The sequence below is a fragment of the Tachyglossus aculeatus genome, chromosome 12 (genome assembly GCF_015852505.1).
Source record: "Tachyglossus aculeatus isolate mTacAcu1 chromosome 12, mTacAcu1.pri, whole genome shotgun sequence".
NCBI lineage: Eukaryota > Metazoa > Chordata > Mammalia > Monotremata > Tachyglossidae > Tachyglossus > Tachyglossus aculeatus.
Genome location: NC_052077.1, coordinates 42,891,294 through 42,941,854, shown reverse-complemented (window position 1 = coordinate 42,941,854; position 50,561 = coordinate 42,891,294). Strand labels below are relative to the sequence as shown.

Genomic DNA, 50,561 nt, shown 5'->3' with positions numbered 1-50,561 from the left:
ATTACTCTGGGCCTCAGTTCCCTCATCTGGAAAATGGGGATGAAGACTGTGAGCCCCCCCGTGGGACAACCTGATCACCTTGTAACCTCCCCAGCGCTTAGAACAGTGCTTTGCACATAGTAAGCGCTTAATAAATGCCAACATTATTACTCTGGGCCTCAGTTCCCTCATCTGTAAAATGGGGATGAAGACTGTGAGCCCCCCCGTGGGACAACCTGATCACCTTGTAACCTCCCCAGCGCTTAGAACAGTGCTTTGCACATAGTAAGCGCTTAATAAATGCCAACATTATTACTCTGAGCCTCAGTTCCCTCACCTGGAAAATGGGGATGAAGACTGCGAGCCCCCCCGTGGGACAGCCTGATCACCTTGTAACCTCCCCACCGTTTAGAACAGTGCTTTGCACATAGTAAGCGCTTAATAAATGCCAACATTATTACTCTGGGCCTCAGTTCCCTCATCTGGAAAATGGGGATGAGGACTGCGAGCCCCCCCGTGGGACAGCCTGATCACCTTGTAACCTCCCCAGCGCTTAGAACAGTGCTTTGCACATAGTAAGCGCTTAATAAATGCCATTATTATTATTATTATAACCTGATCTGCTTGCATTTACCTCAGCGCTTAGGTCAACGGCGGGCACCTAGTAAGCGTCTACCACAGGCCATCGCCATTTATTGTTATTCCCCGGCTCAGTTGGCGGTTTTCCCAAGGGTGGCGGGGGCCCTTCTGCCAACTTGGCCCTCCTGGAGGTGACGCTTCCCCGAATGAATGCCGAGGGGGAGGCGCTTTCCTACTAAAGGAAATTAAACACAAATCCGGTCGGTCTGAATAATTAACAAATCGAGGATTAAGCGGAGATTTCCGGGCTGCGGTGGGAGCGAAGCCAAGCGTCTAACAAAGGGCCACCTGAGGATTGTCCGTCCAGAAAGGGCAGGCCTTCACGCCAGGCTGGAGGCCGGGGCAGGGTGTAGTCACTCCTTCGATCCCATTTATTCTTATTAGTGCTCGTAATAATAATAATAGTTGTGGTACCTATTGATAATGGCATTTATTAAGCGCTTACTATGCGCAGAGCACTGTTCTAAGCGCTGGGGGGGATACAAGGTGATCAGGTTGTCCCACATGGGGCTCCCAGTCTTAATCCCCATTTTTCCAGATGAGGTAACTGAGGCTCAGAGAAGTGAAGTGACTTGCGCAAGGTCACACAGCAGACATCATCATCAATCGTATTTATTGAGCGCTTACTGTGTGCAGAGCACTGTACTAAGCGCTTGGGAAGTCCAAGTTGGCAACATCTAGAGACAGTCCCTACCCAATAGTGGGCTCACAGTCTAAAAGACTGTGACATGTGGTGGAGTTGGGATTCGAACCCATGACCTCGGACTCCAAAGCCCGGGCTCTTTCCACCGAGCCACGCTGCTTCCCTTTTAAGCTCTTACTGTGTTCCAGGCACTGTACTAAGCGCTGAGGGGGGGATACAAACAAATAGCGTTGGACACAGTCCCTGTCCCACCTGGGGCTCCCAGTCTCAATCCCCATTTGACAGATGAGGGAACTGAGGTGCAGAGAATGGAAGTGACTTGCCCAAGGTCACACGGCAGGCAAGCGGCCGAGCTGGGATTATTGAGCCTTGACTGTGTGCGAAGCACTGTACTAAGCGCTTGGGAGAGTGCAATACGACGACACACGGACACATTCCCTGCTTGGAAGAGTGCAATGTAGCAATTTAACAGACACATTCCCTGCTAATTCATTCATTCATTCATTCATTCATTCATTCATTCATTCATTCCGTCGTATTTATTGAGCGCTCACTGTGTGCAGAGCACTGGACTAAGCGCTTGGGAAGTCCAAGTTGGCAACGTATAGAGACGGTCCCTACCCAACGGCGGGCTCACAGTCTAGAAGGGGGAGACAGACAACAAAACATATTAAAAAAATAAAATAAATAGAGGGGGAGACAGAGAACAGAACAAAACATATTAACAAAATAAAATAAATAGAATAAATGCGTACAAATAAAATCGATAGAGTAATAAATACGTACAAACATATATACATTTATACAGCCCACGACGAGCTAACAGTCTAGAAGGGGGAGACAGATATTACTATAAATAAATAAACAAACAAATAAATAAATAAATCAATAAAATAAAGATGTGGGAGGGGGAGATAGATATTACTATAAATAAACAAACAAATAAATAAAATAAAGATATGGGATGTGGGGCTGGGAGGGAGGATGAATGAAGGGAACGAGTGAGGAGGACACAGAAGGGAGTGGGAGAAGACTGCGAGCCCACTGTTGGGTAGGGACCGTCTCTATATGTTGCCAACTTGGACTTCCCAAGCGCTTAGTACAGTGCTCTGCACACAGTAAGCGCTCAATAAATACGATTGATTGATTGATTGAGGAAAGGAGGGCTTAGACAGGGAAGGCTTCTTAGAGGTGATGCGCCTTCAGTAAGGCTTTGATCGGGGGGAGAGCGTAATTATTTGTCTCATATTCATTAATTCAGTCGTATTTATTGAGCGCTTACTGTGTGCAGAGCGCTGTACTAAGCGCTTGGGAAGTACAAGTTGGCAATGTTTAGAGACAGTCCCTACCCAACAGCGGGATATGAGGAGGGAGGGCGTTTCAGGCCAGAGGCAGGATGTGGGCGAGAGGTCGGTGGCGAGCTAAATGAGATGGTGGCTCGGTGAGGTGGTTCGTTCCTTCGTTCATTCAATCGTATTTATTGAGCGCTTACTGTGTGCAGAGCGCTGGACTAAGCGCTTGGGAAGTACAAGTTGGCGGCATATAGAGACGGCCCCGACCCAACAGTGGGCTCACAGTCTAGAAGGGGGAGACAGACAGTCGTTCCTTCACTCAATCGTATTTATTGAGTGCTTACTGTGGGCACAGCGCTGTACTAAGCGCTTGGGAAGTCCAAGTTGGCAACATAGAGAGACGGTCCCTACCCAACAGCGAGCTCACAGTCTAGAAGGGGGAGACAGACACTCATTCATTCACTCAATCGTATTTATTGAGCGCTTACTGTGTGCACAGCACTGTACTAAGCGCTTGGGAAGTCCAAGTTGGCAACATAGAGAGACGGTCCCTACCCAACAGCGAGCTCACAGTCTAGAAGGGGGAGACAGACATTCATTCACTCAATCGTATTTATTGAGTGCTTACTGTGTGCAGAGCACTGGACTAAGCGCTTAGGAAGTCCAAGTTGGCAACATATAGGGATGGTCCCTACCCAACAGCGGGCTCACAGTCTAGAAGGGGGAGACAGAGACTCATTTATTCACTCAATCGTATTTATTGAGCGCTTACTGTGGGCAGAGCACGGGACTAAGCGCTTGGGAAGTCCAAGTTGGCAACATATAGAGACGGTCCCTACCCAACAGTGGGCTCACGGTCTAGGTTGGCATTAGAGAGCGAAGTGTGCGGCCTGGGTTGCAGGAAAGAGGTGAGGTATGTATATATGTTTGTATATATTTATTACTCTATTTATTTATTTTACTTGTACCTATCTATTCTATTTATTTTATTTTGTTAGTATGTTTGGTTTTGTTGTCTGTCTCCCCCTTCTCGACTGTGAGCCCGCTGTTGGGTAGGGACCGTCTCTATATTCAATCGTGTTTATTGAGCGCTTACTGTGTGCAGAGCACTGTACTAAGCGCTTGAGAAGTACAAGTTGGCAACATATAGAGACGGTCCCTACCCAACAACGGGTTCGCAGTCTAGAAGGGGGAGACAAACAACAAAACAAAACATGTGGACAGGTGTCAAGTCGTCAGAACAAATAGAAATAAAGCTAGATGCACACCATTAACAAAATAAATAGAATAGTAAATATGTACAAGTAATTACTCTATTTTACTTGTACATATTTACTATTCTATTTATTTTGTTAATGATGTGCATCTAGCATTATTTCTATTTGTTCTGACAGATTTATTACTCTATTTTCCTTTTACATATTTACTATTCTATTTATTTTGTTAATGATGTTGCCAACTTGTACTTCCCAAGCGCTCAGTCCAGTGCTCTGCACACAGTAAGTGCTCAATAAATACGATTGATGATGATGATGATGATGAGGTGGGAGGGGGTGGAGTGGCGGACGGCTTTAAAGCCGACGGTGAGGGGTTTTTTGTTGGATACGGAGGCGGATGGGCAACCGCTGGATGTTCTTGGGGAGAAGGGAAATCAATCAATCAATCAATCATATTTATTGAGCGCTTACTATGTGCAGAGCACTGTACTAAGCGCTTGGGAAGTACAAGTTGGCAACATATAGAGACAGTCCCTTCCCAACATTGGGCTCACAGTCTAAAAGGGGGAGACAGAGAACAAAACCAAACATACTAACACAATAAAATAAATAGAATAGATATGGACAAGTAAAATAAATAAATAAATAAATAGAGTAATAAATCTGTACAAACATCTATACATATATACAGGTGCTGTGGGGAAGGGAAGGAGGTAAGATGGGGGGATGGATGATGATGATGGATTTGTTAAGCGCTTACTATGTGCAAAGCACTGTTCTGGGGGGATACAAGGCGATCAACTTGTACTTCCCAAGCGCTTAGTCCAGTGCTCTGCACACAGTAAGCGCTCAATAAGTACGACTGAATGAATCAGGTTGTCCCACGTGGGGCTCGCAGTCTTAGTCCCCAGCGTGGGGATTGAGCGTGAGAAGCAGCGTGGCTCAGTGGAAAGAGCCCGGGCTTTAGAGTCGGAGGGCAGGGGTTCAAACCCCAGCTCTGCCAGTTCATCATCAATCATATTTATTGAGCGCTTACTGTGTGCAGAGCACTGTACTAAGAGCTTAGGAAGTACAAGCTGGCAACATATAGAGACTGTCCCTACCCAACAGTGGGCTCACAGTCTAAAAGGGGGAGACAGAGAACAAAACCAAACATACTAACAAAATAAAATAAATAGAATAGATAGGTACAAGTAAAATAAATAAATAGAGTAATAAATATGTATAAACATATATACAGGTGCTGTGGGGAAGGGAAGGAGGTAAGATGGGGGGGATGGAATGATGGCATTTATTAAGCCCTTACTATGTGCAAAGCACTGTTCTAAGCGCTGGGGAGCTTACAAGGTGATCAGGTTGTCCCACGTGGAGCTCACAATCTTAATCCCCATTTTACAGTGGAAGTAACTGAGGCCCAGAGAAGTGAAGTGACTTGCCCAAAATCGCACAGCTGATGCTTGGTGGAGCCGGGATTCGAACCCCTGACCTCTGACTCCAAAGCCCGGGCTCTTTCCACTGAGCCACGCTGCTTCTCTTGGGGGCAGGGAATGTGTGGACCAACTCTGCTACATTGTAGCCTGCCAGGTGCTTAGTACAGTGCTCTGCACACAGTAGGTGCTCAGTAAATACAATTGATTGATTGATGGGTGAGCATGCCTCTCTCTCCCCTCCTCCTACAGGACAGGCACCACCGGACAGGGGAAGCATCATGGCCTAGTGGGAAGCGCCTGGGCCTGGGCGTCAAAGGTCATGGGTTCTAATCCCGACTCGGCCACAAGTCTGCTGTGTAACCTTGGGCAAGTCACTTTACTTTTCTCCTCAGTTCCCTCATTTGTCAAATAGTAATAATAATAATAATGGCATTTATTAAGTGCTTACTATGTGCAAAGCACTGTTCTAAGCGCTGGGGAGGTGACAAGGTGATCAGGTTGTCCCACGGAGGGCTCACAGTCTTAATCCCCATTTTACAGATGAGGTCACTGAGGCCCAGAGAAGTGAAGTGACTTGCCCAAAGTAATAATAATAATGGCATTTATTAAGCGCTTACTATGTGCAAAGCACTGTTCTAAGCGCTGGGGAGGTTACAAGGTGATCAGGTTGTCCCCCAGGGGGCTCACAGTCTTAATCCCTATTTTCCAGATGAGGGAACTGAGGCACAGAGAAGTTGTGACTTGCCCAAAGTCACACAGCTGACAAGTGGGGGAGCCGGGTTTCGAACCCATGACCTCAGACTCCAAAGCCCGTGCTCTTTCCACTGAGCCACGCTGCTTCTCTAGCTTCTCTCGAGCCCGGACTTTGGAGTATATATGTATATATGTTTGTATATATGTTTGTACATATTTATTACTCTATTTATTTATTTATTTTACTTGTACATATCTATCCTATTTATTTTATTTTGTTAGTATGTTTGGTTTTGTTCTCTGTCTCCCTCTTTTAGACTGTGAGCCCACTGTTGGGTAGGGACTGTCTCTATACGTTGCCAATTTGTACTTCCCAAGCGCTTAGTACAGTGCTCTGCACACAGTAAGCGCTCAGTAAATACGATCGATGATGATGATGATGAAGTCACTTCCCTTCTCTGTGCCTCAGTTCCCTCATCTGTAAAATGGGGATGAAGACTCAGAGCCCCACGAGGGACAACCTGATCACCTTGTAGGCTCCCCAGCACTTAGAACAGTGCTTTGCACATAGTAAGTGCTTAATAAATGCCATTATTATTATTATTATTCAGCTGGAGAGGGCACCCAGGGGCAGGGTGGGCAGCACAGAGAGAAGCAACGTGGCTCAGTGGGAAACAGCCCGGACTCTGGAGTCAGAGGTCATGGGTTCAAATTCCGGCTCCGCCAATTGTCAGCTGTGTGACTTTGGGCAAGTCACTTCATCATCATCAATCGTATTTATTGAGTGCTTACGGTGTGCAGAGCACTGTACTAAGCGCTTGAGAAGTACAAGTTGGCAACATATAGAGACGGTCCCTACCCAACAGTGGGCTCACAGTCTAGAAACCTTCACTTCTCTGGGCCTCAGTTCCCTCATCTGGAAAATGGGGATGAAGACTGTGAGCCCCCCGGGGGACAACCTGATCACCCTGTAACCTCCCCAGTGCTTAGAATCAATCAATCAATCAATCGTATTTATTGAGCGCTTACTGTGTGCAGAGCACTGGACTAAGCGCTTGGGAAGTCCAAGTTGGCAACATCTAGAGACGGTCCCTACCCAACAGTGGGCTCGCAGTCTAACAGTGGGCTCACACAGTGCTTTGCACATAGTAAGCGCTGAATAAATGCCTTTATTGTTATTATACGAGGGGTGACGTTAGTTAGACGTGCCAGGACAGCCGGTGATCCGTCCAGAAATGGCTCTGGTGTTGGGTGGGGACAACCACCACGTCACAATGTGTCTTTCACTGTGACATTTCCTGGAGAAACAGAGCCAATTTTCAGCCGCCCCAGAGGTGGTGGGGGGGCTGAGAGGTCCGCCCAGGCGTTGCGGGCACAACCCTGGGATGATGATGATGATGTCGGTATTTGTTAAGCGCTTACTATGTGCCAAGCACTGTTCTAAGCGCTGGGGTAGATACAAGGTAATCAGGTTGTCCCACGCGGGACTCCCAGTCTTCATCCCCATTTTCCACAGGAGGGAACTGAGGCCCAGAGAAGTGAAGTGACTTGGCCAAAATCGCCCGGCTGACAAGTGGCAGAGCCGGGATTTGAACCCACGACCTCTGACTCCAAAGCCCGGCCTCTTTCCACTGAGCCCCACTGGGATGGGGTGGGGGGCAAAGAGGTCTGCCCAGGAGCTGTGGGCACAGCCCTGGAGCGGGCCGGGGTACGGCGGAGACGTCTGCCCAGGATTTGCGCACACAGACCTGTGGTGTTCATTCGTTCATTCAATCGTACGGGACTAAGCGCTTGGGAAGTCCAAGTTGGCAACATCTAGAGACGGTCCCTATTCATTCATTCATTCAATCGTATTTATTGAGCGCTTACCGTGGGCAGAGCACTGGACTAAGCGCTTGGGAAGTCCAAGTTGGCAACATCTAGAGACGGTCCCTACCCCACAGCGGGCTCACAGTCTACAAGGGGGAGACAGGCAGCAAAACAAGACATAGTAACAAAATAAAAACAGTAGAATAGTAAATATGTACAAGTAAAATAGAGTAATAAATATTCATTCATTCAATCGTATTTATTGAGGGCTTACTGTGGGCAGAGCACTGGACTAAGCGCTTGGGAAGTCCAAGTTGGCAACATCTAGAGACGGTCCCTACCCAACAGCGGGCTCACAGTCTAGAAGGGGGAGGCAGACGGCAAAACAAAATATATTAACAAAATAAGGTAAATGGAATAGTAAATATGTACAAGTAAAATAAATAGAGTAATAAATACGTACAAACATATTTATTCATTCAATCGTATTTATTGAGCGCTTACTGGGTGCAGAGCACTGGACTAAGCGCTTGGGAAGTCCAAGTTGGCAACATATGGAGACGGCCCCTACCCAACAGCGGGCTCACAGTCTAGAAGGGGGAGACAGACAGCTAAACAAAACATATTAACAAAATAAAATAAATAGAATAGTAAATATGTACAAGTTAAATAGAGTAATAAATATTCATTCATTCAATCGTATTTATTGAGGGCTTACTGTGGGCAGAGCACTGGACTAAGCGCTTGGGAAGTCCAAGTTGGCAACATCTAGAGACGGTCCCTACCCAACAGCGGGCTCACAGTCTAGAAGGGGGAGGCAGACGGCAAAACAAAATATATTAACAAAATAAGGTAAATGGAATAGTAAATATGTACAAGTAAAATAAATAGAGTAATAAATACGTACAAACATATATTTATTCATTCAATCGTATTTATTGAGCGCTTACTGGGTGCAGAGCACTGGACTAAGCGCTTGGGAAGTCCAAGTTGGCAACATCTAGAGATGGTCCCTATTCATTCATTCATTCAATCATATTTATTGAGCGCTTACTGTGTGCAGAGCACGGGACTAAGCGCTTGGGAAGTCCAAGTTGGCAACATCTAGAGACGGTCCCTACCCCACAGCGGGCTCACAGTCTAGAAGGGGGAGACAGACAGCAAAACAAAACATATTAACAAAATAAAATAAATAGAATAGTAAATATGTACAAGTAAAATAGAGTAATAAATATGTACAAACAGATATTCATTCATTCAATCGTATTTATTGAGCGCTTACTGGGTGCAGAGCACTGGACTAAGCGCTTGGGAAGTCCAAGTTGGCAACATCTAGAGACGGTCCCTATTCATTCATTCATTCAATCGTATTTATTGAGCGCTTACTGTGTGCACAGCACTGGACTAAGCGCTTGGGAAGTACAAGTTGGCAACAGATAGAGACGGACGGTCCCTACCCAACAGCGGGCTCACAGTCTAGAAGGGGGAGACAGACAGCTCAACAAAACATATTAACAAAATAAAATAAATAGAATAGTAAATATGTACAAGTAAAATAGAGTAATAAATATGTACAAACATATATTCATTCATTCAATGTATTTATTGAGCGCTTACTGTGTGCAGAGCACTGGACAAAGCGCTTGGGAAGTCCAAGTTGGCAACATATAGAGACGGTCCCTACCCCACAGCGGGCTCACAGTCTAGAAGGGGGAGACAGACAGCAAAACAAAACATAGTAACAAAATAAAATAAATAGAATAGTAAATATGTACAAGTAAAATAGAATAATAAATATGTACAAACATATTCATTCATTCAATCGTATTTACTGAGCGCTTACTGGGTGCAAAGTACGGGACTAAACGCTTGGGAAGTCCAAGTTGGCAACATCTAGAGACGGTCCCTACCCAACAAGGGGGAGGCAGACCACAAAACAAGACATATTAACAAAATAAAATAAATAGAATAAATATGTACAAATAAAATCAATCAATAAATAGAGTAATAAATGCGTACAAACATATATGCATATATACAGGTGCTGTGGGGAGGGGGAGGAGGTAAGGCGGGGGAGAGGAAGGAAGGAGCTCAGTCTGGGAAAGTGAAGGGTGACTGCTTGAAATCAATGACGTCCAAGAAGGGTGTATGCCAGGACCAGATAAAACTACTCGTCCCTGACCGGGAATCGAACCCGGGCCCCGGCGGTGAGAGCGCCAAATCCTAACCACTAGACCACCAGGGAGGCCATGGGGGAGCATAGAGATAATAATAATAATGATGACATTTATTAAGCACTTACTATGTGCCAAGCACTGTTCTGAGCGCTGGGGAGGTTACAGGGTGATCAGGCTGTCCCACATGGGGCTCACAGACTTCATCCCCATTTTCCAGATGAGGGAACTGAGGCCCAGAGAAGTGAAGTGACTAGCCCAAAGTCACACAGCTGACAATTGGCGGAGCCGGGGTTAGAACCCGTGACCTCTGACTCCAAATAATAATAATAATAATAATAATAATAATAATGGCATTTATTAAGCGCTTACTATGTGCCAAGCACTGTTCTAAGCGCTGGGGAGGTTACAGGGTGATCAGGCTGCCCCACGGGGGGCTCACAGTCTTCATCCCCATTTTCCAGATGAGGGAACTGAGGCCCAGAGAAGTGAAGTGACTTGCCCAGAGTCACGCAGCTGACAATTGGCCGAGCCAGGGTTAGAACCCATGACCTCTGACTCCAACTAATAATAAATAATAATAATAATGGCATTTATTAAGCAATTATTATGTGCCAAGCACTGTTCTAAGCGCTGGGGGGATACAAGGTGATCAGGTTGTCCCACAGGGGGCTCACAGTCTTCATCCCCATTTTACAGATGAGGGAACTGAGGCACAGAGAAGTTAAATGACTTGCCCAAGGTCGGTATGGGAAGACAGGGTGAGGGAGTGCAGATGGCTCAGTGTGAACCATCTCCACTCCAGTGCTTGACACATAGTAAGCGCTTCACAAATGCCATCATTATTATTATTATTATAGAGAAGCAGCGTGGCTCAGTGGAAAGAGCCCGGGCTTTGGAGTCAGAGGTCGTGGGTTCTAATCCCGGCTCTGCCACTTATCAGCTGTGTGACTTTGGGCAAGTCACTTCCCTTCTCTGAGCCTCAGTTACCTCATCTGGAAAATGGGGATGAAGACTGTGAGCCCCATGTGGGACAATCCAATTACCTTGTATCTCCCCCAGTGCTTAGAACAGTGTTTGGCACATAGTAAGCACTTACAAATACCAAAATTACTATTATTATTATTACTATATCTGCTGTGTGACCTTGGGCAAGTCACTTAACTTTTCTGAGCCTCAGTTACCTCATCTGGAAAATGGGGATGAAGACTGTGAGCCCCATGTGGGACAATCCAATTACCTTGTATCTCCCCCAGCGCTTAGAACAGTGCTTGGCACATAGTAAGCGCTTACAAATACCAAAATTATTATTATTATTATTATTATGTCTGCTGTGTGACCTTGGGCAAGTCACTTAACTTCTCTGAGCCTCAGTGACCTCATCTGGAAAATGGGGATGAAATCTGTGAGCCCCATGTGGGACAATCCAATTACCTTGTATCTCCCCCAGCGCTTAGAACAGTGCTTGGCACATAGTAAGTGCTTACAAATACCAAAATTATTATTATTATTATTATTATTATTATGTCTGCTGTGTGAACTTGGGCAAGTCACTTAACTTCTCTGAGCCTCAGTTCCCTCATCTGGAAAATGGGGATGAAGACCGTGAGCCCCCCGTGGGACAACCTTATCACCTTGTATCCCCCTGCAGCGCTTAGAACAGTGCTTGGCACATAGTAAGAGCTTACAAATACCAAAACTATTATTATTATTATTATTATTATTATTATTATGTCTGCTGTGTGACCTTGGGCAAGTCACTTCACTTCTCTGAGCCTCAGTTCCCTCATCTGTAAAGTGGGGATGAAGACTGTGAGCCCCACGTGGGACGACCCAGTTACCTCGTATCTACCCCAGTGCTTAGAACAGTGCTTGGCACATAGTAAGCGCTTACAAATACCAAAATTATTATTATTATTATGTCTGCTGTGTGACCTTGGGCAAGTCACTTCGCTTCTCTGAGCCTCAGTTCCCTCATCTGGAAAGTGGGGATGAAGACTGTGAGCCCCACGTGGGAAAACTTGATCACCTTGTATCCCCCCCAATGCTTAGAAGAGCGCTCTGCACATAGTAAGCGCTTAACAGATGCCATCATCATCATTATTATTATTAGAAAGCACAACTGAAGCTCCCATCCAGCCGGGGTGAAGACGCACTTTGGTCCTTCTTGCCACTGGGGTCTGTGTGAGGCTTCCGCGCGAGGCCAGAGGGGAAAAAAGGCCCTCGACTGCCTTTCCCCAGGTGCCAGGGTGATCAATTAATTAATCAGTGGAACTTCCTAAGTGCCCTTGGGAGTCTACAGGGCGTCCCTGCCTTCCAGGAGCTTGGAATTGAATGTCGTTGAGGGGGAAGAAGCGGCATGACCTAGTGGTTAGAGCGACGGCCTGGGTGTCGGAAGGACCTGGGACTTAATTCCGGCCCTCCCGGGTGCCTGCTGTGTGACCTTGGGTAAGTCACTTCACTTCTCTGGGCCTCAGTCACCTCATCTGGAAAATGGGGACTAAGATCGTGAGCCTCGCGTGGGATGTGAATTGGGTGATTAGCTTGTATCTATCCCCGCGCTTAGTACAGTGCCTGGCACATAATAAGCACTCAACAACAGACTGAGCCCCCTCCTTCCTCTCCCCCACCTTACCTCCTTCCCCTCCCCACAGCAGCTGTATAGATTTATTTATTTTACTTGTACATATTTACTATTCTATTTATTTTATTTTGTTAATATGTTTTGTTTTGTTGTCTGTCTCCCCCTTCTAGATTGTGAGCCCGCTGTTGGGTAGGGACCGTCTCTAGATGTTGCCAACTTGGACTTCCCAAGCGCTTAGTCCGGTGCTCTGCACACAGTAAGCGCTCAATAAATATGATTGAATGAATGAATATATGTTTGTACATATTTATTACTCTATTTTACTTGTACATATTTAGTATTCTATTTATTTTATTTTGTTAATGTGTTTTGTTTTGTTGTCTGTCTCCCCCTTATAGACTGTGAGCCCGCTGTTGGGTAGGGACCGTCTCTAGATGTTGCCAACTTGGACTTCCCAAGCGCTTAGTACAGTGCTCTGCACACCGTAAGCACTCAATAAATACGATTGAATGAATGAATGTTGCCAACTTGTACTTCCCAAGCACTTAGTCCAGTGCTCTGCACACAGTAAGCGCTCAATAAATACGATTGAATGAATGAATATATGTTTGTACGTATTTATTACTCTATTTTACTTGTACATATTTACTATTCTATTTATTTTATTTTGCTAATGTGTTTTGTTTTGTTGTCTGTCTCCCCCTTCTAGACTGTGAGCCCGCTGTTGCATAGGGACCATCTCTAGATGTTGCCAACTTGGACTTCCCAAGCGCTTAGTGCTTAGAGAAGCAGTGTGGCTCACTGGAAAGAGCCCGGGCTTTGGAGTCAGAGGTCATGGGTTCAAATCCCTGCTCCGCCAACTGTCAGCTGTGTGACTTTGGGCAAGTCACTTCACTTCTCTGGGTCTCGGTTACCTCACCTGTAAAATGGGGATGAAGACTGTGGGACAACCTGATCACCTTGTATCCTCCCCAACGCTTAGAACAGTGCTTTGCACATGGTAAGCACTTAATAAATGCCATTATTATTATTAGTAGTAGTACAGTGCTCTGCACACAGTAAGCACTCAATAAATACGATTGAATGAATGAGCAAATTCCAGGAAAAAAAACCAGTCCAATGGGCACCATGCTTAGCCCTCAGAGATCTCCAGCGAGGGGGTTTTTCTTTCCAAACATCAGCCTCCTCCTCCTCCCTTCTTCCCTGTTGAAGGGTTTTCCTCCCAGGGGGTTTTCCTTACATTAATCTTTCTAAATCTCATCTCATGTAACTCTGCCCCATTCACCGAACAGGTCTGGCTCTTGGGCAATTTTAATCTCTTTTCCTCCCTCCCGCCCCTCCTTCCCTCTCTGTTTCTTGTTCTCCCTCTCTCTCTCTCTCTTCATTCATTCAATCGTATTTATTGAGCGCTGACTGTGCGCAGAGCACTGGACTAAGCGCTTGGGAAGTCCATGTTGGCAACATCTAGAGACGGTCCCTATCCAACAGCGGGCTCGCAGTCTAGAAGGGGGAGACGGACAGCAAAACAAAACATATTAACAAAATAAAATCAATAGAATAGTAAATATGTACAAGTAAAATAGAGTAATAAATATGTACAACAATATATTCACTCATTCAATCGTATTTATTGGGCGCTTACTGTGTGCAGAGCACTGGACTAAGCGCTTGGGAAGTCCAAGTTGGCAACATCTAGAGATGGTCCCTACGCAACAGCGGGCTCACAGTCTAGAAGGGGGAGACAGACAACAAAACAAAACACATTAACAAGATAAAATAAATAGAATAGTAAATATGTACAAGTAAAATAGAGTAATAAATATGTACAAACATATATTAATTCATTCAATAGTATTCATTGAGCGCTGATTGTGTGCAGAGCACTGGCCTAAGCGCTTGGGAAGTCCAAGTTGGCAACATCTAGAGACGGTCCCTACCCAACAGCGGGCTCACAGGCTAGAAGGGGGGGACAGAGGACAAAACCAAACACACTAAGAAAATAAAATCAATAGAATAGTAAATATGTACAAGTAAAATAGAGTAATAAATATGTACAAACATATATTCATTCATTCAATAGTATTCATTGAGCGCTTACTGTGTGCAGAGCACTGGCCTAAGCGCTTGGGAAGTCCAAGTTGGCAACATCTAGAGACGGTCCCTACCCAACAGCGGGCTCACAGGCTAGAAGGGGGAGACAGAGAACAAAATAAAACATATTAACAAAATAAAATCAATAGAATAGTAAATATGTACAAGTAAAATAGAGTAATAAATATGTACAAACATATATTCATTCAATAGTATTTATTGAGCGCTGACTGTGTGCAGAGCACTGGACTAAGTGCTTGGGAAGTACAAGTTGGCAACATATAGAGACGGTCCCTACCCAACAGCGGGCTCACAGTCTAGAAGGGGGAGACAGACAGCAAAATAAAACATATTAACAAAATTAAATCAATAGAATAGTAAATATGTACAAGTAAAATAAATAGAGAGTAATAAATATGTACAAACATATATTCATTCATTCAATAGTATTTATTGAGCGCTGACTGTGTGCAGAGCACTGTACTAAGCGCTTGGGAAGTACAAGTTGGCAACACCTAGAGACGGTCCCTCCCCAACAGCGGGCTCACAGTCTAGAAGGGGGAGACAGGCAACAAAACAAAACATATTAACCAAATAAAATCAGTAGAATAGTAAATATGTACAAGTAAAATAAATAGAGAGTAATAAATATGTACAAACATATATTCATTCATATACTCTCTTGTCCACTCTCTGTGTCTCTCTCTGTCTCTCCAGCTCTCTGAACCCCTCTCTGTCTCTTTCCCTTACTCTGCTGAATAGAATAGAAACTATTCTATTTATTTTATTTTGTTAATATGTTTTGTTTTGTTGCCTGTCTCCCCCTTCTAGACTGTGAGCCCACTGTTGGGTAGGGACCGTCTCTAGATGTTGCCAACTTGGACTTCCCAAGCGCTTAGTACAGTGCTCTGCACACAGTAAGCGCTCAATAAATACGATTGATTGATTGATTAGATTTTCCTCGGGCTCTTCGAGGAGGAGGACGGAGGGTGCAGGCCTGGTTAAGGTGAACCCGTATTTCCCCTGACCCCCAGAAGTTGGGGCATCCACCGCCCCAGTGAAGCAGCGTGGCTCAGTGGAAAGAGCCCGGGCTTTGGAGTCAGAGGTCATGGGTTCGAATCCTGGCTCCGCCAATTGCCAGCTGTGTGACTTTGGGCAAGTCACTTCACTTCTCTGGGCCTCAGTTCCCTCATCTGGAAAATGGGGATGAAGACTGTGAGGCCCCCACCGTGGGACAACCTGATCACCTTGTAACCTTCCCAGCGCTTAAAACAGTGCTTTGCACATAGTAAGCGCTTAATTATTATTATTATTATTATGACTGAATACAAGTGTGTGGGTGTATGTGTCCATTGTGTTGGCATTGTTCTCAGGGCACACACAAGATCCCTCCCACAGTCCCTTTTCTGGGACCTTGGGGATGTGTTCCTAGGCGGGACTTTGGAATTTAGCCGGGACCCTGTTTTCTAATAATAATAATATAATAATAATAATAATAATAATAATAATAATATGATTCTGATATTTGTTAAGCACTTACTACGTGTCAAGCTCTGTTCTAAGCTCTGGGGTAGATACAAAGTAATCAGGTTGGACCCAATCCCTGCCCGACAAGGGGCTCACAATCCAAGTAGGAAGGAGACGAGAGAAGCAGCGTGGCTCAGTGGACAGAGCCCGGGCTCTGGAGTCAGAGGTCATGGGTTCGAATCTCAACTCTGCCAATTAGCTGTGTGACTTTGGGCGAGTCACTTAGCTGCTCTGTGCCTCTGTTCCCTCATCTGTAAAATGGGGATTAAGACTGTGAACGCCCCCGTGAGACAAACTGATCACCTTGTAACCTCCCAAGCGCTTAGAACGGTGCTTTGCACATAGTAAGTGCTTAATAAATGCCATCATTATTATTAATTATTTAATTATTATATTAAATACCAGCACCGTCATTATTATTATTATTATTATTATTATTATTATTATTCTGGTCCTCTCTGTCTGCACCCAACCGGTACAATAAAAGAAGCAGTGTGCCTAGAGGTTAGAGCACAGGCCTGGGAATCAGAAGGTCGTGGGCTCTAACCCCACCTCTGCCACTTGCCCGCTGTGTGACCTCGGGGAAGTCACTTCACTTCTCCGTGCCCTCAGTTCCCTGATCTATAAAATGGGGATTGAGACTGGGAGCCCCAGGTGGGACAGGGACGGTGTCCGACTGGATTTGCTTTTATCCACCCCAGCGTCCGGGATTACCATGTGCAAAGCACTGTTTCTGTGCACCAACGGCTCCGCGGGGATCGGAGCACGTACATCGCGAGCACACTCAATTCCCCGTGTTCATCATCAATCGTATTTATTGAGCGCTCACTATGTGCAGAGCACTGTACTAAGCGCTTGGGAAGTACAAATTGGCAACATATAGAGACGGTCCCTACCCAACAGTGGGCTCACAGTCTAAAAGACCGTGTTTGTACTCAAGGCCCAGAAATACAAATCCCTTGAGCCCCCGTGCTTGGAAACTCTCCCCCATCCCATTCTGCTCTCCCACCGGCTGGGTTGCTGAGATGAGGCGACCGGGAATTTAGCTTCAGTGGCGCCCATCCCACCCACCCGTCCCTTCTTGGTTCTCTCAATCAATCAGTGATATCTATTAATAACAACAATAATAATCATTCTCGTATTTAAGCGCTTACCGTGTGCCGGACACTGGGATGGAGAAAAGCAAATCCAGTCGGACACCGTCCCTGTCCCACCTGGGGCTCCCAGTCTCAATCCCCATTTTTTAGATCAGGGAACTGAGGGCACAGAGAAGTGAAGTGACTTCCCCAAAGTCGCACAGCGGACAAGTGGCAGAGGTGGGATTAGAACCCACGACCTTCTGATTCCCAGGCCTGTGCTCTAACCGCTTCTTTTATTTATTTATTGAGAGCTTTCTGCATGTGGTATGCACCCAATCCCATCTGGAGTGCCACTGTTTTTTCCCGCCGGACTGTAAGCTCTTTACGGGCAGGGAAGGCGTCCGCTAATTCAGCTGTATTGTCCTCTCCCAAGCACTTAGTTCAGTGCTCTGCACATAGTAAGCGCTCAGGAAACACTACTCATCCTATCCAGTCAGCCAGCCTCCTTGCTGACCTCCCAACCTCCTGTCTCTCCCCACTCCAATCAATCAATCAATCGTATTTATTGAGCGCTTACTGTGTGCAGAGCACTGTACTAAGCGCTTGGGAAGTCCAAGTTGGCAACATATAGAGACGGTCCCTACCCAACAGTGGGCACTCCAGTCCCCACTTCACTCCCCTGCCTGGATCATCTTTTTATTTCTTTATTTTACTTGTACATATCTATTCTATTTATTTTATTCTGTTAATATGTTTGGTTTCGTTCTCTGTCTCCCCCTTCTAGCCTGTGAGCCCGCCGTTGGATAGGGACCGTCTCTATGTGTTGCCAACTTGTGCTTCCCAAGCGCTTAGTCCAGTGCTCTGCACACAGTAAGCGCTCAATAAATACGATTGATTGATTGATTGATTTTACAGAAACGGTCAGGACATGTCACCCCTCCCCAGGCTCAAAAAACTCCAGTGGTTGCCCAGCGTGGCTCAGTGGAAAGAGCCCGGGCTTTGGAGTCAGAGTTCATGGGTTCAATCAATCAATTGTATTTATTGAGCACTTACTGTGTGCAGAGCACTGTACTAAGCGCTTGGGAAGTACAAGTTGGCAACATATCATCATCATCATCATCAATCGTATTTATTGAGCGCTTACTATGTGCAGAGCACTGTACTAAGCGCTTGGGAAGTCCAAGTTGGCAACATATAGAGACGGTCCCTACCCAACAGTGGGCTCACAGTCTAAAAGGGGGAGAAAGAGAACAAAACCAAACACACTAACAAAATAAAATAAATAGAATAGATATGTACAGGTAAAATAAATAAATAAATAAATAGAGTAATAAATATGTACAAACATATATACAAATCCCGCCTAAGCCAATTGTCAGCTGTGGGACTTTCAATCAATCAATCAATCAATCAATCGTATTTATTGAGCACTTACTGTGTGCAGAGCTCTGTACTAAGCGCTTGGGAACATATAGAGACGGTCCCTACCCAACAGGGGGCTCACAGTCTAGAAGGCTTCACTTCTCTGGGCCTCAGTGACCTCATCTGGAAAATGGGGATAAAGACTGTGAGCCCCCCGGGGGACAACCTGATTACCTTGCGTCCTCCCCAGCGCTTAGAGCGGTGCTTTGTACAGAGTAAGTGCTTAATAAAGGCCATCATCATCATCATCACGCTCTAGGAGGGCAGGTAGGGAGGCCCTTAGTGTGCTCTCCGTCTCTAGATGTTGCCAACTTGGACTTCCCGAGAGCTTAGTCCAGTGCTCTGCACACAGTAAGCGCTCAGTAAATACGATTGATTGATTGATTGATTGATTAGGCCTCAGCGAGGATCCCCCCCGGCCCGCCCCCGGTCCATCGGCGGGGGTTCGGTTGGGCCTATTGGGTCCCACGTCCGTCCAAGCCCTCCTGGAGCGCACACCTGACTGCGGGAGAAACAATATCTTAATCCACAATATCTTAATCCGCCGCACAAAGGGAGTGTGGAAAGGGCAGCCAGCCTGTTCCCCCGGCCTGGGCCAACATCAGCCCCACGGTACATCAACGAGGACCTTCGAGAGAAGCAGCGTGGCTCAGTGGAAAGAGCCCGGGCTTGGGAGTCAGAGGTCATGGGTTCGAATCCCGCCTCCGCCACATGTCTGCTGTGTGACCTTGGGCAAGTCGCCTAGCTTCTCTGAGCCTCAGTTACCTCATCTGTAAAATGGGGATTAAGACTGTGAGCCCCACGTGGGTCAGCTTGATCACCTTGTATCCCCCCCAGTGCTTAGAACAGTGCTCTGCACATAGTAAGCGCTTAACAAATGCCATCATCATTATTATTATTACTGAGAGCTCACCTCCTCCAGGAGGCCTTCCCAAACTGAACCCCTTCCTTCCTCTCCCCCTCGTCCCCGTCTCCATCCCCTCATCTGACCTCCTTCCCTTCATCATCATCATCACCATCAATCGTATTTATTGAGCGCTTACTATGTGCAGAGCATTGTACTAAGCGCTTGGGAAGTACAAATTGGCAACATATACAGTCCCTACCCAACAGTGGGCTCACAGTCTAAAAGGGGGAGACAGAGAACAAAACCAAACATACTAACAAAACAAAATAAATATATATGTATAGATGTTTGTACTTTTTATTTATTTATTTTACATGTACATATCTATTCTATTTATTTTACTTTGTTAGTATGTTTGGTTTTGTTCTCTGTCTCCCCCTTTTAGACTGTGAGCCCACTGTTGGGTAGGGACTGTCTCTCTATGTTGCCAACCTGTACTTCCCAAGTGCTTAGTACAGTGCTCTGCACACAGTAAGCGCTCAATAAATACGATTGATTAATTGATTGATCAACCAGGTGTCGCCGAGAGGCAGGAAAAATCCCCTCCTTCTGGGGCTGGGGGATCCATCACGCGCTGGCCCTGCCCCAAAGCTTCCCAGAGAAGGCCTGGGTTCGGCCCCGGCCCAGCCGATTCATTCATTCAATCGTATTTATTGAGCGCTTACTGTGTGCAGAGCACTGTGCTAAGCGCTCAGGAAGTCCAAGTTGGCAACATCTAGAGACGGTCCCTACCCAACAGTGGGCTCACAGTCAATCATCAATCAATCGTATTTATGGAGCCCACTGTTGGGTAGGGACCGTCTCTAGATGTTGCCAACTTGGACGTCCCAAGTGCTTAGTCCAGTGCTCTGCACACAGTAAGCGCTCAATAAATACCATTGATTGATTGATTGAGCGCTTACTGTGTGCAGAGCACTGTGCTAAGCGCTCGGGAAGTCCAAGTTGGCAACATCTAGAGACGGTCCCTACCCAACAGTGGGCTCACAGTCTAGAAGGAGCCCCACGACCAGACATCCCACAGCTCTCTTCCCCCCTTTCAAAGCCCTGCTGTGGCTCAGTGGAAAGAGCCCGGGCTTTGGAGTCAGAGGTCATGGGTTCGAATTCCGGCCCCGCCGATTGCCAGCTGTGTGACTTTGGGCGAGTCACTTCACTTCTCTGGGCCTCAGTCACCTCATCTGGAAAATGGGGGTGAAGACTGGGAGCCCCCCGTGGGACTCCCCCCGGCCTTACCTCCTTCCCCTCCCCACAGCACCTGTATATATATATATATATATATATATACACACACACACACACACACATATATATACATATATATATATACATATATTAAACGAATAGAGTAATAAATATGCACAAACATATACATATACATACATACACACATATATATATTTATATATATACTCAGTGGTATTTACTGAGTGCTTACTATGGGCAGAGTGTCAATACCATCAAAATAGATAACTAGAATTATAGATGTATACACATCATTAACAAAATAGAGTAGTGAATCGTATGAATAAATTAATAAATCATAATGAAATAAGTAATAAATCATATGTGTCAGTAAATCATTCAGTGGTACTGACTGAGCGCTCACTATGGGCAGAGCATCAATATCATCAATAAATCATTCAGTGGTATTTACTGAGCGCTCACTACCGGCAGAGCATCAATACCATCAAAATAGAATTATGGCTCTATACACACCATTAATAAAATAGAGTGATAAATCGTATTAATAATTGATAAATCATAATAAAATAAGCAATGAATCATATGAATGTCAATAAATCATTCAGTGGTACTTACTGAGCGCTCACTATGGGCAGATTGTCAATACCATCGAAATAGATAACTAGAATTATAGCTATATACACATCATTAATAAACTAGAGTAATAAGTCATATTAATAAATAATTAATAAATCATAATAAAATAAGTGATAAATCATATGAGTGTCAATAAATCATTTAGTGGTATTTACTGAGTGCTTACTATGAGCAGAGCGTCAATACCATCAAAATAGATAAATAGAATTATAGCTATATACACACCATTAATAAAATAGAGTAATAAATCGTATTAATAATTAATAAATCATAATAAAATAAGTAATGAATCATATGAATGTCAATAAATCATTCAGTGGTACTTACTGAGCACTCACTATGGGCAGAGCATCAATACCATCAAAATAGATAACTAGAATTATAGCTATATACACATCATTAATGAAATAGAGTAATGTCATTTTAATAAATAATTAATAAAATATAATAAAATAAGTGATAAATCATATGAGTGTCAATAAATCATTCAGTGGTACTTACTGAGCACTCACTGTGGGCAGAGCATCAATACCATCAAAATAGATAACTAGAATTATAGCTATATACACATCATTAATGAAATAGAGTAATGTCATTTCAATAAATAATTAATAAAATATAATAAAATAAGTGATAAATCATATGAGTGTCAACAAATCATTCAGTGGTACTTACTGAGCACTCACTGTGGGCAGAGCATCAATACCATCAAAATAGATAACTAGAATTATAGCTATATACACATCATTAATGAAATAGAGTAATGTCATATTAATAAATAATTAATAAAATATAATAAAATAAGTGATAAATCATATGAGTGTCAATAAATCATTCAGTGGTATTTACTGAGTGCTCACTATAGGCAGAGCCCTATAGTAAGTGCTCAGGGCAGAAAAATTTAACAGAGTTGGTAGACATGATTCAAATCCCGGCTCTGCCAGTTGTCAGCTGTGTGACTTAGGGCAAGTCACTTAACTTCTCTGGGCCTCAGTTCCCTCATCTGTAAAATGGGGATTAAGACCGTGAGCCCCCCGGGGGGACAACCTGATCACCTTGTATCCGCCCCAGCGCTTAGAACAGTGCTTAATAAATGCTGTCATTATTATTATTATTATTATTATTTTTATTATTATTATTATTATTCCCCTGAGGATATTTCAATCTAGTGGGTGTCACATCTGGAGTGCGTTCCAGATGATTAGAAATTATCTAGTGCTTGACTGTACATATTCTAATATCTCCAGGTTATTATTCTATTTTTATTGTTAGCGTGGCTCAGTGGAAAGAGCCCAGGCTTCGGAGTCGGAGGTCATGGGTTCAAATCCTGGCTCCGCCGCTTGTCAGCTGTGTGACTTTGGGCAAGTTACTTCACTTCTCTGGGCCTCAGTTTCCTCATCTGTAAAATGGGGATGAAGACTGCGAGCCCCACGTGGGACAACCTGATCGCCTTGTAAGTGCCCCAGTGCTTAGAACAGTGCTTTGCACATAGTAAGCGCTTAAGAAATGCCGTTATTATTATTATTATTATTATTATTATTATTATTATTATTATTATTATTCCCTTGAGGATTTTTCAACCTAGTGAGTGTCACATCTGGAGTGCGTTCCAGATGATTAGAAATTACCTGGTGCTTGACTGTACATATTCTAATGTCTCCAGGTTATTATTCTATTTTTATTGTTAGCATGGCTCAGTGGAAAGAGCCCGGGCTTCGGAGTCAGAGGTCATGGGTTCAAATCCCGGCTCCGCCAGTTGTCAGCTGTGTGACTTTGGGCAAGTCACTTCACTTCTCTGGGCCTCAGCGACCTCATCTGGAAAATGGGGATGAAGACTGTGAGCCCCCCGTGGGACAACCCGATCGCCTTGTAAATGCCCCAGCGCTCAGAACAGTGCTTTGCACATAGTAAGCGCTTAAGAAATGCCGTTATTATTATTATTATTATTATTATTATTATTCCCTTGAGGATTTTTCAATCTAGTGGGTGTCACATCTGGAGTGCGTTCCAGATGATTAGAAATTACCTGGTGCTTGACTGTACATATTCTAATGTCTCCAGGTTATTATTCTATTATTATTGTTAGCGTGGCTCAGTGGAAAGAGCCCGGGCTTCGGAGTCAGAGGTCATGGGTTCAAATCCCGGCTCCGCCGCTTGTCAGCTGGGTGACTTTGGGCAAGTCACTTCACTTCTCTGGGCCTCAGCGACCTCATCTGGAAAATGGGGATGAAGACTGCGAGCCCGCCGTGGGACAAACCGATCGCCTTGTAAATGCCCCAGCGCTCAGAACAGTGCTTTGCACATAGTAAGAGCTTAATAAATGTCATCATTATTATTATTATCTGCACGCAGTAAGCGCTCAATAGCTACCAAAGATTGATTGATGGATTGGCCGCAGCCTCGCTCCTCCAGGCCAACTGCCAGCCTAGATTTCTTCCCATTCATTCATTCATTCATTCAATCGTATTTATTGAGTGCTTACTGTGTGCAGAGCACTGTACTAAGCGCTTGGGAAATTCCTAGGCAGGATGGCTCTCCGCAGCCCCCACCCACCTGCTGCCCCCCAACGCTCTCCCCACTTCTGCCCACCCTCTCGAGGGGACGGCGGTGCCCACGATATGTTGCCAACTTGTACTTCCCAAGCGCTTAGTACAGTGCTCTGCACACAGTAAGCACTCAATAAATACAATTGATTGATTGATTGATCTGATGGGCCAGGACCGCTCCCCCTCCCAGTTCTTCGTGGGTGTGGAACCATGGCGACCCCCATCATTCACGTTCATTGTTCTACTGCACTCTCCCAAGCGCTCAGTAATAATAATAATAATAATGATGATGGCATTTGTTAATAATAATAATAATAATAATGGCATTTATTAAGCGCTTCCTATGTGCAAAGCACTGTTCTAAGCGCTGGGGAGGTTACAAGGTGATCAGGTTGCTCCACGGGGGGCTCACAGTCTTCACCCCCATTTTACAGATGAGGTCGCTGAGGCCCAGAGAAGCTCATTCATTCAATTGTATTTATTGAGCGCTTACAGTGTGCAAAGCACTGTACTAAGCGCTTGGGAAGCACAAGCTGGCAACATATAGAGACGGTCCCTACGCAACAGTGGGCTCACAGTCTAGAAGTGACTTGCCCACAGTCACACAGCTGACAAGTGGGGGAGTCAGGATTTGAGCCCATGACCCCTGACTCCAAAGCCCGGGCTCTTTCCACTGAGCCATGCTGTTATTGTTATTTGTTAAGCGCTTACTATGTGCAAAGGACTATTCTAAGGGCTGGGGAGGTTACAAGGTGCTCTGATAAACAGTAAACGCTCAATAATAATAATAATAATGATGGTATTTATTAAGCGCTTACTATGTGCAAAGCACTGTTCTAAGCGCTGGGGAGGTTACAAGGTGATCAGGTTGTCCCACGGGGGGCTCACAGTTTTTAACCCCCATTTTACAGATGAGGTAACTGAGGCCCAGAGAAGTTAAGTGACTTGCCCAGAGTCACGCAGCTGACAATTGGTGGAGCCGGGGTTTGAACCCATGACCTCTGACTCCAAAGCCTATGCTCTTTCCACTGAGCCACGCAGGTTGTCCCACGGGGGGCTCACAGTCTTAATCCCCATTTTACAGATGAGGTAACTGAGGCCCAGAGAAGTGAAGTGACTTGCCCAGAGTCACACAGCTGACAACTGGCGGAGCCGGGATTTGAACCCACGACCTCTGACTCCAAAGCCCGGTCTCTTTCCACTGAGCCACGCAGGTTGTCCCACGGGGGGCTCACAGTCTTAATCCCCGTTTTACAGATGAGGGCACTGAGGCCCAGAGAAGTGAAGTGACTTGCCCAAAGTCACCCAGCTGACAACTGGCGGAGCCGGGATTTGAACCCACGACCTCTGACTCCAAAGCCCGGGCTCTTTCCACTGAGCCACGCAGGTTGTCCCACGGGGGGGCTCACAGTCTTAATCCCCGTTTTACAGATGAGGGCACTGAGGCCCAGAGAAGTGAAGTGACTTGCCCAAAGTCACCCAGCTGACAACTGGCAGAGCCGGGATTTGAACCCACGACCTCTGACTCCAAAGCCCGGGCTCTTTCCACTGAGCCACGCAGGTTGTCCCACGGGGGGGCTCACAGTCTTAATCCCCGTTTTACAGATGAGGGCACTGAGGCCCAAAGAAGTGAATGCCCAAAGTCACCCAGCTGACAAGCGACGGAGCCGGGATTTGAACCCATGACCTCTGACTCCAAAGCCCGGGCTCTTTCCACTGAGCCACGCAGGTTGTCCCACGGGGGGGTCACAGTCTTAATCCCCATTTTACAGATGAGGGCACTGAGGCCCAGAGAAGTGAATGTCCAAAGTCACCCAGCTGACAAGCGACGGAGCCGGGATTTGAACCCATGACCTCTGACTCCAAAGCCCGGGCTCTTTCCACTGAGCCAGGGAACCGCGTCAGCCCCTGCTTCTTTCCAACACAGAGACCCCCGTCCCAGCCCCCCACCCTCACCGAAGCCCCTCGGCCCGGCGCCGGGGGACGCGAGGGGGACGCGGGGGACGTGGTCCGGCTTGGAGCGAGGCCTTGTCTCGCCCGGCGATTACAATGAAGGCCTGTTGCCCAGGGAGCCTGCTCGTTATCGCCACTTAAAATCTAATTAATCCCTATCGAAGCACAAAGATTTCCGTTGTCTTTTAGGGTACGGGGTCACAGAGAGCCCTTTGTTCCCCGGGGCGGGAAGCCCCAGGAGGAGTATGGGGAGAGATAGAATTTTACCCCGAAGGATGCAAGGTAACGGGATCAAATCCTTATCGGAAAACCGAACCGGCGGCCTTCTTTAGCCGGAGTCCCCGGCCTCCCCGTGAAACTTTAGATTCGGGGAGAACAAAAAAAGAAAAAAAGGGCCGTCCGGGGGCCCCGGAGGGGTCCCGGCCCGAGCTTATATCCGTCTCCCGGCCGGCGTTGGGCTGCACAGGGCAGGCCCCATGGCCTCCGGGTCCGGCCGGGCCATGCAGTCGTCCGGCCTGGGGGTCTCCGTGCTGGGCTGGGTCCTGGCGTGCCTGACCACCTACCTGCCCCGCTGGAAGGACCTGACCCTGGATCTGAACGAGCTGGAGCACTGGACGGAGGGGCTGTGGCAGGCCTGCGTCAGCCAGGACGAGGGCGGCGCCGTCCAGTGCAAGGAGCTGGACTCCTTCCTGGCCCTGCCGGCCGAGCTGCGGGCCGCCAGGGTCCTCATGGTCCTGTCCCACGGGCTGGGCCTGCTGGGCCTGCTGGCCGCCGGGGCCGGCCTCGACTGCCTCAAGTTGGCCGTCGGGCCCGGGGGCCGCAAGCCGCGGCTGCTGGCCCTCGGGGCCGCCCTGCTCGGGGGCTCCGGCCTCGCCGTCCTGGTGCCCGTGTCCTGGGTGGCCCGGCAGACGGTCCGCGACTTCTGGGACCCCTCGGTGCCCGACATCGTGCCCCGCTGGGAGTTCGGCGAGGCGCTCTTCCTGGGCTGGTTCTCCGGCTCGGCCCTGCTCCTGGGGGGCGGCCTGCTGGGCGGCGCGGCCTACCTGGGCTCGGCGCCCGGACCCCCGGCCGGGGACGACGGCCGGGACGCCTGCCGGCCCCTGGAGATGGCAGGGCGGGCCGCGAAGCCTCGGCTTTTAGCCCGGGACAGCTGGGTGGTGGGACCCCCTCTGTGACGCGCCCGGGCCGTGGGGGGCCGGGGATGGGTCAGGCCGGGGCGGGGAACGCCTCGCGGCCGCTCAGCCGGATCCTAGGTCACGAAATCCGCGCGTCCCACGGTATCCCGTTGGGGGATCAGGGCGCGGTTCTTCCCGGACCCGACGGAGATCTGGGGGCCGCCCCAGCTCTCTCTCCGGCCTCTGACCCGACGGACGGGGTGGCACGATGCGAGCCACGCTCCGATCCGACCCCGGTCACCAAGACTTTCCGCCCGCAGCCAGAAACCGGCCTCCTTTCTACCGAACCGGTCTGGCCCGGGAGCGGGAGACCCCCTCCACGCCGGCTGCCCAGCCTTCTGGATGCCATCCCAACAACGGGACAGGGTAGCGAACACCAAGGACCGGGCGGCTGGGACTTGGGCACTGAGCGTCGAGGACCGGGACGGTGAAGACCGAAGTAGAAAGGCCTGGGCACCTGGGAGCGTCGGAAGCGTCGGAGCGTCCCGGGGTCGTCGGCACTGTCCTCCCTGGCCAGGAATTACCGCCCGTTGCCGAAACCCTGTGGCAACGTGAGCGGCAACGCCGGGGTGGACGGTAGCCCACGCTGCCCGTTGGGCTCGGGGGAACTTTCTCAAAGAAGCCAGAGTCCGGGGGAAGAAACCGTGACCACGACGTTAGAGCGGCTGCATCTCACAGACTCCTTTGTTTCCAGAGCAGTGCTTCCTCTGAGACTTGGGGGAGACGACGAAGCAGGGTGGACTGGGAGGGTGGGGGAGATGAGGGGATCAGAGGGTTTGGGAGCTAGGGGGGTCAGTAGAGTGCTTAGTTCGGTGCCTTGCACACGGAAAGCGCTCAATAAATACGACTGAATTGAATGAAGAGAAGCTGGAAGCCAGAGGGGCAGAGGAAATGGGGGTCGGAGGGGTGGGAGGTGATGGGATCGGAAGGTTTGGGAGCTGGGGAGGGGCGGTCAATACAGTGTTGGGACAACCTGATGACCACGATACCCCAGCACTTAGAACAGTGCCTTTCACTCATTCATTCATTCATTCATTCATTCATTCATTCGTATTTACTGAGCGTTTAATGTGTGCAGAGCACTGTAATAATAATAATGATGATGATGGTACTTCTTAAGCGCTTACGATGTGACAAGCACTGTTTTAAGCACTGGCGCGGATACAAGGTAATCAGGTTGTCCCACGTGGGGCTCACCCCATTTAATCCCCATTTTCCAGATGAGCGAACTGAGGCACAGGGAAGTTGTGACTTTCCCAAGATCACACAGCTGACAAGTGGCAGAGGCAGGATTAGAACCCACAACCTCTGACTCCCGAGCCCGGGCTCTTTCCACTAAGCCACGCTGCTTCGTTGTACTAAGCGCTTGGAAAGGACAATACAGCAAATAGAGAGGGACAATTCCGGCGCACATTGCATATAGTAATAATTCTGGTATTTGTTAAGTGCTTACTATATGCCGGGCACTGTACTAAGCGCTGGGGTGGATACAAGCAAATCGGGTTAGACACAGTCCCTGTCCCCCATGGGGCTCATATTCTTAATCCCCATTTGACAGAGGAGGTCACTGAGGCCCAGAGAAGTAAAGTGACTCCCCCAAGGTCACACAGCAGACGAGTGGTGGAGCTGGGATTAGAAACAAAATCATAATAGTGGTATTTGTTAAGCGCTTACTAGGTGCCAGGCACTGTACTAAGCACTGTGAGCCCGTTGTGGGCGGGGATTGCCTCTCTTTATTGCTGAATTGTATTTCCCAAGCGCTTAGTGGAGAAGCAGCGTGGCTTAGTGGAAAGAGCCCGGGCTTGGGAGTCAGAGGTCACGGGTTCTAATCCTGGCTCCGCCACTTGTCAGCTGTGTGACTTTGGGCAAGCCACTTCACTTCTCTGGGCCTCAGTGACCTCATCTGTAAAACGGAGATGAAGACTGTGAGCCCAAAGTGGGACAACCTAAATATCTTGTAGCCACCCCAGCGCTTAGAACCGTGCATGGCACATAATAAGCGCTTAACAAATATCATCATCATCAGTAGTAGTAGTAGTAGTACAGTGCTCTGCACTTAGTAAGCGTTCGATAAATACGACTGAAGGAGTACTTCCCAAGCGCTTAGTTCAGTGCTCTGCACACAGTAAGCGCTCAATAAATACAATTGAATGAATGAATTGAATGAATGAATAAGCCAGTTGGGTTGGACACAGTCCCCGTCCAAAGTGGAGCTCACAGTCTCAGATTCCCGGGTCTGTACTCTATCCGCTTAACAAATACCATCATCATCATTATTAGTAGTAGTAGTACAGTGCTCTGCATGTAGTAAGTGCTCGATAAATACGACCGAAGGAATGAATAAGCCAATTGGGTTGGACACAGTCCCCGTCCAAAGTGGAGCTCACAGTCTCAGATTCCCGGGTCTGTGCTCTATCCACTTAACAAATACCATCATCATCATTATTATTATTAGTACAGTGCTCTGCATATAGTAAGCGCTCGATAAATATGACCGAAAGAATGAATAAACCAATTGGGTTGGGCACGTCCCCGTCCAAAGTGGAGCTCACAGTCTCAGATTCCCAGGTCTGTACTCTATCTGCTTAACAAATACCATCATCATCATCATTATTATGATTAGTACAGTGTTCTGCATATAGTAAGCGCTCGATAAATACGACCGAAAGAATGAATAAGCCAATTGGGTTGGACACAGTCCCCGTCCAAAGTGGAGCTCACAGTCTCAGACTCCCGGGTCTGTGCTCTATCCGCTTAACAAATACCATCATCATCATTATTAGTAGTAGTACAGTGCTCCGCATATTGTAAGCACTCGATAAATACGACCGAAGGAATGAATAAGCCATTTGGGTTGGACACCATCCCCATCCAAAGTGGAGCTCACAGTCTCAGACTCCCGGGTCTGTGCTCTATCCGCTTAACAAATACCATCATCATCATTAGTAGTAGTAGTACAGTGCTCTGCATATCGTAAGCGCTCGATAAATACGACCGAAGGAATGAATAAGCCATTTGGGTTGGACACAGTCCCCGTCCAAAGTGGAGCTCACAGTCTCAGAGTCCCGGGTCTGTGCTCTATCCGCCTAACAAATGCCATTACTATTATTATTATTATTGTTATTATTATTCTTAAAAGCGCTGGCTCGGGCCCACAGTCTCTGTCGTCCACGAGTGCGTCCCCGAGAGCCACCGTGGGTAATTTCCATGACAAGGGCAACGGGGTCAACAAGAGGATGGGCCTCCCTCCCTCTTTCCCTCCTTCCCTCCCTCTTTCCCTCCTTCCCTCCCTCCTTCATTCCCAGCTGGTCGCCCGCAGATACGACGAGGGCGCCCGGGGCGAGGGTGGCACACATGGCAAGGCAGGTGGCCTTCCCTCGGCCGGTCCCGGCTTCCCCCCTGACCTCAGGGCCGGGCCGGGCCATGCAGGGGTCCGGCCTGGGGGTCTCCTTGCTGGGCTGGGTCCTGGCGTGCCTGACCACCTACCTGCCCCGCTGGAAGGACCTGACCCTGGATCTGAACGAGCTGGAGCACTGGACGGAGGGGCTGTGGCAGGCCTGCGTCAGCCAGGACGAGGGCGGCGCCGTCCAGTGCAAGGAGCTGGACTCCTTCCTGGCCCTGCCGGCCGAGCTGCGGGCCGCCAGGGTCCTCATGGTCCTGTCCCACGGGCTGGGCCTGCTGGGCCTGCTGGCCGCCGGGGCCGGCCTCGACTGCCTCAAGTTGGCCGTCGGGCCCGGGGGCCGCAAGCCGCGGCTGCTGGCCCTCGGGGCCGCCCTGCTCTGGGGCTCCGGCCTCGCCGTCCTGGTGCCCGTGTCCTGGGTGGCCCGGCAGATGGTCCGCGACTTCTGGGACCCCTCGGTGCCCGACATCGTGCCCCGCTGGGAGTTTGGCGAGGCGCTCTTCCTGGGCTGGTTCTCCGGCTCGGCCCTGCTCCTGGGAAGCGGCCTGCTGGGTGGTGCGGCCTACCTGGGCTCGACGCCCGGACCCCAGGCTGGGGACGATGTCCTCGACGCCTGCCGGCCCCTGGAGATGGACGGCTCCGGCTCGACGGTCTAGCCCGGACTCAGCGGTCCCATCCCGTCCCCCCGGATGGGTGTCGGGCCCCGGCTGACCATCCCACGCTCACCCCCCAGCTCACCACCACCAGACCACCCTCTCTGGGACTCATCTGTCCGCCCGTCTGCCCGTCTGTCTGTCCGTCTGATGCTTTGGAGGACCGCTCCGGTCCCGAGAGCTGCGGGCGCAGGCCCTGCTGGACAGGCTGACCGCTCCATTGGTCCCGGAATCCACTCCTCGCTAAGAAGGGAGGGAGGGATCCCGGAGGGGGAAAGAGGACAGGGAGTGGGAGAGAGAGAGGGGGAGAGAGAAGGAAAGACAGGGAGAGAGGGAGAGAAAAAATGAGGACCTAGAGAGAGGGAGAGGGAGAAGGAACGAGAGGGACGGACAGACAAAAGGATGCTAGAGAGAAGGAGCGGGGGAGAGAGGGAAAGGGAGGGAGGGAGAGGAAAAAGGACGCTATAGAGGGGGGAAGAGAAGTTAAGGATGCTATAGAGGGGGGAGAGAGAGAAGGAAAGAGAGAGATAAGGAAAGAGGAAGGGAGAAAAAAGGACGGTAGAAAGGGAGTGGGAGAGAGAAGGAAAGAGGGAGAGAGAGAAAAAAGGGACGCTATACAGGGAAAGAGGGGGGAGAGAAAATGGATGCTAAAGAGGGAGTGGGGGAGAGAGAGAAGGAAAGAGAGGGAGGGAGAAAATAGGACGGAAAAGAGAGGGAGTGGGACAGAGAGGGAAAAGAGAGGGGAAAGAGAGGGAGGGAGGGAGAGAGAGGGAGTGGGGGAGAGAGAAGGAAAGAGGTGGGAGAAAAAAAGGACAGTAGAGAGAGGAAGTGGGAGAAAGAGAGGGGAAAGAGGGAGGGAGAGAAAAAAGAAGGCCTAGAGAGAGGGAAGGAGGGAGAGAGAGAGAGGAAAGAGAGGGAGGGAGAGAGAGAGGGAAAGAGAGGGAGGGAGAGAAAAAAAGGACGCTATACTGGGAAAGAGGGGGGAGAGAAAAGGGATGCTAGAGAGAGAGAGTGGGGGAGAGAGAGAAGGAAAGAAAAAGAGAAGGAAAGAGAGGGAGGGAGAAAAAAGGACGGAAGAGAGAGGGAGTGGGAGAAAGAGAGGGGAAAGAGAGAGAGAGAGGAAAAAGAGGACCTATAGAGAGGGAGGGAGGGAGAGTGAGAGAGAGGGAAAGAGAGGGAGGGAGAGAAAAAAGGACCTAGAGAGAGGGAGGGAGGGAGAGAGGGAAAGAGAGGGAGGGAGAGAAAAAAGGACCTAAAGAGAGGGAGGGAGGGAGAGAGAGAGGGAAGGAGAGAAAAAAAGGACTCTCTACTGGGAAAGAGGAGGGAGAGAAAAAGGATGCTAGAGAGAGAGAGAGGGAGAGAGAGAAGGAAAGAGAGGGAGGGAGAAAAAAGGACGGAAGAGAGAGGGAGTGGGAGAAAGAGAGGGGAAAGAGAGGGAAGGAGAGAAAAAAGAGGACCTAGAGAGAGGGAGGGAGGGAGAGAGAGAGAGAGAGAGAGGGAAAGAGAGGGAGGGAGAGAAAAAAGGACGCGAGAGAGACGGAGTGGGAAAGAAAAAGAGGACGGGAGAGAGAGGGAGGGGGAAAGAGAAGGAGGGAAAGGAATGGAGGGGGAGGGAGGCAAGGACGGAGACAAAGAGGGAAAGGGGGAGAGACACAGAGTGGGAAAGGGAGGGAAGGAGGGAGGCTGGCCCAGGTGAAGGCGGGGGTCCCAACCACCCTGCCGGTCCCCCACCCCACCCCCCCGGAGGAGCAGCGCGGCCCGGCCGACACAGGAGCCCCAAGGACCTGGGTTCTAATCCCGACTCCGCCGCTGGTCTGCCGCGCGACCCTGGGCAAGTCACTTCACGTCTCTGGGCCTCAGCTCTCTCATCGGGAAAAGGGGGATTGAAACGGGGAGCCCCGGGCCGGGCAGGGACTCTGCCCAGCCCCAGCGCCTTGGATCCATCCCACTGCTTACTGCAGTGCCCGCCACACCGCAGGAGGCACTTAATAAACACCACAATTATGATGATGATGATTATGATGATTATTATTATGACCCCGTCTTCTCAGGCCGAGCCCTGTGCGCCCAAAGCGGCGTGGCTCAGCGGAAAGAGCCCGGGCTTTGGAGCCAGAGGTCATGGGTTCAAATCCCGACCCCGCCAACTGTCAGCTGAGTGACTTTGGGCAAGTCACTTACTACTACTACTACTACTAATGATGCCATTTATTAAGCGCTTACTACGTGCAAAGCACTGTTCTGAGCGCTGGGGAGGTTCCAAGGTGATCAGGTTGTCCCACGGGGGGGCTCACAGTCTCAATCCCCATTTTCCAGATGAGGTCACTGAGGCCCAGAGAAGTTAAGTGACATTCATTCATTCATTCAATCGTATTTATTGAGCACTTACTGTGTGCAGAGCACTGGACTAAGCGCTTGGGAAGTACAAGTCGGCAACATCTAGAGACGGCCCCTACCCAACAGCGGGCTCACGGTCTAGAAGGAGGAGAAAGAGAACAAAACAGAACATATTAACAAAATAAAATAAATAGAATAAATATGTACAAGTAAAATAAATAGAGTAATAAATCTGTACAAACATATATACATCTGTACAGGTGCTGTGGGGAGGGAAAGGAGGTAAGGCCGGGGGGATGGGGAGGGGGAGAGGAAGGAGGGGCCTCAGTTGGGAAGGCCTCCTGGAGGAGGTGAGCTCTCAGTAGGACTTACCCAAAGTCACCCAGCTGACAGTTGGCAGAGCCGGGATTTGAACCCATGACCTCTGACTCCAAAGCCCGGGCTCCTTCCTCTGAGCCACGCTTAATCAATCAATCAATCAATCGTATTTATTGAGCACATTGGCAACATCTAGAGACGGTCCCTACCCAACAGCGGGCTCACAGTCTAGAAGGGGGAGACAGACAACAAAACCAAACATATTAACAAAACAAAATAAATAGAATAGATATGCACAAGTAAAATAAATAAATAAATAGGGTAACAAATATGAACAAACTTAACAAGCTTAACTTCTCTGGGCCTCAGTGACCTCATCTGTAAACTGGGGATGAAGACTGTGAGCCCCCCGTGGGACAACCTGATCACCTTGGAACCGCCCCAGCGCTTAGAACAGTGCTTTGCACATAGTAAGTGCTTAATAAATGCCATTATTATTATTATTATTATTATTTTTATTATTCTCTCCCTGCTATGGCCTGCAGTGCCCAACCCCTATTGCAGCCTACCCACCTCTGCATTCAGGCTGCACTGCACACAGCACTGCAACCTGCTCCCTGCCACTGCAAACTGCTCCTCCCACCCCACTGGACCCCCACTGCACATTGGAAAGGAGCCAGAAGTCAGGGCAGAGTGGGCGAGGGGCTCCTCACTCATTCAGTCGTATTTATTGAGCGCTTACTGTGTGCAGAGCACTGTACTGAGCGCTTGGGAAGTACAGGTCTTCTAGGCTGTGAGCCCGCTGTTGGGTAGGGACCGTCTCTCTGTGTTTCCAACTTGGACTTCCCAAGCGCTTAGTACAGTGCTGTGCACACAGTAAGCGCTCAATAAATAGGATGGAACGAATGAAGTCGGCAACATAGAGAGACGGTCCCTACGCAACAACGGGCTCACCGTCTAGAAGGGGGAGACAGATGACAAAATAATAATAATAATAATAATAATAGTAATGGCGTTTATTAAGCGCTTACTATGTGCAAAGCACTGTTCAGGATACAAGTTGATCAGGTTGTCCCACGAGGGGCTCACAGTCTTCACCCCCATTCTCCAGATGAGGGAACTGAGGCCCAGAGAAGTGAAGTGACTTGCCCAGAGTCACCCACCTGACAAGTGGCGGAGTCGGGATTTGAACCCATGACCTCTGACTCCCAAGCCCGGGCTCTTTCCGAAGAGCCACGCTGCTTCTCTAACTAATAATGATGGTATTTGTTAGGCGCTTACTATGTGCCAAGCACTGTTCTAAGCGCTGGGGGAGATCCAAGGTTGTCCCACGTGGGACTCACAGTCTTAGTCAATCAATCAATCAATCGTATTTATTGAGCGCTTACTGTGTGCAGAGCACTGTACTTAGTCCCCATTTGACCCTTCTCCTGAACCTTCACCCCCCTCCCACAATCCACCCCCACCCTTAACCCCTGCTCAGGACCACAATCCCCCTCCCGCAAACCACTTAATCAATCAATTTATCAATTAATCTATAATTAATTAATCATCAATATTAATTAATTAATTATTAATTAATTGATTGATTCATTAATTATGGTATTTAGAAGCAGCGTGGCTCAGTGGAAAGAGCCCGGGCTTGGGAGTTGGAGGTCATGGGTTCTAATCCCGGCTCCCCCACTTGTCTATACTTTCATTCATTCATTCAATTGTATTTATTGAGCGCTTACTGCGGGCGGAGCACTGTACTAAGCGCTTGGGAAGTCCAAGTTGGCAACATCTAGAGACGGTCCCTACCCAACAACGGGCTCACAGTCTAGAAGGGGGAGACAGACAACAAAACAAAACATGGAGACAGGTGCCAAAATCGCCAGAACAAATAGAATTAAAGCTAGATGCACATCATTAGCAAAATTAAAAGAATAGTAGAGACAGACAACAAAACAAAACATATTAACAAAATAAAATAAATAGAATAGTAAATATGTAAAAGTAAAATAAATAGAGTAATAAATACGTACAAACATATATTCATTCAATCGAATTTATTGAGCACTTACTGTGTGCAGAGCACTGTACTAAGCGCTTGGGAAGTACAAGTTGGCAATATCTAGAGACAGTCCCTACCCAATCAATCAATCGTATTTATTGAGCGCTTACTGTGTGCAGAGCACTGTACGAAGCGCTTGAGAAGTACAAGTTGGCAACATCTAGAGACGGTCCCTACCCAACAGTGGGCTCACAGTCTAGAAGGGGGAGACAGACAATGAAACAAAACATATTAACAAAATAAAATAAATAGAATAGATAGGTACAAATAAATATGGATATGTGCAAATACAGACGGTCCCTACCCAACAGCGGGCTCCCAGTCTAGAAGGGGGAGACAGAGAACAAAACAAAACATATTAACAAAATAAAATAAATAGAATAAACAGGTACAAATAAATACGGATATGTACAAATAGAGACGGGCCCTACCCAACAGCGGGCTCACAGTCTAGAAGGGGGAGACAGGCAACAAAACAAAACATATTAACAAAATAAAATAAATAGAATAAATAGGTACAAATAAATACAGATATGTTCAAATAGAGACGGTCCCTACCCAACAGCGGGCTCACAGTCTAGAAGGGGGAGAGGGACAACGAAACAAAACATATTAACAAAGTAAAATAAGTAGAATAAATAGGTACAAATAAATACAGATATGTACAAATAGAGACGGTCCCTACCCAACAGCGGGCTCACAGTCTAGAAGGGGGAGACAGAGAACAAAACAGAACATATTAACAAAATAAAATAAATAGAATAAATAGGTACAAATAAATATGGATATGTGCAAATAGAGACAGTCCCTACCCAACAGCGGGCTCACAGTCTAGAAGGGGAAGACAGACAACAAAACATATTAACAAAATAAAATAAATAGAATAAATAGGTACAAATAAATACAGATATGTACAAATAGAGACAGTCCCTACCCCATAGCGGGCTCACTGACCTTGGATCTCCCCCAGCGCTTAGAACAGTGCTTGGCACATAGTAAGCGCTTAAGAAATACCATCATTATTATGAATTATTATTATTATAAGGCCCGGGGGGTCCCTCACTCACTTTACGCTGCTGCCTGGATAATCTTTGTGTGGAAACGCTCTGGGCATGTTAGTCCGCTCCTCAAAAATCTCCAGTGGCTACCAATCAACCTACGAATCAGGCAAAAACTCCTCACCCTGGGCTTCAAGGCCGTCCATCACATCGCCCCCTCCTTCCTCAGCTCCCTTCTGTCCTTCTCCAGCCCAGCCCGCACCCTCCGCTCCTCTGCCACCACTCACCTTCTCACTGGGCCTCGTCCTCGCCTGTCAACCCCCGGCCCACATAATAATAATAATAATGGCATTTATTAAGCGCTTACTATGTGCAAGGCACTGTTCTAAGCGCTGGGGAAGTTACAAGGTGCTGAGGTTGTCCCACTGGGGGCTCACAGTCTTCATCCCCATTTTCCAGATGAGGGAACTGAGGCCCGGAGAAGTGAAGTGACTTGCCCAAAGTCACCCAGCTGACAAGTGGCAGAGCCGGGATTTGAACCCATGACCTCTGACTCCAAAGCCCGGGCTCTTTCCACTGAGCCCCTCTGCTTCCCTCCCTCCTCACATCCGCCAAACTATCCCTCTTCCTCCCTTCAAAGCCCTCCTGAGAGCTCACCTCCTCCATCATCATCATCATCATCAATCGTATTTATTGAGCGCTTACTATGTGCAGAGCACTGTACTAAGCGCTTGGGAAGTACAAATTGGCAACATATAGAGACAGTCCCTACCCAACAGTGGGCTCACAGTCTAAAAGGCCTCCTCCAGGAGGCCTTCCCACACTCATCCCCCTTTTTCCTCTCCTCCCCATCCCTCCCGCCCTACCTCCTTCCCCTCCCCACAGCACTTGTATATACTGGTACAGATTTATTACTCTATTTTATTTGTACATATTTACTATTCTATTGATTTTATTTTGTTAATATATTTTGTTTTGTTGTCTGTCTCCCCCTTCTAGACTGTGAGCCCGCTGTTGGGTAGGGACTGTCTCTAGATGTGGCCAACTTGGACTTCTCAAGCGCTTAGTCCAGTGCTCTGCACACAGTAAGCGCTCAATAAATACGATTGAATGAATGAAAGTATTAAACCGTCGTATTAATTGGCACAATAAGAAACCGTTATATTAATTGGCATCGTCCTTTAAACGTGACCGTCCTTGGGGAGAGATGACGACCATCTCCATCTCTTCTAATCAATCAATCAATTGTATTTATTCAATCAATCAATCAATCAATTGTATTTATTGAGCGCTTACTGTGTGCAGAGCACTGGACTAAGCGCTTGGGAAGTACAAGTTGGCAACATTTAGACTGTGAGCCCACTGTTGGGTAGGGACCGTCTCTATATGTTACCACCTTGGACTTCCCAAGCGCTTAGTACAGTGCTCTGCACACAGTAAGCGCTCAATAAATACGATTGATTGACGGTGAAACCTCTCTCCGTCGACATTACTGGCAGCCGGCAAGAAGCGGTTCATAATTTAATTATCGGGTCCTCGGGCCAGGAGGCTGCAGAACAATGTGTCTGGTTGTTGTTAAAAATGAGATGGGAGAGCACCGTTCATTCTCATAATTCTTCCCCGGTTAGGTTAATTAATAGAGTTAATTGAATAAGCCCTTGTTTGGATTAGCCGCCTAAATACGAGATCATCATCAATCGTATTTATTGAGTGCTTACTATGTGCAGAGCACTGTACTAAGCGCTTGGGAAGTACAAATTGGCAACATATAGAGACAGTCCCTACCCAACAGTGGCCTCACAGTCTAAAACGGGGAGACAGAAAACAAAACCAAACGTACTAACAAAATAAAATAAATAGAATAGATATGTACAAATAAAATAATGCGCAGATCGGAATTCCCGATGACTATGGAATTTGTTATTTATGGGGTGCCCCAACTAATCAAAAGGAATTCTCTTGGTCTGGGGCCTGTATTCCATCAGGCGTGGCTCAGTGGAAAGAACTCGGGGTTGGGAGTCAGAGATCACGGGTTCGAATCCCGCCTCAGCCACTTGGTCGGCTGTGTGACCTTGGGCAAGCCACTTCACTTCTCTGGGCCTCAGTTCCCTCATCTGGAAAATGGGGATGAAGACTGTGAGCCCCACGTGGGACAACCTGTCACCTTGCATCAGGTTGTACCAGCGCTCAGAAGGGTGCTTTGCGCATAGTAAGTGCTTAACATACGCGTGGCTCAGAGGAAGGAGCCCGGGCTTTGGAGTCAGAGGTCATGGGTTCAAATCCCGGCTCCGCCAACTGGCAGTTGTGTGACTTCGGGCAAGTCATTTCACTTCTCTGGGCCTCAGTTCCCTCATCTGTAAAATGGGGATTAAAACTGTGAGCCCCACGTGGGACAACCTGATCACCTTGCAACTCCCAGGCGCTTAGAACAGTGTTTTGCACATAATAATAATAATAATAATAATAATAATAATAATAATGATAATAGCATTTATTAAGCGCTTACTATGTGCCAAGCACTGTTCTAAGCGCTGGTGAGGTTACAAGGTGATCAGGTTGTCCCACAGGGCCGGGAGACGTGATTGGAGGGCGCGCGCCGCGGGGGTGGGGTGGGCGTGGCCGGAGGGACGTGATTGGAGGGCGCGCGCCGGGGGGCGGGGCCGGGGGGACGTGATTGGAGGGAGCAAGATGGGGGGCGTGGCCGGAGGGACGGGATTGGAGGGCGCGCTGGGGGGCGTGGCCGGGGGACGGGATTGGAGGGCGCGCGCTGGGGGGCGTGGCCGGAGGGACGGGATTGGAGGGCGCGCGCTGGGGGGCGGGGCCGGGGGACGTGATTGGAGGGATTGCGCTGGGGGGCGTGGCAGGAGGGACGGGATTGGAGGGCGCGCGCCGGGGGGGCGTGGCCGGATGGACGTGATTGGAGGGCGCGCGATGGGGGGCGGGGCCTGGGGACGTGAGTGGAGGGCGCGCGCTGGGGGGCGTGGCCGGAGGGACGTGATTGGAGGGCGCGCGCTGAGGGGCGGGGCCGGAGGGACGTGATTGGAGGGAGCGCGCTGGGGGGCGTGGCCGGAGGGACGGGACTGGAGGGCGCGCGTCGGGGGGCGTGGCCGGAGGGACGTGATTGGAGGGCGCGCGCTGGGGGGCGTGGCCGGAGGGACGGGATTGGAGGGCGCGCGCCGGGGGGGGCGGGGCTAACGCGGCTGGAAACCGCGGGAGGGGCCCGAGGCCCGGCCGGGAAAGCGTGGGAAAGCGCGGGAAATCCTGTTCCCCGCCCCCGCGCCGGGATCGGACCGGATCGGACGGGATCACACCGGACGGACCCCCGTCCCCCGTCCCCCCCCCCCCCGGAGATCGGGCACGATGAGCGCCGCCGCCCCGCCCCCACGGTACGTTCCCCCCCTCCCTCCCTCCCTCTCGTGGTACGGTCCCGCCCCCCCCCCGCGCCACGTGGAACGGTCCGTCAATCAAGCCGGACCCGCGTCAATCTCTCAATCAATCGGATTTAATCAGCATCATCATGGTGTTTGTTAATAATAATAATGACATTTGTTAAGCGCTTATTATGTGCCAAGCACTGTTCTAAGCGCTGGGGGGGGGGGACACAAGGTAATAGTAATAATGACATTTGTTAAGCGCTTACTATGTGCCAAGCACTGTTCTAAGCGCTGGGGGGGGGATATAAGGTAATAATAATGATAATGACATTTGTTAAGCGGTTACTATGTGCCAAGCACTGTTCTAAGCGCTGGGGGGGGATACAAGGTAATAATAATGATAATGACGTTTGTTAAGCGCTTACTATGTGCCAACCACTGTTCTGAGCGCTGGGGGGATACAAGGTAATAATAATAATAATAATGACGTTTGTTGGGCCTCAGTTCCCTCATCTGTAAAATGGGGATGAAGACTGTGAGCCCCCCGTGGGACAACCTCATCACCTTGTATCCCCCCAGCGCTTAGAACAGTGCTTGGCACATAGTAAGCGCTTAATAAATGCCATCATCATTATTATTAGCGCTTATTATGTGCCAAGCACTGCTCTAAGCGCCGCAGGGAGGGGGGGAATACAACGTAGCAAGGTGGTCCCACGTGGGGCTCCCAGCCTTCATCCCCATTTTCCAGAGGCGGTGACTGAGGCCCAGAGAAGTGAAGTGACTTGCCCCAAGTCACCCAGCTGACGACGGGATTTGAACCCACGACCTCTGACTCCAAAGCCCGGGCTCTTTCCACCGAGCCACGTGGGCTCGTGCTCCTTCTATTCATTCATTCAATCGTATTTATTGAGCGCTTACTGTGTGCAGAGCACTGCACTAAGCGCTTGGGAAGTCCAAGTTGGCAACATCACTTCTGTCTGGGGTATGGGCACATTTCCACCAACAATGTTGCACTCTCCTGAGCGCTTAGTGCAGTGCCCTGCTTCGAGTGAGTGCTCAATAAATATCAGGGCTTGATTTCACTGAACTTTCAATCAATCAATCGTACTTATTGAGCGCTTACTGTGTGCAGAGCACTGTACTAAGCGCTTGGGAAGTCCAAGTTGCAACATCTAGAGACAGTCCCTACCCAACAGTGGGTATTTATTATATTTATTTATTTATATTTATTACTCTGTTTATTTATTTATTTATTCATTTTACTTGTACATTTCTATCCTACTTATTTTGTTGGTATGTTTGGTTCTGTTCTCTGTCTCCCCCTTTTAGACTGTGAGCCCACTGTTGGGTAGGGCCTGTCTCTATATGTTGCCAACTTGGACTTCCCAAGCGCTTAGCGCAGTGCTCTGCACATAGTAAGCGCTCAATAAATACGATTGATTGATTGATTGATTGCAGAGCACTGTGCTAAGCGCTTGGGAAGTCCAAGTTGGCAACATAATCGTTTCAGAGCCAACGATTTTTCCTTCCCTGTGGTTCGGTACTTTTTTATTTTAATTCCTTCTAGACTGTGAGCCCACTGTTGGGTAGGGACCGTCTCTCTATGTTGCCAACTTGGACTTCCCAAGCGCTTAGTGCAGTGCTCTGCACACAGTAAGCGCTCAATAAATACGACTGAATGAATGAATGAATGAATTCCTGTCAGCGGAGAAGCGGGGGCGGCGGGATTCGAACCCGCGACCTGTGGCTCCCGAGCCCGGGCTCTTCCCACTGAGAGCCACGCGGCTTCTCTACTGCTCGAGGGGGGGGGGGGGAGGGGGGGGTGCGCGCGCACACAGAGCGGAGCACTGAGACCTCCCCCCCCCCCCCACCGGCCTCGTGGTACAGCCCTCCCCCATTGGAGTAGCCCCCCCATCCCCCCGCCCCATGGCACAGCCCTCCCCCCCCATGGTAAAGACCACCCCCTCGGTGGTATAGCGCCCCCCCACCCTCCTCGTGGTACAGCCCCCCCATTGGAGTAGCGCCCTCCCCCCCCCCAGTGGTATAGCGCCCCCCCACCCTCCTCGAGGTACAGCCCCCCATTGGAGTAGCCCCCCCATCCCCCCATGGTACAGCCCCCTCCCACCCTGTGCTCAGCCCCCCCAGTGGTACAGCGCCCCCTCCCCATCCTCCTCGTGGTACAGCCCCCCCATTGGAGTAGCGCCCCCCATTCCCCCCATGGTACAGCTCCCCCCCGTTCCCAGCCCCCCCAGTGGAGTAGCCCCCGCCATCCCCACAACCCTTCCCCCCACCTTGTCCCCAGCCTCCCCCTCAGTGGTATAGCGCCCCCCCCATCCTCCTCGTGGTACAGCCTCCCCATTGGAGTAGCCCCCTCATTCCCTCCCCCCATGGTATAGCCCTCCCCCCACCCTGTGCCCAGCGCCCCCCCATTCCCTCCCCATGGTACAGCCCTCCCCCCCCCCCCCGTGGTACAGCGCCCCCCCCCAACCTCCTCGTGGTACAGCCCCCCCCTTAGAGTAGCGCCCCCCATTCCCTCCCCCCCATGGTACAGCCCTCCCCCCACCCCCGTTCCCAGCCCCCCCCAGTGGGACAGCGCCCCCCCCCAACCTCCTTGTGGTACAGCCCCCCCGTTAGAGTAGCGCCCCCCCATTCCCTCCCCCCATGGTACAGCCCTCCCCCCCCACCCTGTTCCCAGCCCCCCCCCAGTGGTGCAGCACCCCCCCCCCCATCCTCCACGTGGTACAGCCCCCCCATTGGAGTAGCACCCCCCATTCCCTCCCCCAATGGTACAGCCCTCCCCCCCCGCCCTGATCCCAGCGCCCCCCCATCCTCCACGTGGTACAGCCCCCCCCATTGGAGTAGCGCCCCCCCCATTCCCCCGCCCCATGGTATAACCCCCCCACCCCCCAGGCCCCATAGTACAGACCCGCCCCCCCCCCCCCCCCCCCCGTGGGCCAACCTGATCACCTTGTATCCCCCCCCCCCAGCGCTTAGAACAGTGCTTGGCACATAGTAAGCGCTTAACAAATGCCACCATTATTATTATTATTCTCTGGGCCTCAGTTCCCTCATCTGTAAAATAGGGATGAAGACTGTGAGCCCCCCGTGGGACAACCTGATCACCTTGTATCCCCCCCAAGTGCTTAGAACAGTGCTTTGCACAGAGTAAGCACTTAATACATGCCATCATTATTATTATTATTATTATTCTCTGTGCCTCAGTTCCCTCATCTGTCAAATGGGGATGAAGACTGTGAGCCCCCCCGTGGGACAACCTGATCACCTTGTATCCCCCCAAGCGCTTAGAACAGTGCTTTGCACAGAGTAAGCGCTCAATACATGCCATCATTATTATTATTATTATTATTATTATTATTCTCTGTGCCTCAGTTCCCTCATCTGTAAAATGGGGATGAAGACTGTGAGCCCCCCCGTGGGACCACCTGATCACCTTGTAACCTCCCCAGTGCTTAGAATAGTGCTTTGCACATAGTAAGCGCTTAACAAATACCATCATTATTAGTATTATTAGAACAGTGCTGGGCACATAGTATAAGTGCTTAGCAAATGCCATCATAACTCTTATTATTTGCACATAGTAAGCGCTTAACAAATACCATCATCATTATTATTATTATTATTATTAGAACAGTGCTTGGCACATAGTATGTGTTTAGCAAATGCCATCATAACTGTTATTATTTGCACATAGTAAGTGCTTAACAAATACCATCATTATTATTATGATTAGAACAGTGCTTGGCACATAGTATGTGTTTAGCAAATGCCATCATAACTTATTATTTGCACATAGTAAGCGCTTAACAAATACCATCATTATTATTATTATTATTAGAACAGTGCTTGGCACATAGTATGTGTTTAGCAAATGCCATCATAACTGTTATTATTTGCACATAGTAAGCGCTTAACAAATACCATCATTATTATTATTATTAGAACAGTGCTTGGCACATAGTATGTGTTTAGCAAATGCCATCATAACTGTTATTGTTTGCACATAGTAAGCGCTTAACAAATACCATTATTATTATTATTATTATTATTATTATTATTATTATTATTATTAGAACAGTGCTGGGCACATAGTATAAGTGCTTAGCAAATGCCATCATAACTGTTATTATTTGCACATAGTAAGCGCTTAAATACCATCATTATTATTATTATTGTTAGAACAGTGCTTGGCACATAGTATAAGTGCTTAGCAAATGCCATCATAACTGTTATTATTTGCACATAGTAAGCGCTTAACAAATACCATCATTATTATTATTATTACTATTAGAACAGTGCTGGGCACATAGTATAAGTGCTTAGCAAATGCCATCATAACTGTTATTATTTGCACATAGTAAGCGCTTAACAAATACCATTATTATTATTAGAACAGTGCTTGGCACATAATATAGGTGCTTAGCAAATGCCATCATAACTGTTATTATTATTATTATAATTATATTGCTTTTCTGCCGCAGGGATGGCAGCGAGCGGCCCTGTAGGAAGCGTGACGACTATTTGGAGTGGCCCGAGTATTTCATGGCCGTCGCCTTCTTATCGGCCCAGAGGAGCAAGGACCCAAACTCCCAGGTAAGTCGAGTCTGTGAGCCCAAGCGCTTAGTCCAGTGCTCCGCACGCAGTAAGCGCTCAATAAATACGATTGAATGAATGAACGAAGGTAACTGAGGCCCAGAGAAGTTAAATGACTTGCCCAGAGTCCCGCAGCTGACAAGCGTGAGCCCGCTGTTGGGTAGGGACCGCCTCTAGATGTTGCCAACTTGGACTTCCCAAGCGCTTAGTACAGTGCTCCGCACACAGTAAGCGCTCAGTAAATACGATCGAATGAATGAATGAGTCCTGGCTGGCACGCACGCGCTGTACTTGCGGTTGCAACAGTCCTGGTCGTTTCTGCTCTCATTCGTTCATTCAGTGCTATTTATTGAGGGCTTCCTGTGTGCAGGGCACTGTACTAAGCGCTTGGGAGTGCAGAGAAGCAGCGTGGCCTAGTGGATAGAGCACGGGCCTTGGGGTCGGAAGATAATGGGTTCTAATAATAACGATGGCATTTGTTAAGCGCTTCCTAGGTGCAAAGCATTCATTCATTCATTCAATCGTATTTATTGAGCGCTTACTGTGTGCAGGGCACTGGACTAAGCGCTTGGGAAGTCCAAGTTGGCAACATCTAGAGACGGTCCCTACCCAACAGCGGGCTCACAGTCTAGAAGGGGGAGACGGACCACAAAACAAAACCTATTAACCAAATAAAATAAATAGAATAGTAAATATGTACAAGGAATAAATGCATACAAACATATATACGTCTATACAGGTGCAGATGTATATATGTTTGCACATATTTATTACTCTATTTATTTATTTTACTTGTGCATATCTATTCTATTTATTTTATTTTGTTAATACGTTTGGTTTTGTTCCCTGTCTCCCCCTTCTAGACTGTGAGCCCGCTGTTGGGTAGGGACTGTCTCTATATGTTGCCAACTTGTGCTTCCCAAGCGCTTAGTCCAGTGCTCTGCACACAGTAAGCGCTCAATAAATACGATTGATTGATTGATTGATTGATTGCTGTGGGAGGGGAAGGAGGTAAGGCGGGAGGGACGGGGAGGGGGAGGAGGTTGGTTTCTAGGGAATGTCGGCCGAGGAACTGGCAAGCGGAGGGGAAATCCCCAAGGAGGATTCAGCGTGGCCCAGTGGAAAGGGCCCGGGCTTTGGAGTCCAAGGTCATGGGTTCGAGTCCCGGCTCCGCCACTTGTCAGCTGGGTGACTTTGGGCAAGTCACTTCACTTCTCGGTGCCTCAGTTCCCTCATCTGGAAAATGGGGATGAAGACTGTGAACCCCCCGGGGGACAACCTGATCACCTTGTAACCTCCCCAGCGCTTAGAACAGTGCTTTGCACATAGTAAGCGGTTAATAAATGCTATCATTATTATTATTGTTATTATGAAAGTCACTTCACTTCTCGGTGCCTAAGTTCCCTCATCTGGAAAATGGGGATGAAGACTGTGAGCCCCCCGTGGGACAACCTGATCACCTTGTAACCTCCCCAGTGCTTAGAACAGTGCTTTGCACATAGTAAGCGCTTAATAAATACTGTTATTATTATTATTATTATTAAAGTCACTTCACTTCTCGGTGCCTCAGTTTCCTCATCTGGAAAATGGGGATGAAGACTGTGAGCCCCCCCGGGGACAACCTGATCACCTTGTAACCCCTCTAGCGCTTAGAACAGTACTTGGCACATAGTAAGCACTTAATAAATGCCACTGTTATTATTATTATTATTATTATTATTATTATTATTATTATTATTACTATATTCAGCCCCAAGGACAGAAATCACGGACTCGGCAGCCGTGAAAATGATGGAAGTGAAATTCTGGGACCTTAACGGCACCGCCAGGGAAGGAGAGCAGCGAGTTTTAAGAGCCCCACGACCATCTCGTCCCCATGTCCGATTCATGACCGAAGCACCCATAATAATAATAATAATAATAATAATAATAATAATAATAATAATAATAATAATGATAGCATTTATTAAGCGCTTACTATGTGCAAAGCACTGCTCTAAGCGCTGGGGAGGTTACAAGGCGATCAGGTTGTCCCAAGGGAGGCTCACGGTCTTCATCCCCATTTTCCGGATGAGGGAACTGAAGCACAGAGAAGTGAAGTGACTTGCCCAAAGTCAGAGAACTGGCATTTAATCGCCATTTTACAGATGAGGAAACTGAGGCCCGGAGATGTTTAGTGACTACCCAAGGTCCTCAGCAGGCCTGTGGGGAAGCCGGGAATGGGACTTATTATTATTATTATTATTTATTAAGCGCTTACTATGTGCAAAGCACTGTTCTTAGCCCTGGGGTGATCAGGTTGTCCCACAGGGGACTCCCGGTCTTCATCCCCATTTCACAGATGAGGGAACTGAGGCTCAGAGAGGTGAAGTGACTTGCCCAAGGTCACACAGCAGACATGTGGCGGAGCTGGGATTAGAACCCAGCAGAAGTACAATACAGCAATGAAGAGAGACAGTCCCTACCCACAATAAAAATGATGGCATTTGTTAAGTGCTTACTATGTGCAAAGCACTGTTCTAAGCGCTGGGGGGGATACAAGGTGATTAAGTTGTCCCACGTGGGGCTCACAGTCTTAATCCCCATTTTACAGATGAGGGAACTGAGGCTCAGAGAAGTTAAGTGACTTGCCCAAGATCACACAACAGACATGTGGTGGAGCCGGGATTCGAACCCATGACCTCTGACTCCAAAGCCCGGGCTCTTTCCACTGAGCCACGCTGCTTCACAACAGGCTTACAGTCTAGAGAGACAGATACGCTGAGCTTGTTGTTGGGTAGGGACTGTTGCTGAATTGTACTTTCCAAGCGCTTAGTACAGTGCTCTGCAAACAGTAAGCGCTCGATAAATACGATTGAATGAATATGTTGGGATAGATAAAGTTGGGAAAGATTTTCATCATTCATTCATGCATATATATACATATGTATATATATATATATGCATACATATATATATTATATATAGAACAGTGCTTGCACATAGTAAGCGCAGCGTGGCTCAGTGGAAAGAGCCGGGCTTTGGAGTCAGAGGTCATGGGTTCGAATCCCGGCTCCACCAGCTGTCAGCTGTGTGACTTTGGGCGAGTCACTTCACTTCTCTGGGTCTCAGTTCCCTCATCTGTAAAATGGGGATGAAGACTGTGAGCCCCCCGTGGGACAACCTGATCACCTCGTAACCTCCCCAGCGCTTAGAACAGTGCTTTGCACATAGTAAGCGCTTAATAAACACTATTATTATTATTATAGATAACAAGATAATCAGGTTAGACACAGTTCCCGTCCCACATTCATTCATTCAATTGTATTGAGTGCTTACTGTGTGCAGAGCACTGTACTAAGCGCTTGGGAAGTACAAGTTGGCAACACATAGAGACGGTCCCTACCCAACAGTGGGCTCACGGTCTAGAAGGGGGAGGCAGAGAACAAAACGAAACATTAACAAAATAAAATAAATAGAAGAAACATCATCATCAATCGTATTTATTGAGCGCTTACTATGTGCAGAGCACTGTACTAAGCACTTGGGAAGTACAAATTGGCAACATATAGAGACAGTGCCTACCCAACAGTGGGCTCACAGTCTAAAAGGGGGAGACAGAGAACAAAACCAAACATACTAACAAAATAAAATAAATAGAATAGATATGTACAAGTAAAATAAATAAATAGAGCAATAAATATGTACATCATCATCATCAATCGTATTTATTGAGCGCTTACTATGTGCAGAGCACTGTACTAAGCGCTTGGGAAGTACAAATTGGCAACATATAGAGACAGTCCCTACCCAACAGTGGGCTCACAGTCTAAAAGGGGGAGACAGACATGTACAGTGCTCTGCACACAGTAAGCGCTCAATAAATACGATTGATGATATATACAGGTGCTGTGGGGAAGGGAAGGGGGGAAGGTGGGGGGGACTCCAGTCTTCATCCCCATTTTACAGATGGGGTAACCGAGGCACAGAGAAGTGAAGTGACTCGCCCCAGGTCACCCCCTTTTGGCGTCCACGCTGATGCCCGGGGCGGGGAGCGGAATCGGGCTGAGGCTGTGGGGCGTGGGGGGCTCCGGTGGGGTGGGTGGAGGGCATCGCCTGTGGGTACCAGGAGGGCAGAGGGGGAGAGGATCAATCAATCAATCAATCAATCAATCGTATTTATTGAGCGCTTACTGTGTGCAGAGCACTGGACTGAGCGCTTGGGAAGTGCAAGATGGCAACATCTAGAGACGGTGCCTACCCAACAGTGGGCTCACAGTCTAGAAGGGGGAGATGCCCCCGCTCCGCCTCCCCCCCCCGAGATCCCACCCCTTCCCGGGAAGAGGGGCTCGACAGGGAGGGAATCTCCACTGCGCAGGTGGGCGCCTGCATCGTGAACGCGGAAAACAAGATCGTCGGGATCGGCTACAACGGGATGCCCAACGGCTGCAGCGACGACCTGCTGCCCTGGAGGAGGGTCGCGGACAGCCCGCTGGACACCAAATACCCCTACGGTGAGGGCCGCCGCGGTCTGGGCGCCCGCGGCCGACTCCCGTGTGTGGCCTCTCTGGGCGTCGGGTGATAATAATCACAATAATGATCATAATAATAATAACAACAATGGCATTTATTAAGCGCTTACTATGTGCAAAGCACTGTTCTAAGCGCCGGGGAAAGGACAAGGTGATCAGGTTGTCCCAAGTGGGACTCACAGTCTTAATCCCCGTTTTCCAGATGAGGCCCAGAGAATCAATCAGTCAATCAATCAATTGTATCTATTGAGCGCTTACTGTGTGCAGAGCACTGGACTAAGCGCTTGGGAAGTACAAGGTGATCAGGTTGTCCCACGGGGGGCTCCCAGTCCTAATCCCCATTTTACAGATGAGGGAATTGAGGCTCAGAGAAATGAAGTATATATATGTATATATGTCCTGTATATATGTATATATGTTTGTACATATTTATTATTCTATTTATTTATTTATTTTATTTGTACATATCTATTCTATTTATTTTATTTTGTTAGTATGTTTGGTTTGTTCTCTGTCTCCCCCTTTTAGACTGTGAGCCCACTGTTGGGTAGGGACTGTCTCTATATGTTGCCAACTTGTACTTCCCAAGCGCTTAGTACAGTGCTCTGCACACAGTAAGCGCTCAGTAGATATGATTGATGATGATGATGATGAAGTGACTCGTCCAAAGTCACACAGCTGACAAGTGGTGGAGCCGGGATTTGAACCCATGACCTCTGACATATATACCTGTATATATGTATATATGTTTGTACCTATTTATTACTCTATTTATTTACTTATTTTACTTGTACATATCTATTCTATTTATTTTATTTTGTTAGTATGTTTGGTTTTGTTCTCTGTCTCCCCCTTTTAGACTGTGAGCCCACTGTTGGGTAGGGACCGTCTCTCTATGTTGCCGACTTGGACTTCCCAAGCGCTTAGTACAGTGCTCTGCACACAGTAAGCGCTCAATAAATACGATTGATGATGATGATGGTGATGACGAGGTGATCAGGTTGTCCCATGTGGGACTCACAATCTTAATCCCCGTTTTCCAGATGAGGCACAGAGAAGTGAAGTGACTCGCCCAAAGTCACACAGCTGACAAGTGGTGGAGCCGGGATTTGAACCCATGACCTCTGACATACATACCTGTATATATGTATATATGTTTGTACATATTTATTACTCTATTTATTTATTTTACTTGTACATGTCCTTGAGCCCCTTCCTTCCTCTCCCCCTCGCCCCCCTCTCCATCCCCCCATCTTACCTTCTTCCCTTCCCCACAGCACCTGTATATATGGATAGATGTTTGTACATATTTA

At 48.4% G+C, this 50,561-nt stretch overlaps 3 protein-coding genes and 1 non-coding gene across 4 annotated transcripts in view; 3 read left to right on the top strand and 1 right to left on the bottom strand.

Moving 5' to 3' along the window:
* Positions 1-9,875: 9,875 nt before the first annotated feature.
* Positions 9,876-9,947, bottom strand: TRNAE-CUC. Its single transcript has one exon. It is a non-coding gene; the product is annotated as a tRNA-Glu (tRNA).
* A 16,374-nt stretch (positions 9,948-26,321) lies between these two features.
* On the top strand, positions 26,322-26,996 carry LOC119935643 (putative claudin-24). Its single transcript, XM_038755064.1, has one exon. It carries the CDS (start codon positions 26,322-26,324, stop codon positions 26,994-26,996), a length of 675 nt encoding a protein of 224 aa, XP_038610992.1.
* A 26-nt stretch (positions 26,997-27,022) lies between these two features.
* LOC119935642 (putative claudin-24) lies at positions 27,023-31,052 on the top strand. Its single transcript, XM_038755063.1, has 3 exons — positions 27,023-27,286; positions 27,440-27,572; positions 30,406-31,052. Exons 1-3 carry the CDS (start codon positions 27,023-27,025, stop codon positions 31,050-31,052), a joined length of 1,044 nt encoding a protein of 347 aa, XP_038610991.1.
* Positions 31,053-40,094: 9,042 nt separating this feature from the next.
* The window catches only part of DCTD (dCMP deaminase), a 24,459-nt gene continuing 13,992 nt past the window's right edge, over positions 40,095-50,561 (top strand). The window contains exons 1-3 of the mRNA XM_038755295.1: positions 40,095-40,138; positions 44,626-44,737; positions 49,095-49,230. Coding sequence (XP_038611223.1) covers positions 40,113-40,138; positions 44,626-44,737; positions 49,095-49,230 — 274 coding nt within the window. The 5' untranslated portion in view covers positions 40,095-40,112. The remainder of the gene's footprint in view (positions 40,139-44,625; positions 44,738-49,094; positions 49,231-50,561) is intronic.

Excerpts from the sequence above, each read along its gene's own strand:
- LOC119935643 (XM_038755064.1), top strand. The coding sequence starts at position 26,322 with ATGCAGTCGTCCGGCCTGGGGGTCTCCGTGCTGGGCTGGGTCCTGGCG.
- LOC119935642 (XM_038755063.1), top strand. The coding sequence starts at position 27,023 with ATGGGTCAGGCCGGGGCGGGGAACGCCTCGCGGCCGCTCAGCCGGATC. Across the intron at positions 27,287-27,439 it reads GCCTCCTTTCTACCGAACCG|AAAGGCCTGGGCACCTGGGA; the intron begins GTCTGGCCCGGG and ends AGACCGAAGTAG. Across the intron at positions 27,573-30,405 it reads CGGCAACGCCGGGGTGGACG|GGCCGGGCCGGGCCATGCAG; the intron begins GTAGCCCACGCT and ends CCCTGACCTCAG.